The 72,089-nt window shown below is 43.0% G+C and overlaps 2 protein-coding genes across 2 annotated transcripts in view; one reads left to right on the plus strand and one right to left on the minus strand.

The window, feature by feature from the left end:
• Positions 1-10,684: 10,684 nt before the first annotated feature.
• LOC311122128 (receptor-type tyrosine-protein phosphatase zeta-like) lies at positions 10,685-53,151 on the plus strand (the record flags this gene model as incomplete). Its single annotated transcript, XM_084196534.1, has 30 exons — positions 10,685-10,706; positions 10,816-10,887; positions 18,778-18,957; positions 19,430-19,581; positions 20,494-20,589; positions 23,218-23,284; positions 23,762-23,919; positions 31,114-31,264; positions 33,402-33,631; positions 35,361-35,487; positions 37,745-37,785; positions 37,959-40,008; positions 41,514-41,652; positions 43,758-43,849; positions 44,096-44,181; positions 44,922-44,942; positions 45,135-45,231; positions 45,320-45,402; positions 45,550-45,684; positions 45,853-45,987; positions 46,217-46,380; positions 46,771-46,906; positions 47,200-47,346; positions 48,225-48,318; positions 48,918-48,994; positions 49,317-49,463; positions 49,565-49,717; positions 51,303-51,445; positions 51,988-52,123; positions 52,236-53,151. 30 exons carry the CDS (start codon positions 10,685-10,687, stop codon positions 52,377-52,379), a joined length of 5,475 nt encoding a protein of 1,824 aa, XP_084052660.1. The 3' UTR covers positions 52,380-53,151.
• Positions 53,152-63,254: 10,103 nt separating this feature from the next.
• Positions 63,255-72,089, minus strand: part of LOC311122127 (alpha-aminoadipic semialdehyde synthase, mitochondrial-like) — a gene marked incomplete at its 5' end in the record, with an annotated part of 23,218 nt that continues 14,383 nt past the window's right edge. Inside the window, 8 exons of the mRNA XM_084196533.1 lie at positions 63,255-64,505; positions 64,657-64,833; positions 65,012-65,100; positions 68,880-68,995; positions 69,645-69,740; positions 69,834-70,001; positions 70,128-70,268; positions 70,692-70,800. Of these exons, the coding sequence (XP_084052659.1) occupies positions 64,387-64,505; positions 64,657-64,833; positions 65,012-65,100; positions 68,880-68,995; positions 69,645-69,740; positions 69,834-70,001; positions 70,128-70,268; positions 70,692-70,800 (1,015 nt within the window). The remainder of the gene's footprint in view (positions 64,506-64,656; positions 64,834-65,011; positions 65,101-68,879; positions 68,996-69,644; positions 69,741-69,833; positions 70,002-70,127; positions 70,269-70,691; positions 70,801-72,089) is intronic.

A 72,089-nucleotide genomic window follows, 5' to 3' on the forward strand; every position in this document is an offset into this window, starting at 1 on the left:
GTCCCTGGCAATTCCCAGCCCTACGCACTTGGCACACATACACAGACACACACTTTGAGCCACTCAGTCTTATCACCCCAGTACAGGGGACCTGGTGTTGGAGAATACAGGCCGGAGAGATTAGAGTGCAATTAAAAGTGTGACCACACATTTACACTCCAACTCATTTCACACTCCTCCTGTCAGGCACACACTGTGACATGTCCTCATGCCACCTGGGCATCGACCGACACTCTCCAGAGTCACTTAAACGAGGCACAATGAGAGGGTGCCAGTCCCAACAGCATGCCTGTCACACGGCCTGTGCCCACACGGTCCCACAATGCCAATTGACCCATCTCACAGTGACATGAGCTTGTACTCTATAGAATGTGGAATCTTTCTAGAATCCTCCACAGTCTGGACAAGAGCCAGAACTGTACAGCCATGTATAGACAAGGAGCAATTCAGTTCAATACGCAATTAAACCAGGATTCTCCAACTCCAGTCCTGGAGAAATACTGGGTGTGTGCATGCTTTTTCCCCTGCCCATTACTAACACAGTAATCAAATAATCAACTTTTCATGGTCTTCGGTCTGGTGTGTTTTACTGAGGGGCTGGAAACAGTGTGTGTCTAGTTACGTAAATAATTATCTTGCATAAACATTGCTAAGGCAGGTTTGATTAAACCCGGCCCGTAGTCAAATATTATCTTTTGAGTTATAGATGTTTATCATCAACTCTATCTTGATGTGCCTGCATATGGTTTATTTGAAGTATTCAACATTCAACAAGGACGTTTAATCTATTCTATTACAGCTCCCTTTGTTGGTTTGAACCAGTGAACCATTTACTTTTTCCTTGTGTGCAAATTCCATGTAGTAAAGTGATGTTTCTGTGTCCTTGTGTGGAGCCATGCCCGGATCACATGCCCAGGGGCCCCAACCAATTTTTTTTAAAATGATGATGGCCCTCAGGATCTGGTGTAATACTTTGTAAAAAGGTTTGGCTAATCTATTATGTCTAATTGATGATGCATTTAGTGTTATTGCCACCCACGCACCTCTCTGATTCAGAGGGGTTGGGTTAAATGCGGAAGACATATTTTGGTTGAATGCATTCACTTGTGCTACTGACTAGGTATCCCCTTTTCCTTCCCTGTCCCTAATGCTCCAGCTGTTCAGCCACATTATCATTTTAGAGAGCAGACAGCCCTGGGCTAATAAGTGTGGCACGTTACAGATCTCAGATCAGCAGCTGGACTCACACCATACGCAAACACACACACACAAACACACACATATACACACCATCCAACAGGAATCCCAAAAGACCATCAGTCATGCTTTCCCACCCAAGCAAGATGATGCATTGGGGAACTGGCTAGTTTATATATGTATGGTAATCCTTACTGAATGAATGACAGGCTGCCTTTGTGTGTTTGGTGGCATCACTCCATGGAGGATTTGCACCTCTACCCTACTGTCTCGATGCAACCTGGGAACTGAGATATGACATTGGCTATTGCCAATGAAATTATTGGCACAGGTTTAAACCCGTGACCGCTTTGACTACTTACTACCTTTGCCTGTCTGTTGGTTTATAACGGAAGACAGCCACACTTAGCAGGACACTTCTTTATGTCAAACAGGGTCTTCTGCTGTAACTTTCTCAGTGACCTCTGGAGAGGAACCAAACATTTGTTGGGGTTCAAGGGGTCCCCATTGCCAGAGGCTGCCTTACTCAACCATTCTGGCTATGGTAGAATTCTGTGCTCCTGCCCTGTGGGCTAGCCAGTGTCTCACAGGGTCTGGTTAATCCTCTTATTCACCATGCAGCAGCATGCTGGTTGTTTCACAGACCCACAGCCCTCTTAATATATAGGCTACATACACACACAAGGCTGGCTGGCCACTCTCTGTTGGAGAAACACACTGATGTGGTTGTGGTCTCTCTCTCTCTCTCTCTCTCTCTCTCTCTCTCTCTCTCTCTCTCTCTCTCTCTCTCTCTCTCTCTCTCTCTCTCTCTCTCTCTCTCTCTCTCTCTCTCTCTCTCTCTCTCTCTCTCTCTCTCTCTCTAACTAGTAAGCTCAGGATTACTCATACAATAAAGTATCTCCCCTCACTGGACAAGCATTTTTTGGGGGAACTATTCAGTCCCTCTCTTGAGTTGCAGGACTGCATAATTCCCGTCCTCGATTGTCACGATCGTCGGATACAGAGGACCAAGGCGCAGCGTGGAAGGCGAACATACTTTTATTTATTAGAATAATCACTCGAACAAAACAACAAATCGATACGTGACGTCCTCGGTTCAAACACAAACCTACACTGGAACAAGATCCCACATAAAACAATGCCAAACGGCTACCTAAGTATGGCTCCCAATCAGAGACAACGAGCTACAGCCGTCTCCGATTGGGAGCCACCCTGGCCAACATAGAAATACAAAACTAGAACAAACAAAGAAAACTCACACCCTGGCTCAACATACAAGCGTCCCCAGAGCCAGGGCGTGACAGTACCCCCCCCCCAAAGACACGGACTCCGACCGCGCCAACCAAACACCACAGGGGAGGGACCGGGTGGGCACTCCGCCTTGGCGGTGGATCCGGCTCCGGGCATGATCCCCACTCCTTCTCTAACCCCCCAAAGTACCCCTGGTCCGGTCTGGCCCTGCTGGCCGGAGCTGGACTGAACACTGGTGGAGCGGATTGCTCTAGCTCCGGCGTGGAGCAGCTGACGGTGCCGGACCAGGCACCGGTGGAACAGGCACGGGCTGTGCCGGACTGACGACGCACACCACTGGCTTGGTGTGGGGAGCAGGAACGGGCCGGACCGGGCTGACGAAGCGCACCACCGGCTTGGTGCGGGGAGCAGGAACGGGCCGGACCGGGCTGGCGAAGCGCACCACTGACTTGGTGCGGGGAGCAGGAGCGGGCCGGACCGGGCTGACGACGCGCACCACTGTCTTGGTGCAGGGAGCAGGAACGGGCCGGACCGGGCTGACGAAGCGCACCACTGACTTGGTGCGGGGAGCAGGAACGGGCCGGACCGGGCTGACGAAGCGCACCACTGACTTGGTGCGGGGAGCAGGAACGGGCCGGACCGGGCTGACGAAGCGCACCACTGGTTTGGTGCGAGGGGCAGGAACAGGCCGGACCGGGCTGGCGACGCGCACCACAGGCTCGGTGCGAGGGACAGGAACAAGCCGGACCGTACTGGGAACACACACCACTGGCCCTACGCGGGGATCAGGAACGGGCCGGACCGGACTGGCAACACACCCCAGTACCTCTCGCCGTGCCTCTACATCCTCCTTCCCCCTGGTGACCAGTGACTCCCGTAACCTGGCGGCCTCCTGCTGCCCCGTCGTCCACGGCGTGAGCCCCCCCTAAAAATCTTCTGGGCGTCTCTCCTCCCCGTGGGCCAGGCCTCCATAGCTCTCGCCAGACTTTCGCTCCTCTGCTCCAAAGTCCAGCCTCTCTCCTCCTCACGCTGCTTGACCCAGTCGAGGTTGATATTCATCAGAGTCACCTCTGGCGTTGGCTCCTGGACACGCTGCTTGGTCCAGTTATGGTGGGATCTTCTGTCACGATCGTCGGATATAGAGGACCAAGGCGCAGCGTGGAAGGCGAACATACTTTTATTTATTAGAATAATCACTCGAACAAAACAACAAATCGATACGTGACGTCCTCGGTTCAAACACAAACCTACACTGGAACAAAATCCCACATAAAACAATGCCAAACGGCTACCTAAGTATGGCTCCCAATCAGAGACAATGAGCTACAGCCGTCTCCGATTGGGAGTAACCCTGGCCAACATAGAAATACAAAACTAGAACAAACAAAGAAAACTCACACCCTGGCTCAACATACAAGCGTCCCCAGAGCCAGGGCGTGACATCGATGTTGAGCGTCAATCAGGATTCAGATTCAATTATCACTGGAAGGATATTGTAATGGCAAAAGGTGTGATAAAAACTCTTCAGAAAATCACTCCTATCATTTTATTCAGTTGACTACAGTATTATCCTTCAGAGAAATGCAGAATGAATCTGTCTGCCCCATTGTTACTGATAGTTTTACCTCCTCCTCCATCATTTACCCAGTCAGGGTGAATGATGGAGGAGGAGGTAAAACTATCAGTAACGATGTGTGTGTTCAACCTTCTTCATTATTCATGAGCACTGTACAATGAGACCGCACATTCTTTCCGCCATTGTTCTACACACTATATGGCTGAGTCATCAAACCCACCAGCAGCACTTTTTGCATTCTGATGAAGATAATGAGGTAGTAGAGTTTGATAGCAGGAGTTCAACAAAGCTTTCGACAGTCAATGTTTTTTTGGGCTTTAAATTAGTTATTTACCAACATTATTCCCTTGAATAAAACAAGTAATAAACAAGGCAACAGTAAACTTGTCGTCCCCCATGAATGATACAGATTTGCTCTTTGTAGTCTCACGCCACAATGGCAGACGGACTTCTCTCCTGTGTCCTCCTTTGTCACATGAACACGGTGCTCTGTAACTGAACCTATGGGCTGTTTGATCTGTGCATGTATGAGCGATGTGCCATGAAGACTGGTTTTTGTTTGTCCAACTCCATTCATACAACGTTACAACAGGAAATTGAAACCTGGTGTCTGGACATAGGCTATGAGGCTAACCCCTTGGTGAAATAAAAACCTCTGTTGATTGAGTGAAACCGAACCGGGGGCCATTCAGACAGGGTCAGGCAATCAAGGAGACAACTCGACAAGACAATGGCACAAGAAGTACCTGTCTGGGAGTGTAGCTCTCAGTTACTTGGCATGACCTCTTGTGATAACTACATGAGATGGTAGCACTGTACAAGCCATGTAAAATAAATGTGCACTGTCAAATGTCCTTTTTAGTTCCTTGAATATTTTCACTCAATACATTTTTGAAAGATATTCAATGTTGGTCGAGACAATTGTAGTTTCCATTCGTAACCACCACAAATGTAGGCGCTGGGCCACAATGAGTTAAGCACCCCAGATTGTAATTTAAGGAAAGCTTCTTGTTCCCTTTCAGTCACAGGTGCACCACTGATCCTTAAAGAGGAAAGGTAATGCCATTCATCATGGTCATGGACGATCACCAGACAAAGCAAGACGAGCCCAGATTGTAATCCTCTGTTGATGCTAAATAGGGATATATTCATGGTGCCCTTGACCTCACACACATGCAAACACAACACATACACAAATGCACATGTACAACACACACAAACACATACGTAGTCAAGCAGACATGCATGTATGCACACACACACACAGTGTAATATAATGAAGCCTATTGAATGAACCGGTGCTGGAAATGGACAGGTGTTTCATGTCATGAGTAGAAAACATCATTGCCGGCTAGCGTTCCATTCTGTATGGTCTCAGTATGGTGCATCAGAAGGTCAGACAAGGGAGACAGGGACACTGAGGATGTATCTCAATAATCATAAAAGGCTTCCTCTCCTTGTACCATTCCCTCATCTGCACTGAACGGAAAGAATAGGACTGGTGAAAGCCAAATACTCTTGTAGGCAATCATATCTCTCGGATCAGCGAGGGAGAGGAGAGGAGGATAGGAAGCCCTTGTAGAGATGTCCCTGTCTTGGAAAGAGACGCGTTGGTTTAAGGCCAAAGAAGACAAAGTTTTGTGTGTGAGTGAGTGAACTTCCAGCCCTTGACCTTTTAACAAGGGGTCACGACCCTTGGCTGACCCCAGTGTTAGACGGCACAGACCAGTGAAGTCCAACAATGTGAGGAAGACCACAAGATAGAGGTGAGAATGAAGAGAATGAGAAAAGGGGAAAAAGAGATCTATTTATCACTTCTAGTTTCCTAATAATTATTTTAGTAGTTGCGGGACTATATCCCTTTGCACCTTTTAGATGATATCCTCAATGACTATCTAAACCAGCTCAGTATACAACACGTAGCGAAGGCTATGCAGCGGCATTCTTTGAACTCCCCAGAAGAGTTACTGGTATACTGCTTTGGGAAGATTGTGAGAAAAGTGGACTTTTGCTTGGTCGAAGACATTTAATCCAGGATTAGACAAATAAATTATATCCCAGGCAAACATGAAAACAGCCCAGCAGAGCATGAGGCCCCATCCTCATCTTCTTCCAACCAGAGTCAAGTCAGGTCAAGATTTGGACATGGTTTAAGACCCTTTTCACAATATTGTGCCAACCCGAACCATACTGTGTAGACTCTTTTTACATTGACCCTTCCAGCACGTTTCCAGTACTGATGGAATTTGGGGCCTATGCATTTGTAAGTGAATTTGTTTTTTATAAAGGAAAACAAGCTTCTTTCATCCCCCAGATGACAATCTTTTGTAGACAAAATGCTCAACTATGGAGGAATGCTGTTTAAAGGTTGGACATGTTTGGAAAGGTCAAACCGGTACTCCAACCCTCTCTTCTATTCAGTTCCTCCTGCTTTCGAACAGCACCTTTCGTGCACATTCACAGTGATGTTCCCAAAACGTTTGGTGCTACTTCAGTCGCTCTGCGTGGGTCCCTCATGTCCACGCTTTTTGAAAACCTTTGGAGTTATTAACGTTGCGGAAATGTAGCAAATTCCCCATTCTTGGACATCACTTGGTTTCAAGAACATTTGGTGTAATCGGTTTCCCTATGCTTTAGTGAGCAGGTGCTTTGTGCAAGCTATGCTAATGAGGCATGTTGGTTCTGACAGTAACTCTTCCGTAATGACCTGGCAGTGTAGCCCTGAGGGATCTGGCTCCAATTAATTATCCAGCAGGACTATTAGGGCATTATAATGATAAAATATCACCTCCTAATCATTCTGCAGCACTGGTACAGCAAAATGCAAGTATAATTATGTCTGCTGGTGAGGTGTGTGTGTGCTTGCGTGCATGTATGGATGGTTTTCTAGAGACAAGTAAACAAACACGCATGGATATATTCCACAGACAACCCCCAGAATGCATTATGTTAATGGCTGAATTTAAAATGTATTAAATTGAGATGTTTTGTCACTGGCCTACACACAATACCCCATAATGTCAAAGTGGAATTATGTTTTTAGAAATTGTTATACATTTAAAGAAAATGAAAAGCTGAAATGTCATGAATCAATAAGTATTCAACCCCTTCGTTATGGCAAGCCTAAATAAGTTCAGGAGTAAAAATGTGCTTAACAAGTCACATAATAATTTGCATGGACTCACTCTGTGTGCAATAATAGTGTTGAACCCTTTGACACGTACGATCACATATTGTGATCATTGTTGACTAGTACCATCACAAATATGTGATTGGAACAGAAGCAACAGAACGTATGATGCAACAAACGCGTCTAAACAGCATTGTTGTCTGAAAAGCATCTTAACAATGTTTTGTACTGCTGGGAAATAAAGGTCTTCACAACGTTATTCCTCAATTTCACCTTTTATTGTAAAAGATAAATGCGAACTTCATCATCCAAACATCACACGGAACACTGCCAAACCAGTCTAAATAACAGGTTGTGCTGACAAAAAAACAAAACATAAGTTAGCGACCTAACAGCTAGACTTGTTTACAATGTACCTCATCTCTGGTGAGCACAAGTGAGAAATGTAATATTGTTTAGAAAAGAGATGGGTGTCAGATAAGATAACAGCAGCTAAATTCTTTATGATGGTTTATGTTTGACAAGCGAAAACTCTCTAATCCCAGAATGTCATTCACTATAAGACGCACATAAACAAAGTCAAAGTCAAAGATGGCTGCGCCCATTGCCTGAAAAATATTAACTTAGTTTGGCCACTTTTCAGCATATTACAAATCTTCAATGTACTTGTTACAGTGTATACAAGAACTGGAGCACATGACTTGACAAGTCGTTTACAGTTTTTGACAAATCACAAAGCAAATCAAGTGTTATCACCTCACAGATCATCACCCCAAATACAAGCCTACTGCCTAGCCTAACTGTAGTGTGAAAGCTAAACAGGGATGAAACCATGTTAGGGGGGTTTGGCCATTATTATTATTATTATGTTGTTTTTTTGTCCATGGGGGATAGATATTGGGGAAGGTATCATGGGGGGATATGATGAAGGAAATATTAATATGATGGGGGAGTTATCAATAAATGGGGGGCAAACACAGGAGAAGTTTATACGCTAAATACAAATAAAACCCCTGGAAAGGGGGGTCTGAGCTGGCAACCCTGATGTACCATAGTTACAATCTGATGCCATGTTGAAAACAACTGGGAACTGGGAACTGGGAACTCGGAAATCTCCGACTTCCACTTCAGTGTGTTCAAGACAACTGGGAACTCTGAAAAAAACGAGCTCTGCTTGGGGAAAATAATTTTGAACGGTCATCCAACTCGGAATTTCAACTTGGGAACTCTGAACTCTTTCTAGAGCTCCGACCTTCCGAACTGAAGATCACTGACGTCATGATTTGAGTTCCCAGTTGTCTTGAAAGCACCATAAGTCAATCGAGTGAACTATCCCTTGTTATAACATCTTGGGTCTGACAGACGTTTACGTGACACCCAGAATGCATTGTATGATGTCAACAAACATGGCGCCACACATAGCTGGAAAATAGCTTAGCATTAGCTCATCATAATCAGTACAACCTTCAAAAAAGTATTTTACACACATCATATGTGTCGATTACGATCTATGCAAGAATCAGAATGCATTATTTGTCACCAGTACTTGAAAACATGTGAATAAAACAGTAAATACATTATGCTCCATACATACATACGCTATGCTACAGTAGAAATGACAACACAATATACAGAAAATAAGGCACTTACTTTGATAGGAACGCACACATGTCCAAAGTTATTATTTGTAAGGAAAACAGCAATGAAGGCAATGCGAGCAACAGCCAGAAAATGTGCCAGGGAGACGGCCATTTTTGATCTGGGTGAACACTGGGGAAGTGCTTGGGCTCTCCTTGAAGAGAGAAGTTTGTCCGGCTTAGTAAAGCCTCAAACATAAATTGTCCGCAACAGTGAAATGGGCTCCTTCTTATGTGAATTAATGAGGAGGTTGAACGCACCTCAATTCACACTGTTGTTAGAAAATAAAACTTGTTCGAAAATAATTTGAATTTGCCAAGTTGAAACATATCCTATAGATAATTAGCAGGCAGCATGTCTTGGTTTGAGGGAAGCGATGGTTAACTGTCTTGTTGCGTAACAATCTCATTTTGGAACAATGAGTGCATTGTGACATCACGCGCATAAGAAAACTCACATTGGGGCCGACCGTTAGAGATATTTGGAACTCATGCATGAAAAGGTTAACATGATTTTTGAATGAATACCTCATCTCTGTACCCCACACATACAATTATCTGTAAGGTCCCTCAGTCGAGCAGTGAATTTCAAACACAGATTCAACCACAAAGACCAGGGAGGTTTTATAATGCCTCGCAAAGAAGGGCACCTATTGGTAAATGGGTAAAAAAACATTGAATATCCCTTTGAGCATGGTGAAGTTATTAATTACACTTTGGATGGTGTATCAATACAGCCAGTCACTACAAAGATACAGGCGTCCTTCCTAACTCAGTTGCCGGAGAGGAAGGAAACCGCTTAGGGATTTCACCATGAGGCCAACGGTGACTTTAAAACAGTTACAGAGTTTAATGGCTGTGATAGGAGAAAACTGAGGATGGATCAACAACATTGTAGTTACTCCACAATATTAACCTAAATGACAGAGTGAAAAGAAGGAAGCCTGTACAGAATACAAATATTCAAAAACATGCATCCTGTTTGCAATAAGGCACTAAAGTAAAACTGCAAAAAATGTGGCAAGAAATTAACTTTATGTCCTGAATACAAAGAGTTATGTTTGGGTCAAATCCAACACAACACATCACTGTGTACCACTCTTTATATTTTCAAGCATGGTGATGTCTGCATCATGTTATGGGTATGCTTGTCATCGGCAAGGACTAAAGAGTATAAAAAATAACTGAATAGAGCTAAGCACAGGCAAAATCCTAGAGGAAAATCTGGTTCAGTCTGCTTTACAACAGACACGGAGACAAATTCACCTTTCAGCAGGACAATAACCTAAAACACAAGGCCAAATATACACTGGAGTTGCTTACCAAGACGTCATTGAATGTTACTGAGTGGCCTAGTTACAGTTTTAACTTAAATTGGCTTGAAAATATATGGCAAGACTTAAAAATGTCTGTCTAGCAATGATCAACAACCAATTTGAAGAATTTTTATAAGTGTGTTTTATTTTTACAAATGTTAGAATTTTTCTTCCACTTTGACATTACAGAGTTTTTTGTGTAGATCTTTGACAAGAAATTACAATTAAATCAATTTTAATCCTACCTTGTAACACAACAAAATGTGGAATAAGTCAAGGGGTGTGAATACCTTCTGAAGGCACTGTAAATCTTACTCATTATTCTCAAAATGGAGCAAATGTCTTCAGATGGAAAAGATAACAGATTGTTTTTATTGTATAATCTCAGACCTCCCTCTTTTGCTGATATTATCTCATATATAACTCTAAATGAGTGGTTCTCAATGTTGCACTGCACATAATGGCCTATATGCAATATTGTTATGTGTAATAACACATTATTCTTTGTTTTTTTGCCATGATCTTTTGGAATGAGGGTATCGTGAGTTGATCTCAAATAAAAACAGACTAACTCAGGATGATTGAGAGGCTGTGTGAACGTATAATAATGCTGGTGCCATGATGACAATAATCCAGGCTGATTTAATGAAATGACATACTTGGACATAAACAGAGCTGTTTTTGAGAACTATTTTCTTTCTGTTGCAGCTGAACTGGTGCAAGGATACGGATACCGGGCCCAGCGCAAATTCTCAGAAGACATCGACTGGTCCTATGCGGGTGAGTGTGGAATGGACCATATGAGCTTGGTTACATTTTCAATGTCTATCTCAGTGGGATACATTGGGATAAATTATTGATATATTGAAGTTAAGTGATTTTGGTGCATTGTAATACCAAAGACCAGTTGAAGTGTTACCTTGTATATTGAATGGGTTCCTTAGCCATGAATCCACAGGTGGTCAGGAGTGGAGTGGCACTCTGGTGGAGATAAGACTTTGATGTCTGCTGGACTGCCACGCTGTGTCCTCAAAGCTCCTCTTATGATGTGTGTGTGTGTGTTGGTGTGTGTGTGTGTGTGTGTGTGTTGGTGTGTGAGTGTGTTGGTGTGTCGGTGTGTATGTGTGTATGCGTGCGTCCACGGCTGTGCGGGTGCGCAGGCACACAGTGAGTGAGTATGTGATTGATAAGTAGTGTGCTTCAAAGAGATTACTGGGATATGCTAGTATTTTGAGCTGGTAGTGACAGACAATATCAGACTTGCAGTCATAGACTACTAGTTGCTTGTGACTTGAATACTGTGTGTGTGCGTGAGTAATGCAATAACAGATAACCACAGAGATTGTCTAGTCTGTGCATGTGTAAAATATCAGAAGGGATTAACTTATGTCTTTATCTGTTTGACTCATCCTTAAACTGAGCTGTTATGGCTTCCAATAAACCTATTAGACTATACTGGTCTTGCCTAGTGACTGGTTAGAGAAGAATGGAGTAGCCTAGTCACAAAGCTTGTTCTCCTCACAAAGCTTGTACCCTGGAGTAGACTGGGATTTACTTAGGAATGGCCACTCCTGGCATCTCTATATCAGCCATTATTTGAGAGGAAGCACAAGGATGTGTGTGTGGCAGACATCTAAAGAGTAGGCCATTTGCAGAATATACTCACCAGCAATAATATTTTTTCTAAGTGTCTACAATGCAGGTCATAATGAATAGCTTGGTTTCATTCATGTCTTCTGAAACGGGGATGCCAAAGAGACCTGGGAATTAATGTCCTATTTGAAAATATAATTTGATAAAACATTCATGCATTCTCTCCCCTTCTCTTGAAGATCATCTGAACCCATTCCAATTTTCCCCCTTGGTCTCATTTTGAGATTTGCATTTGAATACGTATTCCCTTAGAAATTAATTTGATCTTCATGAATTCTCCTGACGTTTGGCAAAGTGGTTTGGTATTGTGTGTGGAGAGAGATCAACCAGGAAATGGATTGGTAATCATTGGGGGTCATTTGGGGCCTTGTTCCAATAGTAAATGGCATGGCCTTCTCTCTCCCCTTTACTCTATGACCACTGACAAGTTTCAACTGAAATGTTTTCAATGAAGAATTGGCCTATGCTTGGGTTATCAGGTGGGGAGATGAGAAAGGAAGACCTATTTACACTAAAGTTCAAGTTCAGGTCAGAATATGGCCCGCAATCTCTTTTCAACTAATGTTGACAACATCCAAATATGCACAATATTGTAACTGTCACGCCCTGATTCAGGGGACTCTTATATGTTGAGTCAGGGTGTGGATATTCTATGTTGTATTTTCTATGTTTGTGTTCTGGTATGTTTAGATCTATGTTGGTCGGTGTGGTTCCCAATCAGAGGCAGCTGTCGCTCGTTGTCTCTGATTGGGGATCATACTTAGGCAGCCTATGGGCACTAGTTAGTTGTGGGATCTTGTTCCGTGTTGGAGGCTTGTATTGTGGTTAGCCTTAGGACTTCACGTTTGGTTTGTTGTTTTGTCGTGTGTTTATCAGTTAATAAACATGTACGCATTTCACGCTGCGCCTTGGTCTGACCCGTCCTTGAACGAACGTGACAGTCACACATGCTGTTAAACTGTGCAAGAGCTATAGTGTGTTGGTGTAGCCTTATTTGACAGTGACAAATTGTCAAAGAGGTTTATACACACACACACACATACACATACACACATACACACATACACATTCACACACAAAAAACACCCCTGTTCACACACACACACAACACTAGGGACTCTCTTCTCAGGAACTAAGCTTTATTTATTTTTTTAGCCATGGAGAATTCCCTGGTGGTGAGAGAATTCCCTGTGTTAGGCTCTGGGACCCATATTTGGAAAGTAGGGCACATTCAGCTCCTGGTTTGGAGCGGCTGTTTAGCCTAGCTTGTCTGATCTGTGTTAGATGAGACATGACATGGGTAATGACTAGCCAATACGGCATAGACTGTATGATGTGTAGCAAACGTGTGTATTTCTATTCAATTCAACATTGACTTTGATACAGTTTATATTATTAGCATGGTTATATTTTGTACAGTTGCCAAACAGTCAGTAATACAGCATATTCTACTAAATAGATGCATAATTTGGCATGGAAATGTACTATGAATATTTACTATGACCCTCAGGCAGTAGCACACAATAATCACCCCCCATTCCCCCCATCTCTCTGTCAATCTTTGCTTTCACTAGACATGACAAGAAAAAAATATATTATCTTTCCCCCCTTGCACCCCTCTCTACCCATTTACATTTACATTTTAGTCATTTAGCAGACGCTCTTATCCAGAGCGACTTACACCTCTTGCTATCGTTGTGTTCTCCTCTCTTCCCTCTCACCTCTCTCTCTCTCTCTCTCTCTCTCTCTCTCTCTCTCTCTCTCTCTCTCTCTCTCTCTCTCTCTCCCTCTTCTTCTCACTGTCTAGTCTACCCCAACCCCTCTCTAAACACTCTCTCTCCCTCTTCTTCTCACTGTCTAGTCTACCCCAACCCCTCTCTCAACACTCTCTCTCCCTCTTCTTCTCACTGTCTAGTCTACCCCACCCCCTTCTAAACACTCTCTCTCCCTCTTCTTCTCACTGTCTAGTCTACCCCACCCCCTTCTAAACACTCTCTCTCCCTCTTCTTCTCACTGTCTAGTCTACCCCAACCCCTTCTAAACACTCTCTCTCCCTCTTCCCTTTGCTCCCTCTCTCTCTCTTTACCACACAGCCTTCCCATACCGGTCGGCGTCACAACAAACTGAATCTGGGTGACAATTGGGAGACTGGCACAACAATGGGGACATTATTGGGTCAGGGCACAGACAAGTGGGCACAGTCAGCCAGATGGGGGGACACCCTGCATTCCGACTGCCAATGCCACCCTAAACATGCCCCTGTCCCTCCCCCACTTCCCTGTCCTCGATAACCTCCCCCGTCTATAGGCCTATTGCATAACTAGCATCAACAGAGAAACAGCCCTGGTCCAATGGCCCAATGGCTACCCTGTGCTTGAGGAAGTTTTTGTTGGAGGCTTGAAGATATATTAGAAATAGAAAAGCAGTTGAGAGAGATCAATGTTCAGATAAACTTGTTCATTCCAGGTCTATCTCATGAAGCTGGTTGAGAGAATGCCAAGAGTATGAAAAGCTGTCATCAAGGCAAAGGGTGGCTATTTGAAGAATCTCAAATATTAAATATATTTTGTGTTGTTTAACTTACTACATGATTCCATATGTGTTATTTCATAGTTTTTATGTATTCACTAGTATTCTACAATGTAAAAAATAGTGGGGAAAAAATGAAAAACCCTTGAATCAGTAGGTGTGTCCAAACTTTTGACTGGTAGTGTATGTAAATAAGATATTTCTGTATACAAGTGTCTGGAACTCTATTTTTAGGGATTCGACACCATTATTCCATGAATAATTCCATAATTTGGTGTTTTGTTGATGGTGGTGGAAAACACTGTCTCAGGTGCCACTAGAAAAAAAGTGTTTGTTTTTTACAAATCCATACTTGGAGTCAAAGTATAATATTGCGATATGTAACTGTATCTATTTTATGAAATCGGCTGAATGCAACGAATGAAGCTAAGCAAAGCAGCGCTGACCCTGTCCATTACAGTTTTTTTCAATTGTTTAAGCACAATTTTGAAAACAGGGCCCGGTTTGTCAAAACACTACATACAATTAGCACAACCCTACACCAAAGTAGCACAACACTTCAGATCTTTTGCAAAATGGAACACTTTTGTCAAAACTATGCACAACTTCATAAAAACAATATTTTGTTACCATACGAAACACACACATTTCATATGACTTCAATCTTTTTGAACCAGTTACACACTGCTTTTGCTAACCTAAAACACCTTTAGCAAGTCTAATTCTCAATGATTAGAGTACTGTAAATGAAGTACACAGAGAAAGTGCAACTATACAAACACTACACAAGACCAATGCTGCAGACTGAGGAAAATATCATTTATTTCTCTCCATATACCCAAATCAGTCAACATGTCAACATGGAGAATCACAACAAAACATGTCCCAGTTTTCATGCTACTACAGTAGTGTGCATAACACTGTTAGCTCAGCAAACAACAGACAAACGTAAAATACTGTATCCAGTACAGTTTACAATTACAGTAAATAACAACAACAAACATAACAAATAATCTGAAAAAACTGACAATATTGTACAGAAAATACTACAGTAAACATACTATACATTATCCCTTCGCTTAGCTGGATCTGGCCAGAGAATTTCATCAACATCACAAGCAATATCCTCATTAGCAAGACAACGCGGGAACAACCGTCTTGAATGTCGAATCCATCCTGCGGCGTCGACTTGGTCACAGGCATCCTCCATGGCCTGAATGAGGGGTACCTGAGCCTGGGGCTGGAGATCGTAAACCTTCCACCGCCATGCAGAGAAAAACTCTTCGATAGGGTTTAGAAACGGAGAGTATGGTGGAAGGTATAGTACTGTCAACTGTGGATGGTGTTGAAACCAGTTCTGGACCAAAGCAGAGCGGTGGAATGACACATTGTCCCAGATGACAGTGTATTGCATCTGGTGCATTTCATTTTTTTCATTACCTGCTGTGACGATGTGGTGCAATCGGTCCAAAAATGTGAGAATGTGAGGTGTGTTGTTAGGGCCCATTTTGGCATGACGGAGGAGAACCCCATGCTGTGAAATGGCAGCGCAAAGGGTGATGTTACCCCCACGTTGCCCTGGGACATTGATTATAGCCCTGTGGCCAATGATATTTCTGCCTCTCCTTCTTGCTTTTGTGAGGTTGAACCCTGCCTCATCAATATATATGAATTCATGCAGGATTTCCTCAGCATCCATCTGCAAAACTCTCTGAAATACAGTGAAAGACAAGATTGTGTAGTTCAGGATAGGTCTAGTATACAGTCAATGTAATAAAGTCATGTGTGCAGTATGCAACATCACAGTGCTAAAGTGAACAATACAAACCTCCACATACTCATGCCGCAGCCGTTTGACCCTCTCTGAATTCCGCTCAAAAGGCACTCGATAAAGTTGTTTCATTTGAACCTGATGTCTTTTCAGGATGCGTGCCAGTGTTGACTGAGATACCTGATGGACATTATTGAAAATGGCATGGTCACCGATAACGTTGGCTTGTAGTTCTCTGAGCCTGATAGCATTATTGGCCAAAACCATGTTTATTATCTCTCTCTCTTGTTCTTGCGTGAATATGGGCCCCCTTCCTCCTTGTCATTCCTGACCCTCAATCCTATGTAGAGAATAATACATGTAACTTACTGTACAATGTCACAGGAAGGGGTATCACAAGTGCTGATATGGTGCATACAATAAGCGGCTGATTACTGTAACTGTAGACAGATCTTTTACCTGTTTTCCTGTCAAAGTCCTTATGACAGATGCCACTGTATGTCTGCTAAGATTTGGCTGAACTTTCAGTCCAGCCTCCCTCAGCGTCAATCCGTGGTTCACAACATGGTCCACTAGTGTTGCACGAATGTCATTTGATAAGTTTGGTGCTCTTCTTCTTTGTGCACGTTCTCCTCCTGCTTCAGGTCTTCCTCGACCTCTGGCTCGGCCTCTGCCTCTTCCTCTACCTCCTTCTCCTCCTCTGTGTACTCCTCCTCTCACCCACTCTTCTTCTGACTCCTTCCATTTTGGTTGAAGGCAGGTGAACCTACCTGCTGCATTTTTATAGTGCTTAAACCTGATTGGTGTGTCTACAATTTAGCAATCATGTGTTTGTGCACCTGATGGCTGTGTTTAACAGATTGGCTCATAGGTGTGGTAATTTGACAGTCAGTGCTTTGGAATTGCAAGGAAGTGACATCATGATATACTTCTGTGTCTGATGTATACAAGTGTGTTTAGTGTTTTGCAAATCACTGTGTGTAATGTTTTGCAAATAGTGTGAAGCTGACAATGTGCTTACAGTTGTGCAAATCTAGCCTTGTGTTTTGCTCCTTGAGTGTAAGGTTTTGCTAATTGTGGGAAAAGTTTAATTTTACTGTGTAAGCAATCGTAAAAAACTGTAACAGTGACTGGAATCAGGAACAGCCGCACGCGTCAGCGATTTGAATGGATGGAAAGGAAAGCATGAAAACCCAGGTGCCTTTCCTGAGGTTTTGATGCAGTTTTAGCAAATGTTGAGATTTTGAGCATAAAAACCACCAGAACCATTGAGAAAAAACATTAGATAACAAAAAACAATGATTTTTTTTTTTATGTGGCTTTTCATAATAGCTTTTTCTTATACAATTATCACAGGGTAAGGACTGCCTACCCTGAGTGTACGACACTGGCACGCACACACACACACACACACCAGCAGTTACAATTGCCCACAACAGACAGATGATGAAGAATATACTGTTGCATCATATCCTCTCTGCTGTGTGTGTGCAGCCATTGACATGCTAATGAGCTGACCCAGAACCCAGAATGACCTCATTCAGCCTCATTGTCCTCTGGCTCAGATGGTTCTCGACAGTATGTGGACCCCAGGACTAAAATTCAGTTAGAAAAGGAAATTGTAACGAGTAGTAGTAGTGTGTGTGTGTGTGTGTGTGTGTGTGTGTGTCTGTGTGTGTGTGTGTGTGTGTGTGTGTGTGTGTGTGTGTGTGTGTCTGTGTCTGTGTCTGTGTCTGTGTCTGTCTGTGTGTGTGTGTGTGTGTGTGTGTGTGTGTGTGTGTGTGTGTGTGTGTGTGTGTGTGTGTGTGTGTGTGTGTGTGCGTGTGCGTGTGTGCGTGTGTGCGATTACATGCTCACAGTATATAGCCTAAGCAATGCATCCCAAATCTATCTGGTGGAAACTTCAAGACAAGTTAAATAAACACTACCCATACTCATGTCATTGATGTGTGGGTGAGCGTGTGGGTGCTGTGTTTTAGCCAGCATTTGTTGTTGTCTATGTCATGTGAGACAGGTGTCGGCTAAAACAGAAACAGACTGGCAACCAGGTTTGACAGGATGAGTTAGGTTACAGGAGAAGCAATTAAACAAAACTCAGGAAGGCAATTTAGGCCTCCCATGCAACCAATACACTGAAAATGATACTACGAGCCCCTTAGTTGACTCCAGTTAAACTGGAAAATGTACAGCAATTAATGAGCAGGAGCAGTTGTTGAACGAAAGCATGACATTAAATTGTTCTATCGTGTGGAATAGGCACGTCAGCTCTCTGCACAGCCCCATATCAACCCTTTGCCCCAAGCAATTCATGTAGATTGAACTTGATTCAACTACTCAACATATCACCCAACCCATGATTACTTGAATCAGGTATTAGTGCTGGGATAAAGTTTTTATATATATCACACCCTGGGGACCTTGAGAAATTTCACAGTTCTGCATGTTACACCCCAGTGAAATCCCGTCAAAGCAGACACACCTGAAGGTGATTAGCTCGTTAGCTCCCCGAAGGAGCACACCTGCAACCAGTTGGTCACTAATTAGAGAGGAAGAAACCAAAGTACACTTCCGAAACAGAGAAAACAACTGAGTTGTGTTTTAAAATGGAAAACAGCATTGTACAATTTTTGGGCAAATGAATGTAGCTGACGCACCAACAATATGTTGGCTATCTATCTCTACCATGCATTAAACACATTTCAACTGTCTCTTGGCAGGGACTCTAAACCAGAACAACTGGGCCAAGAAGTACCCATCATGTAACAATGCCAGACAGTCGCCCATCAACATCGAGGAGGAGCTGACACAGGTCAAAGTTCAGTTCCAAAAGCTGAGGTTTGAGGGCTGGGAGGAGGCGACGTCTGATAGGACCACCATCAAGAACGACGGCAAGACAGGTATGCGCTCTCACGTCACTCAGTCTCACAATAAAAACAGCATTACAGCAGCCAGTAATGAAACTGTAAAGCTACAGTAATACAGTAAAACAGGCCTATCTGCAATCAGCCATTCAGTCAGCTATTCAGGATCCACTGCCTGTGGGTAGAAACTGTCTCAGAGCCTTATGGTCTGGGTTTTAATACTACAGTGTCGTAGTAGAAGGAGGAAGTGTAGAAGAAGAAAGAAGAGGGGAAAGAGGAATGCAATACAATGTGATGATGTGGAAATTATTATATATTGTTAGCTACTGAAAGACTGGGCATTGTTGTAGTGTATACTTATGGCACTTTTAAAGCTGAGGGATGTTTGTGTACGTGACTTTTTGTGTTTTCCATTGGCAAGCTTCAGGCCACATCAATATAGTGTATGTGAGTGTATGTGTGTGTTGTTTGATGGGGTCAACTAACACCCTGTGTGTGTTCTCTCCAGTGGCGGTGAACCCAGAGGGGGACTTCTATGTGAGTGGAGGGGGGCTGAGGGGCAGGTTTAAGGTGGGGAGAATCACCTTCCACTGGGGCCGCTGTAACGCCTCCTCAGAGGGCTCTGAACACAGCCTCAATGGGGTGAAGTACCCCCTGGAGGTAAGACCTGACATTCGCCCATTATAACATCACTATGACAGAGTATAACCTTGTTATAACCTCCATATGACAGAGTATGACTTCATTGTAACCTCCCAAGTAGGGCAGTATGGCCAAAATATCTTGGCACAATATCTTTCACATTTTTGACTGATTGGCTGTATTTTACAGTATTTATTCATTTGACACGTACCAACACAAGGGTGTGATCATTCTACAGTGGTCCCTGCAGTGTACGCTTAAACCGAAAAAGTGCTTGTGCTCTCTTCGAAGAGAGATTGTCCGGCTCAGTAAAGCCTCAAACATAAATTGTCCGCAATGGTGAAATGGGCTACTTCTATGTGAATTAATGAGGAGGCGGAACACAACTTAATTCAAACTGTTGTTAGAAAATAAAAACGAATCTGAAATTGACAAATTGAAACAAATCCTATAGATAATTAGCAGGCAGTGTGCCTTGGTTTGAGGGCAGCATGGTTTAACTGTCCTGTTGCATAACAATCACATTTTGGAACAGTGAGTGCATTCTGACATCACACGCATAAAAAAACTCACGCTGGGGCGACCGTTACAGGTATTTGGAACTCACACTTGAAAAGGTTACGTTTCTGAAGAGTTCTAAATATGTTTTATGCGTTGTACATGACCGTAGGAATTCTAAGTGGTTTTAATTGTCTTTCTCCATTCTGATTGTTTTATACTCAACCAAACTAGGAAAAAACTGACAGTGAAGTAATCCAATTTGTTTAGCATTGTATCAAAATATTGCTATAGACAGTATTGTTAAAATCCAAACCGGTATGTGGATCCATACCGGTATACCTTAAAATACGATATATCACTCAGCCCTACTCCCAAGGACAGTACAAGGGATATCAACCATCTCCTGTACCTTGTATCTGTCTGTTCCAGATGCAGATCTACTGTTATGAAGCGCATCGCTTTGAGTCCTTAGACCATGCCATCAAGGACGGGGGCAGGATCACAGCTCTCTCTGTGCTGTTTGAGGTGGGCATGAGTGTGTGGTCATTTTCTGAGTGTGTCTGTATCAGTGGTGTAAAGTACTTAAGTAAAAATACTAATAAGCACTACTTAAGTAGTTTTTTGGGGTATCTGTACTTTACTTTACTACTTATTTTTTTGACTACTTTTACTTTTACTTCACTACATTCCTAAAGAAAATCATGTACTTTTTACTCCATACATTTTCCCTGACACGCAAAAGTACTCGTTACATTTTGAATGCTTAGCAGAACAGGAAGATGGTCCAATTCACACTTATCAAGAGAACATCCCTACTGCCTCTGATCTGGTGGACTCACTAAACACAAATACTTTGTTTGTAAATTATGTCTGAATGTTGAAGTGTGCCCCTGGCTATCCGTAAATAAATAAAAACTAGGAAATGGTGCTGTCTGGTTTGATTAAGCTGTGAGGGGAACGGCACCTCCTTACCTTCAGGCTCTGATCAGAACCTACACCCAAACGAGGGCACTATGATCATCCACCCCCTACCTCTACGGAAGCACAGTTCCCGCTCAGCCCAGTACTGCAAAGCTATTCGCTGCTCTGGCACCCCAATGGTGGAACAAGCTCCCCCATGACGCCAGGACAGCGGAGTCACTGACCACCTTCCGGAGACACTTGAAACCCTACCTCTTTAAGGAATACCTGGAATAGTATAAAAGTAATCCTTCCACCCCACTCCCCCATAAAAAAAAGTGGTTGTCCCACTGGCTATCATAAGTTGAATGCACCAATTTGTAAGTCGCTCTGGATAAGAGCGTCTGCTAAATGATGTAAATGTAAATGTAAAATTAATATAAGGAATTTGAAATGATTTATACTTTTACATTTACTTTCAAATTATATTTTAGCAATTACGTTTACTTTTGATACTTTTTTGATACTGATATATATTTAAAACCAAATACTTTTAGACTTTTACTCAAGTAGTATTTTATTGGGTAACTTTCACTTTTACTTGAGTCACTTTCTATTAAGGTATCTTTACTTTTACTCAAGTATGACAATGGGTACTTTTTCCACCACTGGTCTGTATGTTTTGACCTACTATGGCCATATAATGAATGTCTGGAGTATATGGAGTGTTAAGTGTAGCTCAAGCCAGAGGCTTTCCCCTGTGTGTGTGTGTGTGTGTGTGTGTGTGTGTGTGTGTGTGTGTGTGTGTGTGTGTGTGTGTGTGTGTGTGTGTGTGGTGTGGGTGTGGGTGGGTGTGTGTGTGAGTTCAGGTAGGTAGGTACTGTAGATTGGCGGGAGTGGGTGTTCTTGACAAGTATGTCATCTGTTGACACTGACAGGAAGCGGAGTGTGCCGATGCATTTGATTTTGTGTGGATGTGTGTGTGTGCGCGCGCGCGTGTGTTTGTGACCTGTGTCAAGAGTGTTTGGTGGATAATTTTGCATCCATACCAGCAACGCTTTTCATAGTCAATGAGGGATGACTTACTGTATCTACTTGACTAGTCTAAACAGTACCTTTACTGAATAAACAGCCTGGCAGTAACTGACAGTGTAGAATACCAGCAGGTCAATACCATGTGTGTGAGCGTGTGTTGAGGAGATTAAACCACACATGTTAGGCTACACTCCGCTGCCCACCTGGGAAATCAAAGGGGACAGGATAGTGGAACGGATTACCCACTACAGCATCAGACTGAGCAGAGATTAGACATGCTACATAGATGGTCAGCTGTGGAATATCAAGTCTTTAGCTATTAGCTTAACATCAGTGTTGGCTTTAGCTTAGCATCAGTGTTAGCTTCAGCTTAGCATCAGTGTTAGCTTCAGCTAAGCGGGTCACATCTTTAAAGGGGCATTCAGCAGTTGAAACAATAACAAAGTGGACTCATTTTACATTTACATTTTAGTCATTTAGCAGACGCTCTTATCCAGAGCGACTTACAGTTAGTGATTACATATTTTTTTTATACTGGCCCCCCGTCGGAATCGAACCCACAACCCTGGCGTTGCAAACGCCATGCTCTATCAACTGAGCTACATCCCTGCCGGCCATTCCCTCCCCTACCCTAGACGACGCTGGGCCAATTGTGCGCCGCCCATGAGTCTCCCGGTCGCGGCCGGCTGCGACAGAGCCTGGATTCGAACCAGGATCTCTAGTGGCACAGTTAGCACTGCGATGCAGTGCCTTAGACCACTGCGCCACTCAGGAGCCCCTGTTTCAGTAAAAAGCTGAGGGATGGGGCTGGAGAAATGTAACCACTCTCAAATTCATAGACAAAGCTATGTATACAAGGACTGGCCATGCATTATATCAAGATTATAGTTTTAGCCATTATTATGAGGCTACATTGGGTTTATTTATATTTACTTTGTTTACAAACAATATAGTAAAACACGCTTATATTTTGGGTTCTGATTGGGTACGACAGTTGAACTAAGCTCATGAGGCCTTTATAAGTTATATTCTTCAAGAATCAATGGGTACATATAATTAATTTATGTCCTAAAATGGATGAAGCAACTGCAGATTGCCCCTTTAAAGCAGCCTAAGAAATGTAGGGATACAAAAAGGTAAGGGGGAGGAGATGAGTAGAGGAAGCCACTGTAGACTTTTGAGATGCCTGACTAACCTGCTGCCTTTCGCTCTTTACAGACGAGTGTCGAAGACAATGACAAATACATAGCCATTATCGATGGAATCAACAGTGTCAGCCGATTCGGTATGTCAACCTGGCTTAACCCTAATAACTCTAACCTCAACCAATCAACTTAAAAATATATATATAATAATCTGCTGTGAGCACAACCATAATTATCTCCCTTGCATTTCATTATCAATGTATTACTGCACAGCACTGTTCCTAAGTTTCAGTAAATGTTTGTTGTACAGAAGATAGTTAATGCTAATGGAGGTTGAAGTTTGCCATGCAGGTAGGCATTACAGAGTGCATCAACTCATTTTATGTCAATTCAAGGGCCACTATCCCCCACAATCATACACCCACTACCTCACTGTGCCATAATGTAACACCCAGGCATGCACGCATGCACAAACACACATACACACTTTTTTCTTTATGTTTACCCTCTATCGTTTATCCTCTATCGTTGTCTGTCATTCTCTCTTCCTTTTGATCTGTTCCTCTATTTCACTTTTGCTTCTCTGTCTGCCTTCCCTACACTTTCCCCCTCTCTAGGTAAGAGTGGGATGGTGGGTCCCTTCTCTCTCCGGGGCCTCCTGCCCAACTCCACAGAGAAGTACTTCATCTACAACGGCTCCCTCACCACCCCACCCTGCACTGAGACCGTGGAGTGGATCGTCTTCAAGAACACTGTGTCCATCTCCGACACGCAGGTGGGTCTGTGTGTGAGTGTGTGTGTACATCCATGTGCACGTGTGTGTGCCTGTGTGCATGTATGAAATCAGAGAGTGTGTGGAAATATTGTTTTTGTCAGTACAGAAGAAGAGAGCATGAGAGACAGAAAGAGAGAGAGGGAGAGTGGGAGCACCACCTTTTCTCACTGTTCATCCACTGTCTGTTGACAGCTGTCTTTTAGAGTGTGAATGGGTTGGGTGGGGCCTTAACATACACTGCTTCATCTGTATAGTAAAGGGCATTGCATAAGGTTATTTTCACAAGTCACTGCTAGTCTGTTTCATTATGCCAGCGCCTGTATCTTTTTGTTTTTGTGTCTGACTTTGTGCCAGTCCTTTGCTTTTGATTTATGTCTGTAATTGGTTGTGGCTCTCTGAGTGTGTGTGTGTGTGTGTGTGTGTGTGTGTGTGTGTGTGTGTGTGTGTGTGTGTGTGTGTGTGTGTGTGTGTGTGTGTGTGTGTGTGTGTGTGTGTGTGTCAGCACCATGCGTTTCAGTTTAAGCAGAGTAAAGGCCTCTGTGCCTTTATTTGTTTGATTTAATGACAGCTTGTGTATATCTGTCAATCACAAATCACAAATCCTTTTAAGTCTTTAACTGTTGACATCCTGTTGTCTGACACAAGCCTCACACACCCTTTTTCCATTTACACTGGCTTTCAGTCTGCCTATTTTCGGTTATGTATGGTATGGTAATGTCACGTCTCATGTTTCAAAACACTTTGAAAGGCCATTTTGGGAGAATTGTTCCTCTTGTGTAGCTTGGTAGCTTTTCAAACACTCCCTCAAGGCATATACTAGCTTTTATGTGATAGCATTACCATATTGCCAGTCGTGCATACAGCAGCCTATATATTCAAATGACATTATCCACATATTTGTTGTTTTGATAACACTTTACAATAACTAACTAATAACTATTCATGTGTAAGCATTTAAAAGCAGTTGATGCATTTACAGTGCATATGCAAAAGTATTTGTAAAAAATGTTACCATAAGAGCGCCATAATCATCATGAATACTACTGTGTGTTTCTAAACAACACCACACCTATCATTACATTTGTACATACCAATGGCTGTTACAGAGGTTGCCTGAGTCACGGTTTTGGCCCCTGGTCACACTCACAGCCACTGTGGTTGGAATGCTGTGTGAGTCAGAGGACCAGTGTTCTGTACAGTGTTACACAATCAACTGCAGAAGAGGTGTACAGTGCATTCGGAAAGTATTCAGACCCCTTCACTTTTTCCACATTTTGTTACGTTACAGCCTTATTCTAAAATGGATTACATTATTTTTTCCCCTCATCAATCTACACACAATACCTCATGATGACAAAGCAAAAATAGGTTTTTAGAAATTTTTGCAAATGTATTAAAAATAACAAACAAAAATAGCTTATTTACATAAGTATTCAGACCCTTTACTCAGTACTTTGTTGAAGCACCTTTGACAGCGTTAAATAATGCTTTTAGCAAAAAATGTTTATTTTCAATTTAGGTTCAGAACTTTTGTGAAACATCACAGCACAGTTGAAAGATATATGGCAAATACAAATCCAATATGGATGGTGTTAAGAGATAGATGGGAGGGGTTGAATGGAGCTGAAGGTTGGGACTAATAACAACTAATAACAACAAGATAACTCATGTAAAACATACTGTGTCAGTACAACATATATACAGTGGGGAGAACAAGTATTTGATACACTGCCGATTTTGCAGGTTTTCCTACTTACAAAGCATGTAGATGTCTGTCATTTTTATCATAGGTACACTTCAACTGTGAGAGACGGAATCTAAAACAAAAATCCAGAAAATCACATTGTATGATTTTTAAGTAATTAATGTGCATTTTATTTAACAAAATTGTGAGTGAGCCCACTCCCTTGGCTGAGAAGCAACCCCACACATGAATGGTCTCAGGATGTTTTACTGTTGGCATGACACAGGACTGATGGTAGCGCTCACCTTGTCTTCTCCAGAAAAGCTTTTTTCCGGATGCCCCAAACAATCGGAAAGGGGATTCATCAGAGAAAATGACTTTACCCCAGTCCTCAGCAGTCCAATCTCTGTACCTTTCGCAGAATATCAGTTTGTCCCTGATGTTTTTCCTGGAGAGAAGTGACTTCCACGCTGCCCTTCTTGACACCAGGCCATCCTCCAAAAGTCTTCGCCTCACCGTGCGTGCAGATGCACTCACACCTGCCTTCTGCCATTCCTGAGCAAGCTCTGCACTGGTGGTGCCCCGATCCCGCAGCTGAATCAACCTTAGGAGACGTCCTGGCGCTTGCTGGACATTCTTGGGCGCCCTGAAGCCTTCTTCACAACAATTTAACCTCTCTCCTTGAAGTTCTTGATGATCCGATAAATGGTTGATTTAGGTGAAATCTTACTAGCAGCAATATCCTTGCCTGTGAAGTCCTTTTTGTGCAAAGCAATGATGACGGCACGTGTTTCCTTGCAGGTAACCATGGTTAACAGAGGAAGAACAATGAGTTCAAGCACCACCCTCCTTTTAAAGCTTCCAGTCTGTTATTCTAACTCAATCAGCATGACAGAGTGATCTCCAGCTCCAGCTGGTCCTTTTGTAGCAGGGCTGAAATGCAGTGGAAATGTTTTTTTGGGATTAAGTTCATTTTCATGGCAAAGAGGGACTTTGAAATTAATTGCTATTCATCTGATTACTCTTCATAACATTCTGGAGTATATGCAAATTGCCATCATAAAAACTGAAAAAATATATATATTTGTGTCATTCTCAAAACTTTTGACCATGACTGTAGTCACTATTATTCTACAATGTATAAAATAGTAAAAATAAAGAAAAACCTGGAATGAGCAGGTGTGTCCAAACTTTTGATTGGTACTGTAAGTCGGAAGTTTACATACACTTAGGTTGGAATCATTAAAACTCGTTTTTCAACCACTCCACACATTTCTTGTTAACAAACTATAGTTTTGGCAAGTCGGTTAGGACATCTAATTTGTGCATGACACAAGTAATTTTTCCAAGAATTGTTTACAGACAGATTATTTCACTTATAATTCACTGTAACACAATTCCAGTGGGTCAGAAGTTTACATACAGTAAGTTGACTGTGCCTTTAAACATGGCTTTAAAAGCTTTTGATAGGCTAATTGACATCATTTGAGTGAATTGGAGGTGTACCTGTGGATGTATTTCAAGGCCTACCTTCAAACTCAGTACCTCTTTGCTTGACATCATGGGAAAATCAAAAGAAATCAGCCAAGACCTCAGAAAAAAGTTGTAGACCTCCACAAGTCTGGTTCATCCTTGGGAGCAATTTCCAAATGCCTGAAGGTACCACGTTCATCTGTACAAATAATAGTACGCAAGTATAAACACCATGGGACCACGCAGCCATCATAGTGCTCAGGAAGGAGACGCGTTCTGTCTCCTAGAGATGAACGTACTTCGGTGCGAAAAGTGCAAATCAATCCCAGAACAACAGCAAAGAACCTTGTGAAGATGCTGGAGAAACAAGTACAAAAGTATCTATATCCACAGTAAAATGAGTCCTATATCCACATAACCTGAAAGGCTGCTCAGCAAGGAAGAAGCCACTGCTCCAAAACCACCATATAAAAGCCAAACTTCGGTTTGCAACTGCACATGCGGACAAAGATCGTACTTTTTGGAGAAATGTCCTCTGGTCTGATGAAACAAAACTGTTTGGCCACATCTCAAGACATCAGTTAGGAAGTTAAAGCTTGGTCGCAAATGGGTCTTCCAAATGGACAATGGCCCATTCCTCCTGACAGAGCTGGTGTAACTGAGTCAGGTTTTCATAGGCCTCCTTGCTCACACACGCTTTTTCAGTTCTGCCCACACATTTTCTATAGGATTGAGGTCAGGGCTTTGTGATGGCCACTCCAATACCTTGACTTTGTTGTCCTTAAGCCATTTTGCCACAACTTTGGAAGTATGCTTGGGGTCATTGTCCATTTGGAAGACTCATTTGCGACCAAGCTTTAACTTCCTGACGAATGTCTTGAGATGTTGCTTCAATATATCCACATAATTTTCCTTCCTCATGATGCCATCTATTTTGTGAAGTGCACCAGTCCCTCCTGCAGCAAAGCACCCCCACAGCATGATGCTGCCACCCCTGTGCTTCACGGTTGGTGTGGTGTTCTTTGGCTTGCAAGCAGCCCCCTTTTTCCTCCAAACATAACGATGGTCATTATGGCCAAACAGTTCTATTTTTGTTTCATCAGACCAGAGGACATTTCTCCAAAAAGTGTGATCTTTGTCCCCATGTGCAGTTGCAAACCGTAGTCTGGCTTTTTTATGGCGGTTTTGGAGCAGTGGCTTCTTCCTTGCTAAGCGGCCTTTCAGGTTATGTCGATATAGGACTTGTTTTACTGTGGATATAGATACTTTTGTACCTGTTTCCTCCAATATCTTCACAAGGTCCTTTGCTGTTGTTCTGGGAATGATTTGCACTTTTCGCACCAAAGTACGTTCATCTCTAGCGGACAGAACGTGTCTCCTTCCTAAGCGGTATGACGGCTGCGTGGTCCTATGGTGTTCATACTTGCTTTCGATTGTTTGTACAGATGAACGTGGTACCTTCAGGCGTTTGGAAATTGCTCCGAAGGATGAACCAGACTTGTGGAGGTCTACAATTTTTTTTCTGATGTCTTGGCTGATTTCTTTTGATTTTCCCATGATGTCAAGCAAAGAGGCACTGAGTTTGAAAGTAGGCCTTGAAATACATCCACAGGTACACCTCCAATTGACTCAAATGATGTCAATTAGCCTATCAGAAGCTTCTAAAGCCATGACATCCTTTTCTGGAATTTTCCAAGCTGTTTAAAGGCACAGTCAACTTAGTGTAAGTAAACTTCTGACCCACTGGAATTGTGATACAGTGAATTATAAGTGAAATAATCTGTCTGTAAACAATTGTTGGAAAAATTACTTGTGTCATGCACAAAGTAGATGTCCTAACCGACTTGCCAAAACTATAGTTTGTTAAGAAGAAATGTGTGGAGTGGTTGAAATACGAGTAAGTGTATGTAAACTTCCGACTTCAACTGTATATGTGTGTATGTATGTGTATGTAGGTATGTACAGTACCAGTCAAAGGTTTGCCAGATGAAAGCCACTCGCTTGGAGTTTGCCAAAAGGCACCTAAAAGACTCTCAGACCATGAGAAACAAGATTATCTGGCCTGATTATACCAAGATTGAACTCTTTGGCCTGAATGTCAAGCGTCACGTCTGGAGGAAACCAAGCACCATCCATACGGTGAAGCATGGTATTGGCAGCATTATGCTGTGGGGATGTTTTTCAGCTGCAGGGATTGGGAGACTAGTCAGGATCGAGGGAAAGATGAACGGAGCAAAGTAAAGAGAGATCCATGATGAAAACCTGCTCCAGAGCGCTCAGGACCTCAGACTGGGGCAAAGGTTCACCTTTCAACAGAACAACGACCCAAAGCACACAGCGCAGACAACGCAGAAGTGGCTTCGGAACAATTCTCTGAATGTCCTTGAGTGGCCCAGCCAGAGCCCGGACTTTAACCCGATCGAACATCTCTGGAGAGACCTGAAAATAGCTGTGCAGCGACGCTCCCATCCAACCTGACAGAGCTTGAGAGGATCTGCAGACAAGAATGGGAGAAACTCCCCAAATGCAGGTGTGCTAAGCTTGTAGCATCCTACCCAAGAAGACCCAAGGCTGTATTCGCTTCAACAAAGTACTGAGTAAAGGGTCTGAATACTTATGTAAATGTGATATTTACATTTTTTATTTTTAATACATTTGCAAACATTTCTAAAAACGTGTTTTTCCTTTGTCATTATGGGGTATTGTGTGTAGATTGATTAAGGGGAAAAAATTATTTAATCCATTTTAGAATAAGGCTGTAACGCAACAAAATGTGAAAAAAGTTAAGGGGTCTGAATACTTTCAGAATGCACTGTATATGACATGCATCCATGCGTGTGTCTAGCATGTGTTTATTTATTTTTCCTTTTCCTTTTTTTACCAGTCAATTAAGATCAAATTTGTATATACAATGTTCTTATTTACAACAAATTGTTACTGATGGCCTGTGTGAGGACTGAATACTGTATGACCCGTAGTTTTGAAGGTCTATGTGAAAATTGATGATAATAGTAATTTGCTAGTATGTGGGTCGTGCCTCCAATTCAGTGCCTTTTGAGAAGTGTAACTTGGTAAAAAAATTATAATAATTTTGATTTCACCTAATTTTAACATTCTGTCATAAAGAGCACATATTCAATTTAATAAAAAACAAGTTTTCCAATCGCAAGAGGTTAAATAAATAAAAAAAGACTATAGTAAGTGCGTACTAAGTGCCAAATAAAGTAACAGGGTTGACCATAAGAGGGTTGACGATTTAAACTTATATCAGCCATAAATCCCCTTCTGACAGGGGGAATATAATCTTGTTGTGTGCAACAGGGAGTGGCAATTGAACGCGAGCTTCACCAAAAAATTACATTGTTAAAACCTTTCTAGCCTATCTATCTATGGGTAGGTAACAGGGTTGACCTGTTATTTTCGACCCTCTCATTTTTCCACCACAAAACACCAGAAAATGGCCAAAAAGAGTAGAACCAGCTCACCTGCTTTTACACTATGATTTTACTATTAGATGTTCAATATATATTTTGAAATAAATATTTAAAAAGGAATAGTTTCACCATATTTAAAGGAGAGTTCAATTCACGTACAGGGTCGACCTTAAACTGAGGGACACACGTAAAGGAATCACTAATCACATAAAATAAATAACAATCTTCAGAAATGACTTTGTCAAAGCAACAAAATAACTAGGGCTTTACAATGATGGCTAAAACCTGGATAAATGTTGGGGTTAAGTGGGATAAAATCTTCCTAGAAGTCACAGAGGCATTGTACTGTATGAATGTGTTGGTTGTATTGTATTGTAGCTGGTGATGTTCTGTGAGGTGATGACCATATAGCAGGCTATATAACATTAAGACATGTTATAGCTATGTAATAATATGTTTATGAATGTGTTGGTTGCATGTGTTGTCGCTGGAGATGTTCTGTGAGGTGATGACCACGTAGCAGACTTCCTCTGTGACATTATTTTGAGGTTATGCTATGAGGGGTCATAAGAGGTTATAACTGTTCATTGCATTGTGTTGTAGCTGGAGATGTTCTGTGAGGTGATGACCATGCAGCAGGCGGGCTACGTGATGCTGATGGACTACCTGCAGAACAACTACAGGGAGCAGCAGCAGCAGTTCATGGGCCAGGCCTTCTCCTCCTACACCGGCACAGAGGAGGTCCTCACTCCCAGTATGTACCTGTCTGTCCTGTCTGTCTGCCTGCCTGTCTGTCTGTCTGTCTGTCTGTCTGTCTGTCTGTCTGTCTGTCTGTCTGTCTGTCTGTCTGTCTGTCTGTCTGTCTGTCTTGTCTGTCTTGTCTGTCTTGTCTGTCTTGTCTGTCTTGTCTGTCTTGTCTGTCTTGTCTGTCTGTCTGTCTGTCTGGTCTGTCTTGTCTGTCTTGTCTGTCTTGTCTGTCTCCAATAAACCATCCAACCATCTGTCGTATTCACTCCTGGTTCTTGGCACTAACACCTGATTCAACTAATCATGGTCTTGATGATTAGGTGATGAATAGATTCAGGTTTGTTAATGCTGGGCTGGAAAAAAGTCGGCTGTCAAGTAACTCACAGAGAAATAGAGGATTAATATGTATTAAGCCTACATTGTCATTGCAGCAGAGCATAGCATATTTAATTCTGAGCAGAACGTAGCATCATACCAATAACAAACATCCCAAATATATTTGTGACACTTTTGGTGGCCTATTAAAATGTCATAGGTGGATTTTGATACATACGAGGCAAGTACTGGTAACCCAACTGAGAACCTGCACCTTGTTATGGGCAAATGTAATCTGTGACACACATGCACGCACACACACACACACACACACACACATACACACACACACACACACACACACACACACACACACACACACACACACACACACACACACACACACACACACACACATATATACAGACACATACACTGTACACTGTGGCTGTCTCACAGAGCTAATTTAATGGATCATACTGGTTCCTGACCCTTCTAAAGCCGTGATGGCAGTTTGATGTGTGTTTTCGACTGGTTAGACATCAGCATTAATCAGGACTTTAACTAGCATGTGGCATGCTGGCAGGCATTCAATATAAGACAGCATGTGTGTCAGCATCTGTGTGTGTGTGCCTCTCTTAATTATACCCAGACTCTCCTTATATCCTTGAAAGGGGAATTTAATTGCTTAGGCACCAGGCTAATACACTAGGGACAGCACTCCCTCTCTCGCATCTCTCTCTATCTCTCTCCCTACTTTACGTGTCATGCCAGCATTGATATTAGTCTCTCAGTTTGAAGTTCTCTCCCCTCTTTTTTTAGACCTGGTGGTCGCTAGGTGTTGCTAGGTTACCTGCTCAGAGTCTGTGGCTGGCCCCTCACTTTCATAGAGCACTTTCCAAACGTCTTTGGAAAATGGATACAGCGCATTGAATATTATATATTATGTACATGAATAGGTGTGAGATGCACGTCACAACAAAATAAAATAAAGACTGAAAAAGACTGCTGTTTCTTTGCTCCTCTCTGCCCTCTTGTGCTCAAAATGAGTTAGTACAAATGTGAGTCTCTCTTTCTTAAGTCCCTCAGCATCATTAAAAACATAAAAAACACCCCAAATGATTTCCATGGTCTACTCTTGTGACGCCCTTATGACCCTTCTGGGCAAAGATGATAAGTGACTAAGTAAACTGAAGTGCAGGCTTTAGCGTAGATCGTGTAGGAAATGTGTCAACAGTTCAGTTATTGTCCCTGGCCATTGTCTCAGGTCTCATTTTAATTGATTTAAATCTCTTTCTCCCCCCTCTAATCTGTGTTAATCCCAGGGTCTCAGTGTGTCTGTGAGCTGCATTAGTGCCGGAGCACTAATCTTTGATGGTGACCTTTGACACAGGCATGAGGCACAGATTTATCCCTCTTAACGGAAGAAACACCCAGTTGTGATGACCATTATTCCCCCATGCAAAATTGAGAACAAATATTCTGGTTTTGGTGCCAGGAATGAAGTTTGACATTTATTCTACACATTTCTTTGTACCACTGCAAGTGATTATTTTACGTTGAATTCTTAAGAATCTAAAATAATTTGGATTTATTTCTCTCTCTCTCTCTCTCTCTCTCTCTCTCTCTCTCTCTCTCTCTCTCTCTCTCTCTCTCTCTCTCTCTCTCTCTCTCTCTCTCTCTCTCTCTCTCTCTCTCTCTTCTCTCTCTCTCTCTTTCTCTCTCTCTCTCTCTCTCTCTCTCTCTCTCTCTCTCTCTCTCTCTCTCTCTCTCTCTCTCTCTCTCTCTCTCTCTCTCTCTCTCTCTCTCTCTCTCTCTCTCTCTGTCAGTCTGCAGTTCAGAGCCGGAGAACGTGCAGGCAGACCCCCATAACCTGACCAGCCTGCTGGTGATGTGGGAGCGGCCACGGGCGGTGTACGACGCCGGGATAGAGAAGTACTCAGTTACCTACAAGCTGGCCCAGGGAGAGGACCCTCCAGCCTTCGAGTACCTGACCGACGGAGACCAGGATGTGGACCCTCCAGCCTTCGAGTACCTGACCGACGGAGACCAGGATGTGGTGAGGGACATTTACAGTTGAAGTCGGAGGTTTACATACACTTAGGTTGGAGTCATTAAAACTTGTTTTTCAACCACTCCACAAATTTCTTGTTAACAAACTATAGTTTTAGCAAGTCGGTTACGACATCTACTTTGTGCATGACACAAGTAATTTTTCAAACAATTGTTTACAGACAGATTATTTCACTTATAATTCACTGTATCACAATTCCAGTGGGTCAGAGGTTTACATACACTATGTTGACTGTGCCTTTTAAACAGCTTGGAAAATTCCAGAAAATGATGTCATGGCTTTAGAAGCTTCTGATAGGCTAATTGACATAATTTGAGTCAATTGGAGGTGTACCTGTGGATGTATTTCAAGGCCTACTTTCAAACTCAGTGCCTCTTTGCTTGACATCATGGGAAAATCAAAAGAAATCAGCCAAGACCTCCACAAGTCTGGTTCATCCTTCGGAGCAATTTCCAAACGCCTGAACGTACCATGTTCATCTGTACAAACAATAGTAAGCAAGTATAAACACCATGGGACCACGCAGCCGTCATACCGCTCAGGAAGGAGACGCGTTCTGTCTCCTAGAGATGAACATACTTTGGTGCAAAAAGTGCAAATCAATCCCAGAACAACAGCAAAGGACCTTGTGAAGATGCTGGAGGAAACAGCTACAAAAGTATCTATATCCACAGTAAAACGAGTCCTATATCGACATAACCTGAAAGGCCGCTCAGCAAGGAAGAAGCCACTGCTCCAAAACCGGGACAAAGATCGTACTTTTTGGAGAGATGTCCTCTGGTCTGATTAAACAAAAATATAACTGTTTGGCCATAATGACCATCGTTATGTTTGGAGGAAAAAGGGGGTGGGTCGCAGGCCGAAGAACACCATCCCAACCATGAAGCACGGAGGTGGCAGCATCATGCTGTGGGGGTGCTTTGCTGCAGGAGGGACTGGTACACTTCACAAAATAGATGGCATCATGAGGAAGGAAAATTATGTGGATATATTGAACCATCTCAAGACATCAGTCAGGAAGTTAAAGCTTGGTCGCAAATGGGTCTTCCAAATGGACAATGACCCCAAGCATACTTCCAAAGTTGTGGCAAAATGGCTTAAGGACACCAAAGTCAAGGTATTGGAGTGGCCATCACAAAGCCCTGACCTCAATCCTATAGAAGATTTGTGGGCAGAACTGAAAAAGTGTGTGCGAGCAAGGAGACCTACAAACCTGACTCAGTTACATCAGCTCTGTCAGGAGGAATGGGCCAAGATTTATGAAATAAATCATTCTCTCTACTATTATTCTGACATTTCACATTCTTAAAATGAAGTGGTGATCCTAACTGACCTAAAACAGGGAATCTATACTAGGATTAAATCTCAGGAATTGTGAAAAACTGAGTTTAAATGTATTTGGCTAAGGTGTATGTAAACTTCCGACTTCAACTGTATGTAGCGGGGGTGGTTCACGGAACTAATGCTTGTGAGCTGGAGCTCAGCAAACTAACACACGCTGATAACCAAACCCTGTCAATCACATTTTGGAAGGTTTGTGTAAATGAACAAATTAAGGAATGAATGACTGAAGAAACAAACAAAGAAACTAAAGAACCATAGAATGATTGAATGCAAGAACAGATGCTATAAAGGTATAACCCTCCACATCTCCATCTCCATCACCACCACCACCCTAAATCCCATGTACTCCCCTCTCCCTGTCTTTCCCCAGGGGGCCATATTGCAGGACCTGATGGCCAACACCAGCTACGTGGTTCAGGTCATGGCGGTCTGCACCAACGGTCTGTACGGCCGCGTGAGCGAGCAGCTGACCGTCGACATGCCGATCGACGACCCCGGTAAGAGCGACCGCGACCGTCAATACGTCTACACAGACCGTACATAGGGGGTATACTCTGCCGTAGCGTTCTGATGATATAGAGAGTAGAGACCAAACATAGATGGTTGATCATTTGCAAACCAGTTCCCTTTACTGTATCGCTTTAATGGTAGGTCTTAACAGCAAAGTCACACTTACCACTAGTGTAGTCTAGTCAGTCAGTTTGCAGATAAGATGCCCTGAAGGCTTCTCAGATAGAGAATTAACAGATTGGGAATTCTGAAGAAGTTAAGATATAGTTCTGTCGTGGTTTCTGATTGGTGTCCACGTATGTCCACAAATGACCACACATTTCACACCCACCGAACTGTCACTGGTTTCCAGAGACACTTCTGTTTCCCCAGCCGTCTTGGCCATGCTCCCTGTATGATGTTGTTTGTGATTTGAAGCACCCCCCCCCCACCCCTCAGTCTCACTGTGTCTTCTCTCTCTGTCCAGTTCTGTTCCTTTAAACATGCACACAGTTCCTCTATGTGCCACAGTAAATGTACTGCGTGTAGTGTACTCTGTCTCTGGTCAAATCTTCTGTCCGCCTTTCTTTGTACCTTTTTCAAATGTGCTTTGATTTCTAAGACGAAGAATGACCCCCTCAATCTGTTTGGTTAAGGTCAAAGATGATTCCATGTGTCCCTTCTATGTCACACAAAATACAAAAAATTGCACTTTTGTTTTGAAATGGCATCTTTTCCTCCTGTCACAGTAAGAGGATGTTTGCTTATGTGCAGCATTTGTATGAAATGATGGGTACTCTGTATCTGCTGAATTGTACGTTTATAATAAACACATCTTGTCTTGCTAAAAATCCTCTGTATCATATTTCGATGTGCATGAATTGTGTACACTCATCCAAATGACTTGATACAATTGTGTGACCGAATGCGCTGTGACAATTGTGGTGACAAAACATCACATTTGTGAATCGCGTTTGTGAATTCATTCATTCATCCCTTCCCTCTCCACTTAACTTTTTAAAAACCCACCTCATGCTTTACAAACCCACTCTGATCTGGCCTGAGGCCTCCATGATGTGTAACTTAGTCCCATCCAGGTAAGAGGATGTGTGCGTGGGCCTGTGTGTGCATGTGCATGGGTGTGTTAACACTCAGTTTGTGCTGACCCGGAAGTACTACCTGTGGATAACTTCTCCCTCCTGTCATTCTCTCTCTCTCTCTCTCTGTCATTCTCTCTCTCTCTCTGTCATTCTCTCTCTCTCTCTCTCTCTCTCTCTCTCTCTCTCTCTCTCTCTCTCTCTCTCTCTCTCTCTCTCTCTCTCTCTCTCTCTCTCTCTCTCTCTCTCTCTCTCTCTCTCTCTCTCTCTCTCTCTCTCTCTCTCTCTCTCTCTCTCTCTCTCTCTCCCTCACCTCACCTGGTGAGACAGCAACATATTCACAAAGATTTCTAATATAGGTTCATACTATCTAATTTTTTGCCGCTTCATATACTGTGGACCCATTGAAAGATGTGGATATCAAGCTTCCGAAGATTTTTCTCAAGCTTTTATCCTGGACCTGAAGACCAATCTGTGAATTAAAATACAGTGTTGCACCCAATTCATCAAAAACCTACCATCAAAAACAGAATGGTTTTCACATATACTCAACCTGTTTGTGTGTGTGAGTGTCTCCTTATGGTTATTCTTTCAGTTACATTTTAATTTACGTTTAAAGTAAAGTGTCTGTCTGTAAGAACGTCGTTGGGTTTGTCAATGGGACCAGTATCTCAGATTATAATGTCATTGTTACTAATTGTCAAAGTTGTAACTAAGGGCTCTCTTCAATCCGCATCGTGGAACCTTTACAGCATGATTGACATTTAAAGGCAATGTTCCTGCTTTAGCGGAGACTGCATTCACGGTAAACGCTGCATATGTCGGCTCAATCGGAAATTACCTTTCAATTTATAACGCAGAATCTGTAATGCTTCAGTTTTACAGATTGATTAGAGCCCTAAATTGAAGCCAGAAGAAAAACAATCACACAAAACAATGTCTAGGCTGTTATCTTCGTAACTTGTCAGACTGTTGACCATAATATGTTGAGAGATATCAAGTATCAGTCTTAGTTAGGTATTTGTATGAACATACGTACAGTAACCCAGTGAGCACAAGACATTGAAAAAACATATTTTCTACCTCCCAAAAACATATTTTGCTCATAGGGAAGGTACTTTATTGTTTCCAAAATGTTTCTAACGCTCTCATCTGTGATTATTTTCAGAGGACACCCCTGATCCAGATTCTACTGGATTTGAAGAGGAAGTAAGTATAATATAACATACATTTTGCTTATTTCATAATGCAATGTGGTGATACTGTCTGTAGCGCACTGCAATAAAAACATTCATTTAAACGTAGGACATAGGACAAGGAGTAGTGTCTCATTACAAGGCATCAGTATATGTAGTGTGTGACTGTGTGTATTTCCCCACCAGGAGGACTATGGACCCCCGGTTGAACCGGTTGAAGACCAGGACAATGACATGGACTGGACCACCCCAAGCTCTACGAGGACCAGGCCCAAAACAACCACTGGCCCACCAAGCCTCCCCTTGCCTGGTATCAGAACAACCACTCCTTCTGTCCAGAGGAGAACCATCACTCCAGGGTCTCCTTTCAAGACCACTCAGCCCAAGCGATCCCATACATCCACGGAGCCGAGGGTAAGGGACCGCACCACGACCAGCGCTCCAGCAGAGGGGGCTGTCTTACCAGGCAGCAGAGGGAGGGGGAGTACCCAGAAGTATACCACTACAGCGACCATGCCGCTGTCTCGCACTGATGACATCACCACTTCCTCAAGCAGAAAGGAGAAGGGCAGAGGGATGGGGCGCCCCGTGACCGTCCCAAGCGGCAAAGGCAGCAGTGTTTCCATGGCCACCCCTCTTCCGGAAAGCTGGACCGTGGCCACTTCTTCCCCCTCCCTCTTTCAGGGGGTACCACCACAGCCTACAAGTCCCAGCATGCCCTTGTTTTCGTCCACTGCCTCCTCCTTCGGCAGCGTTCTCTCGCAGACCACGCAGCCGGTGTTCAACGGTGAGATCCTCCCCTCCACCCTTCCTGTGTGTGACACGACGACCCCTGGTTACCCCGGCTCCACCCCTAGCAACGCCCCCACAGCCTGCCTGCATGTCCCTCCTTCGTCTAGACCTGTGTCGTCTGTGACCCCTCCTGCTCGGGACTCCCCGCATGCTGCTACCGCACTGTTGTCTAGTGGTGACTCATTCCTCGCTCCCTCCTCACGCTCCTCCCCCACCCTGTCTCTCCTCCCTCACCCCTCACACCCCCTGTCTGGTTGGGAGACAGTAGTCTCTCGTGGTGTTAGTGATGATGGCGATGATGATAGTGGTGATGGCGATGTGTTGTCTGGTTCTTCGTCCATGGCCTCGGGTGACCCCCCACTATTTAGTGACACTCCCCCCCTTCAAACTCTACCTGACACGCCCGCCGAGCGAGACCTGTCTGAGCTAGCCTCTAGACCGCTCCCTGCAGCCTCTCTTTCCCTGCAGCCTTCTCTTCTCCTCTCTAGTGACTTCTCTCTGTCCAGGGCCACCCCGGGCCTCACTGACTCTGTGTCTGGCGGGCTGGGGGACTCTAGTTATGCTACGGGCGGTGTAGTAGAGTCTTCTCTGTCGGGGGTCGTTGATGGTGGCGCTGGGTTCACGGTAGCTAGCAATGGTGTGGAGTCATTGTGTACCTGCTCGCTGGATGGCTCCTCGTCCTCTTCCTGGTTGCATGCCTCTGCTCACCTCCCCCTGCCCACGTCTGACTGGGGGGCGGCTAGCCTAGCACTCTACTCCTCCGGTAGCGACTTAGACCATCTCATCCATTCATCTCTGGCGGGCTCCACCAACCCGTCTGGAGGTCAGCCTTTCTTCTCTTCCTCCTCCTCTCCTCCTGTTCCTCCTCATCCTCCTCTCTCTGGTTCCCATAGTGACCTGCACGTTTCTGTTACAGCCACGCCGTCCCGCTCCAAGGACCGCTGGGTCTCGGCAATCCGAACCTCCGCCCCCTCCTCCTCTTCCTCCTCCACGGCCTCCCCCGTCACCCCCACCCTCACCCCTGATCTGCAGACGGTAGACAGTAGTGCGTCTGGCTCGACCCTGTTGGGAGAAGCCCAGGACGAGCTAGATGAGGAATGGGACAGGGTTCAGAGTTCAGCCTCGGGGGAGGGCACGCTCCCTTACATCCCCACCGTCCCCCCCCCATTCACCTCTGAGGTCGCCGCCTCTACGGATGCCGACAATGAAGAACGCTCCTCTGCGTTTTACTTTGAGAGTGAGAGCGGCAGTGCCGTCGCCACGGAGATGGCAGGGAGCACAGCAACAGTATTCACGGTAACTGCGGCGGTGGCCTGGCCGCTAGGTGGGGAGGAGCAGAGTGGCTCGGGACCGGACGAGAGCCCATACGACAACGAGATGTCCTCAGACTTCAGTATCCCCGAGCGCACAGAGAGAGACTCTGAGGAGGAGGAGCCAGTCGCAGGTAAAGAACCATCCACAAGGGGGCAACATCTCCCCGTACATCAAGGCAAAGCACAGTGCTGCACCTGTTGGATTGGGGGAAAACTACAGCTTCCATGATGCCAATGGAACAGGAAATACTCTGGAATTTAGGAGGCACATCACCTAACACACCACCTGTCTACGATAACTAAAATCCCATAATAAGAAAGTGTGTGTGCGAGTGTGCGTGTTTGTGCCTGTGTGTGTGTTCACCATCATGGCCTTTCTGCTTTGTAGAAGACATCACTTTTTTATACATTCTGATTTGTAGACCTAACCATTTAGATCCAGGCAGCTATACTGTGTCAAGTTCATGTCAAAGTTCACAATCAAGTCCATGTTCATCATCATTTCAGTGTTCTTTGTTACATGTTTTCTGTTATATTTATTTACATGCACATGCCTTTGTCTCCACTGTTTATTTGCTCTAACATCATGTGAACACCATTGGTTAGAGCACTTCATCTCCAGTAGAGGGCAGCAGATCTCTTGCAAATCACAACTCGCACCGAAATAGATTGTTTGCCTTAGCAGAGCACGAGTGGTCTAATTCCCCATTAAACAGTCTATGTAGTTCACAAAACACTTAAGACAGTCTCAGGGCCCCTGTTTAGAATCTTTTCAGATTTTTGACCTTGAAGATCCTCTATAATATCCCATATCTTTATCAATATTCAGACCCCAGACAAAACAGCTCATCAATAGAAACGACTATCTGCATTCAAGCCTTTGCATTAGAAGCGGGTAGAAAACAGTTTTGCCAATAGGTTTTTATGGTCTCCACTCATTCACACTTCTTATACCTTTGCTGCATTGAGAATCCCATAGATGTAAGCCATTGTGTGCTTTAAGCTTCGAGCCATACTCATGAACTAACCTTTTAGTGCATGTTAACTTTGTGAAAGCATTTGTATTCACTTTCATCCATTGTCGCCATTGTATAAGGTTTAGAGAGGTCGCCAGAGGTTTAGATTTGTTAGCTGAATGGGTATAAAGATGTTAAAGCACAGGTCTACTGTAGCGTTTCAAATTGAAGTCAACAAGTCTACGTAGTTCAAGCAGGAGCTCTGAATTATTCTATGTATTAGAACATAAAGGTACGTTGGACTATTCTTTAAAGGTGCAGTTTTTTTTATCAACATAGCTATCCTTTCACTGGTTTGAAAATGATAATACATGTAGTTCAAATGCTAGAGTAGTTTGATGCTAACTCAAGTTTCACTTGCCAAGTGCTGTCTCACCTCTATGTGAAATGACATATGTTTATATTGCAATACTTGCTCAACCTTTGCAATGTTTGTTCTTGGGTATTGAGTGTCGATGAGTGCGTGTGTTGATTTACTACTGAAGTGTTCGTGAGTCAATATGTAGTAGTTGATTGAGTGAATGATTTGTTGTGGGAGTTGTGTCGTGTGTCTCAATAGTCAACATTAGCTCACTCCTCATCCATTGACCCCTCCTTATCTATTCTCAACCCACTTACAGAGGCCAGTAACAGCAGCCATGAGTCCAGGGTGGGTCTGGCCAGGGATAGGGAGAGGAGGGCCGTGGTCCCTCTGGCGGTGGTCTCCACCCTCACCTTCATAGGACTCATCATCCTGGTGGGCATCCTCATCTACTGGAGGTAAGACCAGGTGGAGCAGGTGGAGGAGAAGGAGGATGATTATTATTAGATCCATAATGATTATTATTAGATCCATAATCCATTATTATTAGATCCATAATGATTATTATTAGAGCCATAATCCATTATTATTAGATCCTTAATGATTATTATTAGAGCCATAATCCATTATTATTAGATCCATAATGATTGTTATTAGATCCATTATTATTATTATTATTATTAGAGCTAATGATGATGATGAGTATTATGATGATGTTTACTGCATCTCAGTGCTTGAGGCGTCACTACAGACCCCCTGGTTTGATTCCAGGCTGTATCACAACCGGCCGTGATTGGGAGTCCCTTAGGGCGGCGCACAATTGGCCCAGCGTCGTCTGGGTTTAGCCGGTGTAGGCCGTCATTGTAAATAAGAATTTGTTCTTAACTGACTTGCCTAGTTAAATAAAGGTTAAATTAAAAAATTAAAAATGTTGAGAAATCCTCTCCCATCGATTCCCCACTGACCCCCCTGACCCCAAGCATCATCTGTATAATCGGACAGCTAAGCGACATGAACAACAGCTTCCTTTCTGCATTGATAGGCTCCACACACACTGGCACCAGTAAGCCTCCTCCCTATGGGACAGCTGTGGGGAATTGCCCCAGGGCTGATACCTGTCATATTGTTATTCATCTGTCGCCGAGGAGTGGGTCTGGTTGGTCCCCAGACATCAGGGGGCACGGGTGGAGTGAAGCGGGTGGTGGCAAAGGGGGAGGGGGTTGACCTTAAGAACCTCATATTTGTCTGTCTCACTGGGAGGCCTCATCTTCTGTGGCACGGGCCCAATCTCATTCTCACTCTCACACACTTCCCCATGACACATCCAATATCTTCACTAGGGCTTCGATTTGATGTCTGACTTTTCACATGAGCTTTGCTGTGTTTGGGTAGGTTCACTTACACATAACTGCCAGCATTCAGAGTTGCGCGTCTCTAGGTATGAATACATTTTGTCCATACTGTGAGATCATAGAAAAATACTTATTTTCGCTGTGGTGGCAAACTGACCAGTCGCACAATAAAATAACCAACTTCTGCAATCCAATCAAGGACACGCTTTCAAAAATGTAAACACTTTAGCCGCATAAGACTGTATATTTCTCATCCACTGGGCTGGAGACGTGACATATTGTTCATGTTTTCTGTTATTGTATTTTCATGTTAAACCTGTAGTAATCTTGGTGCTGCTGAGGGATTAAAGCTGAGAGATGTACCCCACTCAGAGTGTAGAGTGTTGAGCTTGTGGCTCAGGGTCGTCCAGTGGTTGGGGAACAGGGCCTCGGGTGGGGTAGGAGGGGGAAAGGGCCTGCGCCTCATTATGTCCGACATGAAGGCGTCGTGTCAGCGTCTTGTAAGATGAGTGGCGCGAGGCTAAATTGCAGTAATCCCCTCCGTGTCGCGTCCTTGTACTTCCCCTGGTGACATGGTGTTCATTTGGCCACCCCACAGCTGTGCACTTGGGTTTAGCAAAGTGGGGACGTCTTTTAGAAACGCACACATGTTATCTACTGGAGACATCTCTTTGCTGGTTTTGTCGTCCAGAGTAATCTGTGTGGTGATGTCCATTTTTGGGTAGCTGAACACAGGCTCATCAGAAAGAAACGCATGCGTGATCCTGTTAAAAACGTGTCCGAGATAAGAAGGATATTTTTTTCTGTGTTACGGACAGATTACCATGTGTTCTCCAACATCTGTGGTTGTCTTTGTATCTTAAAAAACACAACAACAAAAGTGTTTTTAGGCTGTTCTTGTCTCTGAGCGTGATCTTTTTACATCTCAAAAATATATCTACAGTTATTGTCTTTTTATTACATTTTACTCAATCATAACACCAATATTATTATTGTTTTTGTCACAGAATCTTTTACAACATTTTCACCAAACGAGAACAACGCATACAAATACCTCTTTTGCGTTAGATGAGATGGAAAAAAACTATATATCTTTGGGACAAAAAGTGCAATAGCAATGGCAATTGGTCACAGAGACAGAAGAAACTGGCAACACTTGCAGTTCTACAAGTGTATTGTTGACTTATGTCATCGTACATTTGTTTCCACAGAAAGTGTTTCCAGACTGCCCATTTCTATATAGAGGACAACACATCCCCCAGAGTCATATCTGTTCCACCCACACCCATGCATACAGCTACAGGTAACCATCCTCTGAGACGAGCACACTCTCACGCAACACACAGAGATAAAAGTGTTAAATAGCACAGAGCCACGTGGACAGGTGTCCTCTCCATCTGTTTATGCTCTCCATTTTCATCAAGCCTACCTCTGTCATTAACACTACCTCACTCAACAACTGCTTCTGCCGGAGTATGAAGTTTCAAACTTTCATTCTGATAAAGGACTTTTGTTGATCATATCAATAACCTTTGCTCTCTGCTTTTAGATGAACATGAAGCCCTTACGTTGAAGCAGTTTGTCAAGCACGTAAAGGAGCTCCACGACACCAACGCATTCTCCCGGGAGTTTGAGGTGTGCTGTCACATTCTGTACCCTTTGCTCCCTCAGATCTCTCACAGGATATAGTTTATGACAAAAACAACTAGTATTTATTGGTTACATGTTTCAATTCAGCTGTCTACCTGTTGTTAATTAAGATTTTCTGTATGTATCCATCTTGCGAAACTGTTATGTGTCGTTTGCGATGTTACACGGTGGCTGTCATTATTTTAAGGTCAGCATGCAGAAACCTTATGGGGCAGTAGGCTATGCACTGTGATGGCCATTCAAACTCACACTCTCTCTCATGCTACATGCTACAGGCCCAGATTCCTCTGAGGAGCCATGTCTGTTGTCCTTACCACTGAGCCTTATAAATGTATCATATTCTACACTGCATGCATGGATTTGGATGTTTCTCTGGCTCAAGTTAAGATAGGTTAAACTGGATATTTACCATTGCTTACCATATTAAATCCAGCTTGGCATTTTATCAGTGCTGTGTAAATGCATACATGTGTAGATGTTGTCAATAACACAAAAATAGGTTTGTAAGTCAAAGCTGATACAAGGACATTAACATGGTACATGGAGTGAATCTGAAAGCCACTTTCGAAGCCCTGTTTATCGCATGAACAGTGTCTTTAAGTTGAGATTTGCCCATAAACCGTTTTCTTGTTATTTATTTGGACTTTTTTGCTCACTGTGTGTCATGACATTTCATTGCTGTGCTTTTTGCATTCTCACCCCCCCCCCCCCCCCCCCCCCATTAGATATTGAAAGAGTGTTACGAGGTAAGCTGTGTCTCCCTTTTCTCTTTTGAGTCGATTATTTCTGTAGTAATTTTGTGTAGATGTTTGTCACATTTCCAGCTGCCCATGTTGACGTTTTTGCCATGCATGATGACACATTTGTGTTCGGCTGCGTAGTAATGGAGGATGGTGGGATGTTAGGGGTGGAGTGATAAAGGTCATGTGTTTTTTTAGGAGGTGCAAGTGTGCACGGTGGACCTGGGTATCACCACAGACGGCTCCAACCATCCAGACAACAAGAACAAGAACCGATACATCAATATCCTGGCCTGTAAGTCAAACATGCACCTTCAAACACATGTACACACACATACATTCTTGAATGCACCCAGCTTATCTCTTTCCTCCTCTACTCCTAGATGACCACAGCCGAGTAAGACTCTCAACCCAGGCTGACAAAGATGGGAAGAGTGGAGATTACATTAACGCAAACTACGTTGACGTAATCCATTTTGTTGCATTTCTATCTGCACAATAACATCAGATGTTAGTAGTGTTAGAAGGGCAAATGTCTTGTTGATGTGTCAGTAGCTAATCTGTTGTTCACTCTCTTTCTCTTTACCTTCCCCTCCCTCCCTTCCCTCCGCAGGGTTTCAATAAGTCCAGGGCCTACATTGCGGCCCAGGGCCCTCTCAAGTCCAGCACCGAGGACTTCTGGAGGATGGTGTGGGAGCAGAACGTGGGCGTTATCATCATGATTACCAACCTGGTGGAGAAGGGACGGGTGAGAGACCGGGGACATTATAACTGCTTATGCATGTGCTTTATGATATATGTTATAAATGCTGAAGTATTGCAATGTTGTAATACTTATACATATTTAGTAATAGTTTATAAATAGTTTATTCATGCTTATTCTAAGTATTCTAAAGTGTTTCGTTGTGTCTCTCAGAGGAAGTGTGACCAGTACTGGCCCCTGGAGAGCCAGGATGAGTATGGTGGTTTCCTGGTGACGGTGAAGAGCAGCAAGGTTCTGGCCCACTACACCCAGAGAACTTTCACCCTCAGGAACACCAAGGTCCAAAAGGTTAGAGGCCACACTATTTACCTCATTCACCAGTAATAGTTTCAACTCTACTTCCTCACATGTATCTACTTTGGTTGCACCTACCCTACAAGCCAGTTGAAGCGCTACATCATTAGAACTTTAGTTTCTGGAAATTTCTTATGGAACTCACAAATCCGAAGTGTCAAATTGACAGTCATTTTGTGTCTCATCCTGTTCACCACTTCCTGTTTCCTCCCATCAACCCCAGGGTTCACTGAAGGGGCGGATTAACGAGCGGACCGTGACACAGTACCACTACACCCAGTGGCCAGACATGGGTGTGCCTGAGTACACCCTCCCCGTGCTCACCTTCGTCCAGAAGTCCTCCAAAGCCAGGACAAATGACATGGGGCCTGTCGTAGTACACTGCAGGTAGGAAGCCATAGATTTGCAGAATGTATAGAATAGCTTTGAGGTCAATGCCCTTTTTTCAAACCAAAATTACTAATTCAATTCAGTCAAGAAAAAATGGGTCATCTACTATATGTGAATGATTCAATTTAGGAAGTACATTTACATTCTTACTGGCATAGCAATAGAATAGAATGGACATGATCCTCCATTAAATGCAATCTCTTAACATGCATTCCGTGGCTGCTTTCACCTATTCCAGCTGAGAAGATCAACATGGAACATTATTTCAAAATACCAGGATTCAGAATCTATATAAGAACATTGCTCTATCCAACTTCTTCACAATTCTCCATTGAAATGTGGCACTTAAATGTAAACTAAGTTGTGTACCTCTACGTGTGTTTCCAGTGCGGGCGTAGGCAGGACTGGCACCTACATAGTGTTGGATAGCATGCTGAAGCAGATCAAAGAAGAGGGCACTGTCAACATCATGGGCTTCCTCAAACACATCCGCACACAGAGGAACTACCTAGTTCAGACAGAGGTGAGAGCTCAGCCAGATGGGTGGTGGGGGGGGGTTGCACTTTTGGTACTTTTCCATTGGTGCCATTGCGCCAGAAAAGCTCAAATAAATGCTTCTAAAGTATTTGAAAGAATACTTTTTGATCCCAGGTCTGATACCTGGGATCTGATACATAAATGACGTAAATACGTAAATGTATACCAACAAGAAAACAGTAGATCTACTATGATCAGTTGTCCTGTTACCTTGCCAGAACCGTATGAATGACAACACCCAGCTAAGGCCTTCAACCCCTACTTTCCCTGTGCGTTCAGGAGCAGTATGTGTTCATCCACGACGCCCTGGTGGAGGCCATCTTGGGCAAGGAGACGGAGGTTTCCTCCAGCCTCATCCACAGCTACGTCAATGACCTTCTGACCCCAGGGCCCTCTGGCAGGACACAGCTGGAGAAACAGTTTAAGGTAAAGACACATGCTTATAACAGCTTATAACAAGTCATAGAGCAAGTATTTGCATTACAGAAAAATTTACAACTGGTAAACTTTCCATAAGAACTCCAGTAGGACATAAAGGGCGTAACTAAAAGTAAAACATACATTTGAAGGAAAATGTGTCTAAGGGGTTTAAAGACAGTTGTAGTTTTTTTTTCACATCAATTGTCTTTCTTTGTCCTTTGAAAAGAGCAGTTGCAACCGCTGGCAGATGTTTAAATACTAACAGTTAATCTGTCACTTGGTGCCACTGAGTACATTTACATGCATACTAATAATTCAATATTAAACAGATTATGGCAGTAAGACAAATATGGCATTAAACACCTTACTCTGCTTATCTTAATCGGAGTAAGGTCATAATCGAAGTAAGTATACGCCTATTAAAACACCTGGTTTTCTGAGCAATCTTTCAAATGATTAGGACATGTAAGCAGCTTAATCGGAGTTCCATTGGTGTATTTGATCTGCACGTGTGCTAGCACCAGCAGCGTGAGTGAAGCTTCCCTCTTTCGCACGAGTGAAGTGAGTTCTGAAAAACCGAAAGTATGCATCTTAGAAATAATTTTCACATACAAACTTTAAATGTCCGAACTCAGAATCAAATAGGCTTCCCAAAAATAACATGGTCTCTGTGGTAGAACATTTATTTAGATTGGCGATCTTCTGCATTTATCAAAGTCACATCAGGTAGTCTGATTTCATATGTGTTTATGTAAACAGGATTATTAGGGAAATCGTTCTTCTTCGAAAACATGTAAACGTTTAAATCAAACTATTATATGAATCTGACTATTCACAATAATCCGATTATTGTGTGCATGTAACCGTACTCAATGTGATTACAGCTGATATCCCAGTCCAATGCCAAACAGTGTGACTACTCGGCCGCCCTTAAAGAGTGCAACAGAGAGAAGAACAGAAACTCCTCTTTAATACCTGGTGAGTTCCAGACAGGTTTGTTCATACATTGAACAGTTTTGGCAATGTATCTACTTCTCCAGAGTCAGATGAATGTGTGGATACCATTTTTATGTTTCTGCATCCAGTATGAAGGAAGTTAGAGGTAGTTTTGCGAGCTAATGCTAGCTAGCGTTAGCGCAAAGACTTCCAGTTTTTTGCGATAAGCTAGTTAGCATTGGCTCACGAAACTACCTCAAACTTCCTTCATACTGGACGCAGAGACATAAAAATGTAAAATCCCTTTAACAGTGTGTAGACAATGAGACCGCACCCGGCCTCAACATTGTCACTTTCAATAGAACATTTAGCAAAATTCCCCCACACTTGAACCCCTCAACTAAAACTGTTATAAAAAAGAAGTAAAAAAGTTATTTGAGAACATAAACCTTGGGGCACCGTTTTGCTCTTGTTTGATGTAAGGCAAATGTGTGTGACAAAATCATGTTGTGTATATAAGCAGTAGTTATGGTTAAGTAATACTGCTTTAATAAAGCTAATCATTCTAATATTAATATTATACAAAATTACATTCTCTATACCTCATGAGGAAGTTTAACATTGTGTGGCTTTGTCTCCAGTTGAAAGGTCGCGGGTGTGTCTGTCTACGGTGGTGGGAGAAACTACATCAGATTACATCAACGCCTCATACCTCACGGTAAGAACCCAACCATTCTACATAAAATAATCAGATGCAGCAGTGGAGGCTGCTGACGGGAGGACGGCTCATAATAATGGCTGGAATGAAGTCAATGGAATGGTATCAAACGTATGTTTTTTATGTGTTTCATACCATTCCATTTACTCCATTCCAGTCATAATACTCCATTCCAGCCATTATTATGAGCCATCCTACCCTCAGCAGCCTCCACTAAGATGCAGATACTTACCACATAGAAGTAACACATTTTCAGTAAATTCCACTTTTGGTTACCTGTCTAAATTGTCTGACTGTTTATACCACCGGTTGTGTTCCCCAGGGGTACCGGCAGAGCACTGAGTTCATCGTGACCCAGAACCCACTGGCCGGCACGGTGACAGACTTCTGGAGGATGATCTGGGATCACAACGCTCAGGTCATCATCACACTGCCGGGAACACCAGGAACACCGGGAACACCAAGCCTGGTGGGTATCTATCTGTCCTGGACACAAAACTGCTGATGTGTGCAGGCATCCATTTTGTGCCTCAAATAGAAAGTCCTTATCACATCTTTCTGTATTCTCAGGCAGAGGGGGAGGAGCCATACGTGTACTGGCCCCGCAAGGAGCAGCCAATCAGCTGTGAGGCGTTCACAGTGACCCTGCGGAGCAAGAACCAAGTGTGTCTGGCCAACGAGGAGATGCTGGTGGTGCAGGACTACGTCCTGGAGGCTACACAGGTGAGATCAGCTGAGGGAGATCAATAAGACCAGGGAGATCAGCTTGATCTCACACAGATCAGTCACAATAGCATGATCAGCAACACTACCAGTCAAAAGTTTGGACACACCTACTCATTCAAGGGTTTTTCTTTATTTTTTATATTTTTTACATTGTAGAATAATAGTGAAGACATCAAAACTATAAAATAACACAAATGGAATCATGTGGTAACCAAAACAGTGTTAAACAAATCAAAATATATTTCAGATTTGAGATTCTTCAAATAGCCACCCTTAGCCTTGAAGACAGCGTTGCACACTCTTGGCATTCTCTCAACCAGCTTCACCTGGAATGTTTTTCCAACAGTCTTGAAGGAGTTCCCACATATGCTGAGCACTTTTTGGCTGCTTTTCCTTCACTCTGTCGTCCAACTCATCCCAAACCATCACAATTGGGTTGAGGTCGGGGGATTGTGGAGGCCAGGTCATCTGATGCAACACTCCATCACTCTCCTTCTTGGTCAAATAGCCCTTACACAGAAGCTTCCATTCCTGTGGCGGTCCTCATGAGAGCCAGTTTCATCATAGCGCTTGATGGTTTTTGCGACTGCACTTGAAGAAACTTTCAAAGTTCTTGAAATGTTCCGTATTGACTGACCTTCATGTCTTAAAGTAATGATGGACTGTCGTTTCTCTTTGCTTATTTGAAGTCTTCTTACCATAATATGGACTTGGTCTTTTACCAAATAGGGCTATCTTATGTATACCCCCCCTACCTTGTCACAACACAAGTGATTGGATCAAAATAAATTCCACAAATTAACTTTTAAGAAGGCACACCTGTTAATTGAAATGCATTCCAGGTGACTACCTCATGAAGCTGGTTGAGAGAATGCCAAGAGTGTGCAAAGCTGTCATCAAGGCAAAGGGTGGCTATTTAAAGAATCTCAAATACAACATATGTTTTGATTTGTTTAACACTTTTTTGGTTACTACATGATTCCATATGTGTTATTTCATAGTTTTGATGTCTTCACTATTATTCTACAATGTAAAATATTGTAAAAAATAAAGAAAAAACCCTTGAATGAGTAGGTGTGTCCAAACTTTTGACTGGTAGTGTACTTAGAATACACTAACTACATTGGAGAGGAAGATCAGCCACACACTGTGGGATCAGCCCAAAATAACAGCCTTATAGAAAAGACCAGTCGCTATGGACCAGTCGCTATGGACCAGTCGCTAGTGCTCAGCAAATGTTATCACTGTGTCTATACCCAAAAAACATTAAACCACTGTTTATTGTTACACAGAGGGAATATATAGCAACTTGATTTTTCCATTTAGGAGTTGTTCTGCTCATATTTCCCTGGATCTTGGCCCATGGTGAAACCAAATGAAGAGTGAAAATAGAATTCAATACACGTTCCCCACACCTCAATGGAGCACAGCTGTTATTTTTCACACAGTTTTCACTCAACCATCTGTACCTCCAATCACTGGACCACTTTCAACACACACACACACTCTCGCTCTCTCTTTCACACACTCTCTCTATCTCTCACTCTCTCTGATTGTGTGTTATTGTCCCCCTCTGGGCCAGGATGACTATGTTCTGGAGGTGAGGCACTACCGGGCGCCGCGCTGGCCCAACCCAGACAGCCCCATCAGCAGCAACTTTGAACTGCTCAGTCTGGTGAGGGAGGAGAGCTCCTCCAAGGAGGGCCCCATGGTGGTCCATGACGAGTAAGACCTATTGATTTACTGATTGATTATTTATCTGTGAAATAAGGTAATGATGTCCACTCTAAACCATTTTCAAGACCTGGAACCAATGGAATAGTCCCAAATGTCAAAATCTCACCCATCTGGAACCAGGCTCAAAACCCCTGAATCCCTTTTTTCCCTTCTCTTTTTTATTTTGGCCACTGGTAATAGATTCAAGATGATCCACTCTGAGACCTTAACCTAAGAGGATAAGAAGATATGTCCACATTTCCAATACTCTTAATATTTCTTGGAACTAAAATGCTGCACTGATCCAGGCCTATTTATACAATCCTGTCTCAATACTATTTTATGGCGCTCAATCCTGGGTTTTACTGTAAATACTGTAAAGGTTCAGTAAATACTTACAGGATTAGTGCTCTATGCTCCAGTTTGTAACATTTTCCAAATATGTCTTGGAATTAGCCCAAAGTATCTAAAGCTGGCTTAGCCCCTGGCTAATATGTCCAGAAATTAGGTCAGTTTTAAAGGCACTTCACAGCGGCGGTCTGATTTTGCAGGGTTGGCGGTGTTACTGCGGGAACCTTCTGTGCCCTGTCTACTCTGGTGCTCCAACTAGAGTTGGAGAGCTCTATGGACGTGTACCAGGTGGCCAAGATGACCAACCTCATGAGGCCCGGGACCTTCACTGATGTAGTAAGTCAATCTGAAGCACCGACTGACTGTACCTGAGTGATGCACAGCAGCCATTTTGTGTTGAAACATTCTCTCTTCAACAGCACAGTTTCTCTATTTCTCTGTCATTCAGGAGCAGTACCAGTTCCTGTACAAAGCCATGCTGAGCCTGGTTGGCACACAGGAGGACGAGAGGACGCTCCAGTCCTCTGACAACAACGGAACAGTCCCAGGGGGCCCTGTCAGCTCAGCCGAGAGCCTTGAGTCCCTGGTGTAACCATGGCAATGGGGCCCCTAACTTGCCAGTATGGACTCTTGCCTGTCTCACTGTGTTCAGTTTTTAAAGACAGCAGCTTTGCCTTTTTCACCTCCCTTTTTTCTCCTCTTCTGTTCTCCGTCTTTGAATGGCAGTTTCCTGACCGGTGGACATGATACCGTACGACCTTGTAATGTGTGCCTTTGTATATTCATCTTGTACTTCTAACGGCGTTCATACAATTGTAGATTACCTTTCCGATGTTTTGTCGATACTGCCGTCTTGAGATATTTGCTTCACTAACTGTTTTCCCTAAACTTTCGTATTTATTGGCAGGAAGCTATAAAAAAACCCCGCAACTTTTACATTAAACAACATATTATGTTAGCCTATTTTTTGTAGAGTCAATGCATTGAGCAACTCATTCTTCCATCTAGACAATGTAAATACTATTTTTGTTTGTAGCAACGGTGAGCTTTTTAAGTAAAAAATGCACAATGGCATGAAATAATACATCTAATATGTAAATAATATTATAGCAACCAAGACAATGGACCAAATTTCTATTTATACTTCTAGATTTTTATATTTTACTACAGTTTTTTAGTCAATTTTCAATGTATGGCTGCATTCAAATAACTTAGTCAAAGCATTTTTGTTATGTTTTAATGTTATAGCTAGTGTTCTTTATTTTGTAATGGACTAAATATGAAGCTTGGGGTACTGACACTTTTTAGCTGTACATGAAACTTTGCTGGATGATTAGACATAGGATTAAAAAAGTGAAAGAAAACCAAGGAAGGCGCTTTTGGAGTGGTCTGTCCATTTTTATTTACTACAATGAAGATCAATCTAGACCTGTGGGTGCACAGTAACATTAAAGATAAACTGTTCCATAATGGGTGTAACTTTAGATTGACCTGGATGCTATCACTATACAGCCTGAGGCGTGGGGGCATCATGCCCTCAGGTCAGGTGCATTGTGAATATACAGTATGTTATTAGTGCCTCAACACAGTTCATCTGACCCCATCAAATTGTTCAGCAGATAATTATTATGCATGATCATTTCCAAGTAAGGCAGCTGGGCTAAGCCTTAACAATCAACCCAAGGTATGAGCTGTCCTCAACACTAATGGAAATATGTAATCTCCATAAAAATACATTACAATAAAGGAAAAAAGTATAGTAATGAGTGAATGCATTTGCACTGTCCTTGACACTATACTATTAATAAGATGAACAGATAACAATAAACTAAAATGTAAACTGACCTTTCAACCAGATAGTTCTTATTGTTAATGGATTTTTTGACAGTCTTCACCATGGGCCTGATTCCGACATAGGAATGTATGCCTTTCCTATGCATGCCTTTGCTGTGCACTTCTCAGTATTTGGTATTCAGGCTTACCTTATTCAGTCGTGTAACACGCTCTGCAGGTGTGGCTACCTTGCACGCTCTGAATACATTTCATTCAACCGCTGAAAACCCTCCCACTTGCTGGCCAACAGATTTTCTTGTGGAGTTCTCATTCAATAGAGTTTTCAGTACATTTATCTTAAGCCATCCCTTTAAATATGGTGTACCTTTTAGTTGAAATTTTGTCTACAGAGTCACTGGAATATGTTGAGAGAACGGGTTCTGAATATTAGGAATCAATTAAAGAAGTCCATCTAAATATATGCATATTCATCTCCGTTTCAGCACCAATTGGTATATTTAAAAATACTTTGATCTTTTAGATTATTTAGGTTCAGGAAAGTATTTATGAATCATAAAAAACTGGTTTGGAGAGCCTTCATTCACAAAAGAAAGAAAACCCATGGTAATGTTGAAAGATTTGTGTACATAGAATTATAATAGGGAGAATAGTGTACACTAGTAGTACACTATTGCCGGCACTAACCATGGAACTGTGTGATGACACAGCCAATTATTGCACCATGCATCAGGTTCAAACTGTTACTGCGTGGTCTGCGCTCCGCTCCATAACAATTTAGTTAGCCTTTATTTATATATTATCAACTGTTACTAATGAGCCTCAGCAACAACCACACAGCCATGACGGTGTTTACAGAGGAAGCAAATGAAAATAAACGAAACAATGCAATTAAATGATAATGTAGGCTATACCAACTGAAGGGAACTAACGGTAAATTGGCAGTTGAATATGTGTGGTTATTACAGAACTTGGTTCTATTTGTGACGCTTGACACGCTGCAAGTCCCGCCTCTCCCATCTCCTCATTGGTTTTTAGGAGTATATACCATGTGGGTGATAGAAAAATGAACTGAGGTCCAAACTCCAGTCCAGTTGGTGGTGGTAATGTACCTTAACCCTCCCGTTGTCCTAGGGTCAAAATGACCCGCAACTGTGTTGAACCAACTTTATTTAATTTTTATATTTTGGGGATCATTTGTGAGAAGGAGGCAGTGAGACTTTAAAGAAAGTATCACTGCCTCCTCACAAATGATCCAAAAAATATAAAAATTTAATAAAGTTGGTTTAACACAGTGGCGGGTCATTTTGACTCTAGGACAACGGGAGGGTTAAAGTTGCCAACTACCATATAAAGTCCAAAGACGAAGCCTGAAGGAGGAGAGAACTAGAAACTCACTCGGTTTACCCTTTTATCTGTGGATTAATTGTCGGAGTAGAGGACCTTGTGCATTTCAGGTAAAATAACAACCCAATGTTTATATCCAGGACAAATTAGCTAGCAACAGCAAGCTAGCTAGCTAAATTGCCATACATGTTTAATGGTTTTCGACCTGTCCCGAAGTTAATATATTTGGTTCAGAGTTCGTTTTGATATTTCAACCTGCATGTCCTGATCGCGTCTGGTGTGGGTGGACAAAATCAACATGCGCACGTGGACGGTCTGGTCAGCATGTAACATTGATTTAGTCCACCAACACCAGACACCAGACTTGATCAGGACACGCAGATTGAAATATCAAAACGAACTCTGAACCAACTACACTGCTCAAAAAAATAAAGGGAACACTAAAATAATACATCCTAGATCTGAATGAATGAAATAATCTTATTAAATACTTTTTTCTTTACATAGTTGAATGTGCTGACAACAAAATCACACAAAAGTTATCAATGGAAATCAAATGTATCAACCCATGGAGGTCTGGATTTGGAGTCACCCTCAAAATTTAAGTGGAAAACCACACTACAGGCTGATCCAACTTTGATGTAATGTCCTTAAAACAAGTCAAAATGAGGCTCAGTAGTGTGTGTGGCCTCCACGTGCCTGTATGACCTCCCTACAACGCCTGGGCATGCTTCTGATGAGGTGGCGGATTGTCTCCTGAGGGATCTCCTCCCAGACCTGGACTAAAGCATCCGCCAACTCCTGGACAGTCTGTGGTGCAACGTGGCGTTGGTGGATGGAGCGAGACATGATGTCCCAGATGTGCTCAATTGGATTCAGGTCTGGGGAACGGGCGGTCCATAGCATCAATGCCTTCCTCTTGCAGGAACTGCTGACACACTCCAGCCACATGAGGTCTAGCATTGTCTTGCATTAGGAGGAACCCAGGGCCAACCGCACCAGCATATGGTCTCACAAGGGGTCTGAGGATCTCATCTCGGTACCTAATGGCAGTAAGGCTACCTCTGGCGAGCACATGGAGGGCTGTGCGGCCCCCCAAAGAAATGCCACCCCACACCATGACTGACCCACCGCCAAACCGGTCATGCTGGAGGATGTTGCAGGCAGCAGAACGTTCTCCACGGCGTCTCCAGACTCTGTCACGTCTGGCACATGTGCTCAGTGTGAACCTGCTTTCATCTGTGAAGAGCACAGGGCGCCAGTGGCGAATTTGCCAATCTTGGTGTTCTCTGGCAAATGCCAAACGTCCTGCACGGTGTTGGGCTGTAAGCACAACCCCCACCTGTGGACGTCGGGCCCTCATACCACCCTCATGGAGTCTGTTTCTGACCGTTTGAGCAGACACATGCACATTTGTGGCCTGCTGGAGGTAATTTTGCAGGGCTCTGGCAGTGCTCCTCCTGCTCCTCCTTGCACAAAGGCGGAGGTAGCAGTCCTGCTGCTGGGTTGTTGCCCTCCTACGGCCTCCTCCACGTCTCCTGATGTACTGGCCTGTCTCCTGGTAGCGCCTCCATGCTCTGGACACTACGCTGATAGACACAGCAAACCTTCTTGCCACAGCTCGCATTGATGTGCCATCCTGGATGAGCTGCACTACCTGAGCCACTTGTGTGGGTTGTAGACTCCGTCTCATGCTACCACTAGAGTGAAAGCACCGCCAGCATTCAAAAGTGACCAAAACATCAGCCAGGAAGCATAGGAACTGAGAAGTGGTCTGTGGTCACCACCTGCAAAACCAGTCCTTTATTGGGGGTGTCTTGCTAATTGCCTATAATTTCCACCTGTTGTCTATTCCATTTGCACAACAGCATGTGCAATTTATTGTCAATCAGTGTTGCTTCCTAAGTAGACAGTTTGATTTCACAGAAGTGTGATTGACTTGGAGTTACATTGCGTTGTTTAATTGTTCCCTTTATTTTTTTGAGCAATGTATATTAACTTAGGGACAGGTCGAAAACCATTAAACATGTATGGCAATTTAGCTTGCTGTTGCTAGCTAATTTGTCCTGGGATATAAACATTGGGTTGTTATTTTACCTGAAATGCACAAGGTCCTCTACTCTGACAATTAATCCACAGATGAAACGGTACAAATTTGTTTTCTAGTAATCTCTCCTCCTTCAGGCTACTTCTTCTTTGGACTTTATATGGCGGTTGGCAACCAACTTTATGGTGCATTACCACAACCAACTGGACTGGAGCATAGACCTCAGTTCATCTTTCAATCACCCACGTGGGTAGATGCTCCTAAAAACCAATGAGGAGATGGGAGAGGCAGGACTTGCAGCACGTTGAGTGTCACAAATAGAACCGAGTTCTATTTTAGGCCACGCAGACGCTCGTTGACGCGCGCAAGCAGTGTGGATGCAATGATTGACTAACATGTATATGTACATTTATTTTGCAACACTGGCGCACGCTACGGGTGCGGTGTGGTCAGCATGTTAGCCTTACTGACGTCGATACTGATAGTGGCTAATATTTAAAATTTTTAAAAAGGAAACAAGAAAGTCGGGTAGCGTATAATTAAGACATTCAAGAGCGCCCATCCCTGCAAGTTAAGGCTATACAATTCAAATTCTGCATAATGGCACACCATTTCATAAACTTTACTGTGGGAAAGTTGATATGCTTCAGTTTGCTGCCATATGACTGGTTTCACATTTGTCTCCAGCGATTATAAGGTCAAATAGATCTAAAACAAGTGTCATTTATATTTTCAATTCCCTTATCCTATCAGATTACTCATTTACCTAGCTCTTATCAATAGTTCTTATCAAGTTGTAAATTAAAGTGCATGGAGAATGGTGTTATTTCTATCGGGAAAAAATAAGTAGATGCCGGTAGGTTCGCGAGACCTTATTCATGATTTCCTCACACGTAAAGGTAGTGGCATTATTTGGGAATTAAGATGTTGCAGATTGGTTTGTATTCAACGACAAGTTTCCCCAAAACGTTCTTGAACAGACTGAGGTACCTTTGCTCCGGTTTGGTGTGGCTTGCAGCAACGAGTGATGTATTTAAAGGGCAGTGGCCACCAGTGGCGGCTCCTGAAAAAATTCTCAGGAGGGGCAATTTTTCTGATGATTTAGGTGACCTACACACATTTTAAAAAAGATATGTCCAGCAACAACATGAAGACAGGGGCAGCATATAAGTCAATACCAGAAGCATTTATTGACTGATCTGGGGAGATGGATTCCAGTTTCTGTGACAGATTATAAATAATCTCTGATGCCTTTGTTATATTAGCTTTTGGTTGAATGTACTGTCGTAGTAAATATATAATGTTATAGCTTGGTCTGACTAAAATCTTGTGCATGACCCATTTTGTGTTGGGCCTTTGTATTCAATACAATGAACAAGAGTCCTATCTTGTCAGCCTTGTCAGCAGGTGGCTAAGGATAACACCCACGCCATAGGTCTCTCAGTTCTTCCAACTCACGAGTTCTTGCCCTGAGGACACACACACACACACCCACACACACACACACACACACACACACATCATCACTGATAAACACACACACACACACACACACATCATCACTGATAACAAACACACACACACACACACACACACACTGATAACAAACACACACACACACACACAAATCCTCTTCTCTTAGGCTGAACATCTGAAGACAGAGAACCCGACTCAGAGCCAATGCAACAGTGACACTAGCCTGGAGGTGACCTCGCCCAACTCATCAGGACCAATCAGAAGATCAGAACTACTAGATTCAACCTACTTCATTTTATTGTATAAAATGTCAGCACACAATGTTTAGGGGCTCTTCTGATAAACTCCCTACGAGTTTGACGAACGGGTCCGTGCACGCGATTCCAGATATCTTTACCTCTGAATAAACTGCCTTATATTATACAATTATCCACCTTGTCCAAAAGTCTCTACTTGGTCTCCGTTCTCCAGTAAACTTGTTTTATCAACAATAGTAAGGTTCAATGACACAGAAAGCAGTTCAATGTCGGGGTACAGAGTCGCTCTCTTACCAGGATCGCGGTCCGCTCTGACCAGGGTGAAGGTGGCCGGCTCCACCTCTCTGTCCGGGACTCTGTCATCCAGCCAAGTCTCCCAGCTGTATTGGGATTCCGCTGCCAGCAGCGTTTTCATTATTTAGTCCGTTCGTAGCGGGTATGTACACGATCAACAAGATCAGTCCAAAACCGAAGATCAGTCCAAAGCAGAATGTTTGCAGAATGTTTGTAAACTAAGTCTACAAATTAAAAACATAAAATAACGCCACACTGCAGGTCGCAACATAGACGCTGCTAGCCGCCATTGTCTTAGTTACGTTCAACGTTACGTCACGTATGACGAAAGCGCGTAAGTGCATGCCCACAGACACCCATAGAGAATGTTTTGAAAGCTTTGAAATGTGAAAAAAATAGATTTTACATGACAGGCTATGAGAGACTTCTGGGCGATTTTCAACCTGACTGAAATCGCCCAAAAAACGGGCGGGGCCATTTGAAGCACGACTTTAGCCTGATTTGACATTTAGTGGCTGGCAGATCAGACGTGAACACTGATAACTGCTGTTGCCGGCAGGTAGCTTAGTGGGTAAGAGCGTTGTGCCAGTAACCGAAAGGTCGCTGGTTCTAATCCCCGAGCCGACTAGGTGAAAAATCTGTCGATGTGCCCTTAAGCAAGGCACTTAACCCTAATTGCTCCTGTAAGTCGCTCTGGATAAGAGCGTCTGCTAAATGACTAAAATGTAAATGTAAATAATTGATTAGAAAAAAAATCCCTTCCTTTTCCCGTTTGGCAGTGCGTCGCCCATATCGCCCTATTGAACAAGCCGTCCCTGGTGGCCACGCTGACAGCGCTCCCCAACACACAACCCAACCCATCTCTGTTTTCCAACTGGTCGTTCAGTACTGTTTCCGTTCAATTGAACGTGCCAGAACGTAAAAACTTACTGAACGCAGCCCAGGTCAGAAAACGGTGTATCTGTAGACACACCTCCACCACACCTTCATTAGGTGTAGCGGGTGAATAGCATTACATTTAAATTCAAGGTCAGAATACACAAAGACAAAAGTGCATAAAAAGGGAATTGCTTTACATTTTCGGAATCGGTTCCAGTCTGCCTAGTTGCTATGCAAGTCATTAAAGAAAGTATTTGCTTATGGTTAAAAAAAGATAACTGCCACATGGTCTTCCTCATTGTCTTTCCCCCTCTTGAACCCCCTATACACCCTCCCCCTTCACCCACATGTGATCAGGGGGTCTTTGTGGGGGTGATCAAAGATTTGCTATAATAGAATGACCTTTCGGCAGGCTCCTGATAAGCCATTGTTAAGAAACAACATGTGAGGGCAGAAGACAAACGGGTGGCTTGATGAAACGGATCCATTTTAGACACTGGATTATGGATTCACGGAGACGCGACTCAATGGAGTTATGGAATAATCCATGTGGAGAATTGGTTATTCCAGTAGATTCTTATGTTCTTATCCCATCTAAGACTCCATAAGAAATGCGCATTTTTAGGGGAAAATAGGTCAGGTGTCCAGACACCGTCTTGACCAGGGGTTGTATCCATACCCCAATTTGCATTTTTTACTTTTAATAATTACACGCCGAATTATCCATGGCTTGGTGGCCTAGTTTGCATGGGCGGGCCCACATTGAATGGAAGGAGAAACTGATTTTTTTTTCAAAAATGATGTAATGAGACTACTCCACTATATCAATTGAAAACAGAATGGATGCATACACTGTATTTATCAATGATTTATACACAAATGTCAATAGTTGATGGGTACCATTTGATATGGTGCAGAGATAAAATGCATACCTTATTGGTAATTGGTGCCTTAATGGAACCATTGCTCATGTCAACAAAAAATAATCTCTTTAGAAACCAGACCTAACAATTCTGTTAGGGAAAGCAATTCAGATATTACCAACATTATCATTGTGAAAATTGGGTATAATCTTTCTTAACAGTATAAAAAAATATGTATAATTTGGTAAGGTGTTACCAAATGTTTTAATAGGAAAATAACTATCAAGCCCTTGAAAAGTTTGAAATGCAAGGATGTTAAAAGCTGCTCCACGATAATACAGATATGAGCTGAAAATGACCAACTGATTCAAGATTAAAATAGTTTTTATATCATTTTAATGCAGTCAACCTTTCATATTGTGTAGGTACTCGAGCATTAATGACTCACCATTCAATCGATTTAATCTTCATGCGGATCACTTCCCTTTAATTTTTCAATGAAATACAAAAAAAGGAAAACCACAATCTCTATGCCACATTATATAATCTAAGCAGTGTTAAAATACAAATATACACTGAGTGTACAAAACATTAAGGATGCCTGCTCTTTCCATGACAGACTGACCAGATGAATCCAGATGAAAGCTATGATCCATTATTGATGTCACTTGTTAAATCCACTTCAATCAGTGTAGATGAAGGGGAGGAGACAGGTTAAAAAATGATTTTTAAGCCTTGAGACATGGATTGTGTGTGTGTCATTCAGAGGTGAATGGGCAAGACAAAATATTTAAAGTGCCTTTGAATGTGGTATGGTAGAAGGTGCCAGACGCACTGGTTTGTTTGTGTCAAGAACTGCAACGCTCCTGGGTTTTTCACCCTCAACAGTTTCCCATGTGTATCAAGATTGGTCCACCACCCAAAGGACATCCAGCCAACTTGACACAACTGTGGGAAGCATTGGAGTCAACATGGGCCAGCATCCCTGTGGAATGCTTGTTGAGTCCATGCCCCAACAAATTGAGGCTGTTCTGAGGGCAAAATGGGGGGATACAACTCAATTCGGAAGGTGTCCTTAATGTTTTGTACACTAAGTGTATATTTATACTTCTATATCCGTATCAATAAAATGGGTCTCTATTCTATTTGCTTGAAACAATTAGACATCTCAATCTGCTCGTCGAACATCTCATTCCAAAATCCTGGGCATTAATATGGAGTTGGTCCCCCCTTTCCTGCTATAACAGCCTCCACTCTTCTGGGAAGGGTTTCCACTAGATGTTGGAACATTGCTGCGGGGACTTGCTTCCATTCAGCCACAAGAGCATTGGTGAGGTCGGTCACTGAAGTTGGGCGATTAGGCCTGGCTCGCAGTCGCCGTTCCAATTCATCCCAAAAGGTGTTCGATGGGGTTGAGGTCAGGGCTCTGTGCAGGCCAGTCAAGTTCTTCCACACCGATCTCGACAAACTTTTTCTGTATGGACCTCGCTTTGGGCACGGGGACATTGTCACGCTGAAACAGGAAAGGGTCTTTCCCAAACTGTTGCCACAAAGTTGGAAGCACTGAACAATCTAGAATGTCATTGTATGCTGTAGCATTAAGATTTCCCTTCACTGGAACTAAGGGACCTAGCCCGAACCATAAAAAACAGCCCCAGACCATTCTTCCTCCTCCACCAACCTGTACAGTTGGCAATATGCATTGGGGCAGGTAGCGTTCTCCTGGCATCTGCCAAACCCAGAGTCCAATGCCGGCGAGCTTTACACCACTCCAGCCGACACTTGGCATTGCGCATGGTGATGTTAGGCTTGGGTGCCTGCTGCTCGGCCATTGAAACCCATTTCATGAAGCTCCCGATGAACAGTTATTGTGCTGACGTTGCTTCCAGAGGCAGTTTGGAACTCTGTAGTGAGTGTTGCAACCGAGGACAGACAATTATTACGCGCTGTGCTTCAGCACTCGGCAGTCCCGTTCTGTGAGATTGTGTGGCCTACCACTTCGCGGCTAAGCCGTTTTTGCTCATAGATGTTTCCACTTCACAATAACAGCACTTACAGTTGACTGGGGCAGCTCTAGCAGGGCAGAAATTTGATGAAATTACTTGTTGGAAAGGTGGCATCCTATGACGGTGCCACGTTAAGTCACTGAGGTCTTCAGTAAGGCCATTCCACTGCCAATGTTTGTCTATGGAGATTGCATGACAGGTGTATAAAATCGAGCACACAGCCATGCAATCTTCATAGACAAACATAGGCAGATTTTGGAATGAGATGTTTGAAGAGCATGTGTCCACATACTTTTGTTTAAAACATTTACACAATGACCTGCGTCACCGGTCAACCATTAGCTCATCATACAGAAACCCCCCAAAAACCTACCATGGCTACTTTTGGGGCAATAGTTTGAAATTGACCTACTGTATTTGTGTACAACTCCTAAATAGTGTGCAGATATATTTAAGAGCAAAACCGATGTATTTATGTTGACTCTTATTTAAAGATCCCAAACTAAATGACTTAAAACACTATTTATTTTGTCAAATATCTGAATCTATTTATGTATCTGAAGCAAACCATTTATGTCCAGATTATACACCTACTACCATACCACATTCAAAGGCACTTAAATCTGTTGTCTTGCCCATTCACCCTCTGAATGGCACACATACACAATCCATGTCTCAAAGCTTAGAAATCCTTCTTTAACCTACAGTACGTTTAAAAATTGTTCAGAGGCTCTTGAGTTACTACAACTACATGTTCTTCTGAGTAAGTTGCCCAGGCTAGTATTATATGACAGTGGTGAGATACATTATTCACTTGCAACTTACTCACTGGTCTGTTTTTGAGCAGGCACTGTACACATTCACTGATATTTCTAGCATCTTGATTGTCTGAGTGTTATCATCAACAATGATCAGATAACCACATCAATATGTAAAAACCTGTGGAACTGTGCAGCAGCTGGTCAAGGAAAGACCCTTTGGGTGAGCAGGTCTGCAAAGATTATCGGATTGTCACATCATGTTATAATAATGACACTCTGCAAGTTTTGTGGTTCTCCATGTCAAGAATTGTACAGCCTTAAAGAACCCAGTTGCTTGGAAACTGTTCACCTGCAACATAACTGTTCTATTTGCCACATGTTGAAACAATAAATTGGTTGAGGTCAGGCAATGCTCTGAGGAAATGCCTTTGAAACAAGCAGAAAGTCAGGGTGCATCATTCAATAGCCTAATGAGGCTTCCTCTCCTTGTCTCCTGTCCTCCTGAGATTTCTACCATATTGCCTTCACCACCCTGCCTTTTCAGATCAGCACAGATGAAGGGATGGCGATGAACAGAGGAAGTCACTTGGGACTATGGAGATGCAACTGGTTTCTCTGTGCCTTGGTACACAGCTACTGATTGGCTGTATTTCCCATCGGTCTTGGTGTTGAGTCTACGACTATTTCTCAATTGTTTAAACTAGCTCGTTTCCTCATCTCCTTTCCTTTATCTGCACTGTACTGAAATAATTCAACTGAATTGAAGAATAGAACTGTATTTCTTCATCTGTGTGGTCTTTTTTGGATCAGTGTAGATGAAGGAGAGGACACCAGGAAAGGAAGTCAATATACACTATTGAGACAAGTAACATGAGTTACTACTCTTGGATGGTGCTTTTTGAAGTGAACTGTAAGCCCTCCTCTTGCAGTCTCTTCAGAGCCGGTCCATAGATGTCCTTAGTCATTGGCACCACCAGTCCCTTTGTACTGATTTCTCCTGCAGATTGAAAGTCAGTTTTCACTTTACTTTTACAGACATGTTAGGGTTGTCCATTCGTCTTCAGCAAAATGGCCGATTGCCTCCCTAAACCATTCTTAACATCTCAGACATGACAAATGCAATGAGGACTCAAGGCTACCCTACTGACCATCCAGCACCATGCGAGCAGCGATGGCAGCGGGGTAGCCCACGGTCTTGGCCATAGCAGAGTGGCCGTCGGGGTCCCCGTAGACCACCAGGCTGATGTGCTTGGTCTCAAGCTCGCCTGTGGAGTGGCGCAGGCCCACGTCATTCCTCATGATGACCATGTCCCGCTCGCCTTTATCTAAAGGAGAGGACACAGACGGACCGAGAAGGAGAGAGAGGGTTATACTCTTTTTTTAATAATCTTTACTGCTATAAAGAAAGTAGGAGAAGGAGGAATATAAGGAGTATGGAGAAAGATATACATATTGGTGTTTGTGGCAGTAAAAGAGTAGAGAGATAACTTCTGCCCCTCTTACCAAAGGAGAGCCTGGCCTCTAAGTGCTTAGCCAGCGAAGCCAGCATGGTGTCTGCATGGGGGACGGCCTCCTTACTCAGCATCCCGAACCTGACCACAGAAACAGTATTAATTAAGACATTTACAGAGGTTAAAGGAAATCCCATGACTGAAACTTAACTAGTAGATAACCATAGACTTCCAGTCATTGCGCTAACGCTAGTTAGCACTGGTTAGCGAAATTACCTCTTAACTTCCTTCATACTCGACACAGAGATACTATCCACAAGTTCATCTGACTCTGGGGAAGTAGATAAAGGGCATCATTGCCAACATCCCGAAGTATCCCTTTAAGTCGCTCTCAGATCGATTGTCTGTGGCCAAGTTAACCTCCCCTTTCATGTAAAATAAGTAATGACCATCTGCTTTTAGGGAAAGTGGATCATTTTGTACATGTATTAAACTGCAAGTTTGACCAATTCCAGTCCCTTTGGTCCTCCCCAGTATAATTTGTATGTAGGAGTACTGAGATGCTCAGTTCTGGTGACTTTTTAAAAGGACATTCTACTCCAAAATTCATGAAAATTGTATTATGCTGACACCATCTAAAATATAATTTCCACCTCCAGAAATGAGCCCAATAACATATTTGGTAAAAATGATGCAAAATTATTTGAACATATTGGACTATATTATGAGATGTGCTATTAGCAATAAGCATTATCACCTGTAGCCCAACTGATGCAGCATAGTGGCTATAAATACATAGGCTGAAGCATGGGGTTTTGTCCATTTGCATATTTACCCCATTGGACAAAACATTCTGATTCTGATTGTTATTAATTATTATTATTATTATTACATTATTCATTATTTTAGTTTCTATTCCTAAGTATGTCATTGCCCTTTTAAAATGCCTTTGCCCCTTTAAAGGGATACTGCGAGATTTCGAGATCTAGGTGGTTTTTCTACTACCCAGAGGTCAGACCAATTCTCTGCGTGCAGTTTGGAGATTATTGAAGTTAGAATATCGTTAGCTCAGCACAATTGCTGGAAGTGTCCCGGTACAGTAGCCAGTTCCTCTCAAAACAAGGGAAATATACCTAACTACTCCAAAGCTGGGTGGTTGGTCATTTATAGTCTTACAAAGCTATACATAGTAATCGATATTTTTAAACGTGTTACATTTACTGATAATTATAAGAAACGAGGTTCTATCCACTTCCTGATTCTCTGTCCTGTTGTTGCATAAAGCAGTGGTTCCCAAACTTTTTTTGAACCATGGCACACCTTGATGGGATATAAAGTTGTGACACACCTAACATTTCCCTATTCGATTATTTACTGACAATGACCTCCATCTCATCTAATTCATAATGCAAATCAACTTTCTGTGAGAAAGTTTTTTAAATAGATTAAATAGGGTTTATTTGAAATATTTTCATAGTTTTGATAGTTCCTTAATCATGATGGTCAATTTTAATGTTCCCCTATAAGAGCGTCCCGCGAATCTGCTCCAGAAATGTAGTTTTTTTAGCTCTGGTAAAATAGGTCTTTAGTTTTGAACGGTTTGGGCTACAGACGAGAGGTTTTCTGCATTGTAAAGGTGCAACCAGACACAAAGCCCTGCTCCGTTTGTTTCTTTAACTAAGTCCAGAGCCATATATTAAGAAATAAATGTCTCTGGTAAGACTATCAAAGTAAAATTATACAAATAACGTTGCTCGTAATGCGCGCCCCTCAAATTATACAAATCTAACAGCCTGAGTGCACTGGACTTGAACCAACGAAACAGATGTAACCATGTGCTATTTAATGTTTTATCTGACCGGCACTAAATCAAATCAAATTGTATTGTCACATACAGGTGTTTAGCAGATGTTATTGCGGGTTTAGCGAAATGCTTGTGCTTCTAGCTCCGACAGTGCAGTAATATCAAACTAGTGCTCCCAAGTCAAAATTCCATGTGCATTCCACAGGTCACGTTTATAAGTGAGTATACATTTTTTTTAAATCAAGATCAGGAAAAGTTTCGCGGCACACCTGAGAGTTCCTCAAGGCACACCGGTGTGCTGCGTCACACCGGTTTGGAACCACTGGCATAGAGATGTATAGAGATCGCAACGTTGTATCGGTCTCAATGGCGCTGCTAGTGCACTTACAGATGCCATAAAATGGGACAGATACAACGTTGGGATCCATATGACGGAAATCCGTCGTAGTGACGGAGAACTTTAACCCCTGGATTTAGCAAAGATATGAGTACAACATTTTGAATGGTACAGTGAGGGAAAAAAGTATTTGATCCCCTGCTGATTTTGTACACTTGCCCACTGACAAAGAAATGATCAGTCTATAATTTTAATGGTAGGTTTATTTGAACAGTGAGAGACAGAATAACAACAACAAAATCCAGAAAAACACGTCAAAAATGTTATAAATTGATTTGCATTTTAATGAGGGAAATAAGTATTTGACCCCCTCTCAATCAGAAAGATTTATGGCTCCCAAGTGTATTTTATACAGGTAACGAGCTGAGATTAGGAGCACACTCCTAATCTCAGTTTGTTACCTGTATAAAAGACACCTGTCCACAGGAGCAATCAATCAATCAGATTCCAAACTCTCCACCATGGCCAAGACCAAAGAGCTCTCCAAGGATGTCAGGGACAAGATTGTAGACCTACACAAGGCTGGAATGGGCTACAAGACTATCGCCAAGCAGCTTGGTGAGAAGGTGACAACAGTTGGTGCGATTATTCGCAAATGGAAGAAACACAAAATAACTGTCAATCTCCCTCTGCCTGGGGCTCCATGCAAGATCTCACCTCGTGGAGTTGCAATGATCATGAGAACGGTGAGGAATCAGCCCAGAACTAGGATCTTGTCAATGATCTCAAGGCAGCTGGGACCATAGTCACCAAGAAAACAATTGGTAACACACTACGCCGTGAAGGACTGAAATCCTGCAGCGCCGCAGGGTCCCCCTGCTCAAGAAAGCACATATACAGGCCCGTCTGAAGTTTGCCAATGAATCTGAATGATATAGAGGAGAACTGGGTGAAAGTGTTGTGGTCAGATGAGACCAAAATGGAGCTCTTTGGCATCAACTCAACTCGCCGTGTTTGGAGGAGGAGGAATGCTGCCTATGACCCCAAGAACACCATCCCCACCGTCAAACATGGAGGTGGAAACATTATGCTTTGGGGGTGTTTTTCTGCTAAGAGGACAGGACAACTTCACCGCATCAAAAGGGACGATGGACGGGGCCATGTACCGTCAAATCTTGGGTGAGAACCTCCTTCCCTCAGCCAGGACATTGAAAATGGGTCATGGATGGGTATTCCAGCATGACAATGACCCAAAACACACGGCCAAGGCAACAAAGGAGTGGCTCAAGAAGAAGCACATTAAGGTCCTGGAGTGGCCTAGCCAGTCTCCAGACCTTAATCCCATAGGAAATCTGTGGAGGGAGCTGAAGGTTCGAGTTGCCAAACGTCAGCCTCAAAACTTTAATGACTTGGAGAAGATCTGCAAAGAGGAGTGGGACAAAATCCCTCCTGAGGTGTGTGCAAACCTGGTGGCCAACTACAAGAAACGTCTGACCTCTGTGATTGCCAACAAGGGTTTTGCCACCAAGTACTAAGTCATGTTTTGCAGAGGGGTCAAATACTTATTTCCCTCATTAAAATGCAAATCAATTCATAACATTTTTGACATGCGTTTTTTTGGATTTTGTTGTTGTTATTCTGTCTCTCACTGTTCAAATAAACCTACCATTAAAATTATAGACTGATCATTTCTTTGTCAGTGGGCAAACGTACAAAATCAGCAGGGGATCAAATACTTTTTTCCCCTCACTGTATCTGGTCAGGACTTGAGCCTCTCACCATTTGAGTGTCTCCATCTTGAAGTCGTCTTGGCCGATGCGGTCATAGACTGCTCCCTCAAATGCCTCGTCATTGGTAGACAGGGGCAAGCCCATCTGTATACACAGCATCTCTTTCTGTTGCACAGGGATTTTTTAAAATCTTTTTTGTTCAGTCTTGTCAATCAAATCTGCATTGTAGCTCTAGTGTGATGCAGCGTTTGCTCGGTGTATCCTGGTACTTTAATAACCATTTATGAAAAGCATATTCTAAATTAAGTTAAAAGTAAATTAAAGGACAAGTTCTAATTTTTTTAAATCTAAATTCTTTATGTAAAATACCTCAATCCCCAACGTTATATTCAATTTAGTTGGAATTGAGCAATACTTCTCTGTGTGTGAGCATGCACAGGCTTTAATCACCACAATGGGAACGAGAAAGCACACTGAAAAGTATCGGTCGAGTCCAACAAAATGGAATATACCGTTAAGGATAAAGTTCAGAATGCCAATTTAATGTGTATAACATCTAAAGACCTGCATCACTATACTGAGAGCGTTGCTGTTTCTCAAAGGATGTATTTGGGTGTTTTTGGAGCCTTTGTTTATGTTTTATCTGTGCCCCTGCATCTGCAGAACGAGCCTGAAGAAGTATATCACTGGTGGAGTATGCTTCTCAAAACCAAGTGAAATGGCAAAAAGAAAAAAAAAAGGGTAAAAAATTGAGATTTGGTTCCAAAAAAGTTAACTTGTCTTTTAAAGCTGTTATAAGTATCATTATATTTACCCAGGAGACAGGAGCAGAGGTATGCTCTACCATGGGGCAGGGGTCAGTGTTGATCAGACCCAACTTCACAAAGCCACTCATGGCCTTGGAGAAACCCTGTGGGACAGAAATACAAGATTTATCCAAAGTGACACAGAACTATCGAGATTGACAGTAACGCCATACTCACCACCCTGGTGTTGGCAGTACCTTGAAGCGGAGTGTTCCTCTGATGAGTGTGTGGGCCGACTCAATGCCGTATTGTTCAGCGTATTTGGTGCTGTCGCGGTTGGGGAAGCCCTCCAGGTTGAAGCCAGGCATGAAGTCCATGGGAGCCGTAGACTCCATCAGAGTTCCGCCCGCTGGGATGCTCACCACCTGGGGGACACAGAGGAGGATGAAGTTACTCCTAGACACTGATCCTGGGACAGTTTTGCAATCCCGTCCCTAATGGTTAAGTTTAGGATTTGGGGAGGATCTGCTGATCCTAGATGGCTACTGTACCTTGTTGTCCTTGAGGAAGATGGCAGGGCTGATGGTATTGAGGAGGACTCCGTAAGGACTCCAGCTGAATTTGTAGCGCAGAGGATTGTCTGAGCACTCTGGTGCAGGGAGTCCACCACAGAATGAACTGTATGACTCAATCTAAAACACACACACACACACACACACACGTAAATTGATTTAAAACACAATTTGCACATCCACATTTATCAAATGTTTTGTGCATTGACTAGTCAAATGCGTTGTCAACATGCTGGCACATTTGTCAATTTTCCTGTGTGATAGTACAGTCCGTTCATCTTCTCATCAAGATGGGGGGAAAATGAACAAATCGAAGACACATGGTGTTTCAATCTGTTGGGCCCGCAATCAATATGACTGCCAAGGAAACTGACAAGATGCCACTCATCCCTTCGACATACGCTCAATCATTCATTATATGCACAGCACACACACACACAATCCCGTATGTGTACAGATGCCACAATCACCAAAACACTCGCTCTCAAACGCACAAATCACTTATACTAGATTCTTTCACAATCTCCCTCACGTTTCACTCACAGTGCAGCCGTCCGCCTTGGCTTGGTCGATGCACTCCATAGCCAGCATGTGGTCGATGCCAGGGTCCAGGCCCATCTCATTCACTATGGTGATGCCAGCTTCCTCAGCACTGAAAGGAAACACACAGACAAACACACTCAGCCACACGTAGAGATAATACATTCACTTGACCAGTAGCTTATTCTGACTAATGCCATCTCAAGCAATAAGATCAAGTGTCTTGGTGCCTGCCTGTAGCTTACATCTAGTCAATTGTGTATTAAATAGCCCATGATTAGCAATAAAGGTCCAATGCAGCCATTTTTATCTCAATATCAAATAATTTCTGGGTAAAAATTCAGTACCTTACTGTGATTTGTGTTTAATAAAAACAATCGTCAAAAAGAAACAAAAATAGCTTCTTAGCAAAGAGCAATTTCTCAAGCAAGAATTTTGCTAGGACTGTCTGGGAGTGGTCTGAGTGAGGGGCCTAATTGGACGAGCCTAATGGGAGGGATATGTAACCTGAAAACTCACTGTCATTAGCAGAGAGGTTTGAAACTCTCTTTGTTATTGGTTTATTAACTTATATCGCCTGGTGATGTCGCCAGGCAAGCCAAAACTCCATCCCACCTAAACAGGTTTAAATTTCAGGCGGTCTTTTCAAACAGCTCTTACTCTAAAAGGGCATTATCATAATTTTCACAGTATTATACACCTCGTCGTGTGGAAATATATACACTGAGTGTACAAAACATTGACACCTGCTCTTTCCATGACATACACTGACCAGGTGAATCGAGGTGAAAGCCATGATCCCTTATTGATGTCACTTGTTAAATCCACTTCAATCAGTGTAGATGATGGGGAGGAGACAGGTTAAAGAAGGATTTTTAAGCCTTGAGACACGGATTGTGTATGTGTGCCATTCAGAGGGTGAATGGGCAAGACAAAAGATTGAAGTGCCTTTGAACGGGGTATGGTAGTCGGTGCCAGGCGCACCGTTTTGTGTCAAGAACTGCAATGCTGCTGAGTTTTTCACGCTCAAAAGTTTCCCTGTGTGTATCAAGAATGGTCCACCACCCAATGGACATCCAGCCATCTTAACACAACTGTGGGAAACATTGGAGTCAACATGGGCCAGTATTACTATGGAATGCTTTCAAAACGTTGTAGAGTCCATGTCCGGACGAATTGAGGCTGTTCTGAGGGCAAAAGGGGGAATGCAACTCAATATTAGGAAGGTGTTCCTAATGTTTGGTATACTCAGTGTATAATACACAGGAAAATCACGTTTTGACTTCACTGGGCCTTTAAGACAAGATGAAACACATTCTCCATTTAATCTCCACTTCTACATAGATATGTTTTCCCCTAACCCCTATCCCTCTCACTCCTACTTTAACAACTAGAGGAATC

This window comes from Coregonus lavaretus (genome assembly GCF_964263955.1).
Source record: "Coregonus lavaretus genome assembly, contig: HAP1_SCAFFOLD_2193, whole genome shotgun sequence".
Taxonomy (NCBI): domain Eukaryota; kingdom Metazoa; phylum Chordata; class Actinopteri; order Salmoniformes; family Salmonidae; genus Coregonus; species Coregonus lavaretus.